The sequence below is a fragment of the Sinohyriopsis cumingii genome, chromosome 14, assembly GCF_028554795.1.
Source record: "Sinohyriopsis cumingii isolate HCF-2022 chromosome 14, ASM2855479v2, whole genome shotgun sequence".
NCBI classification, from domain to species: domain Eukaryota; kingdom Metazoa; phylum Mollusca; class Bivalvia; order Unionida; family Unionidae; genus Sinohyriopsis; species Sinohyriopsis cumingii.
The window spans coordinates 122,391,115-122,463,203 of record NC_142974.1 but is presented as its reverse complement, the minus strand read 5'-3'; the positions used below and the strand labels follow the sequence as shown (position 1 = coordinate 122,463,203).

The following is a 72,089-nucleotide window of genomic DNA, read 5'->3' as shown; positions in this document are numbered from 1 at the left end:
GTTATTCACTCAATACTAGCCGGTTTTACTATATGTTCCGCTCGAACGTATTGGCTAGCAAAATGTATAATAAATTGAAGTAGAAGCTCTCTTACTGGAAAATGTCAGCTGATCACCAATTATTTTCTGCTGTGTTTTTCATGATATTTGTATAGAAAATAGTAGTAGTAACAGAGCCTGCTTTCTTTTCGGCCAATTGGACCGATGAAGTCCAATTAGGCCCCGCATTCAAGGTGCCCCGCGCATTAGTAAATGTTAAAAATATATATACAGAGAGAAAGTAACGTTAGATCGATGGAAGAAATGTTAAGTTCGATATTGTATAAACTTGTTTAAAAGATTATTTCCAAATGCAGTGCTTACAGGAGGCCCCTCGCGAAAATCCAGAGGTTCCGCCAAATAATCCAAATCCAGCCACGCGTTTGCTAAGGCCACTGCTTAGTAATAACATAGTTCTCTTTCATAACTCAACTTTGAATACACATAATCAAAAATAAAAATGAAAAGTAGGTTGCTGGATTCCAACCTGGTACACCTGCGTGATATGTGGATATGCTTACCATTAAACTAAGAATATTACGAAAATACTCTTCGATGTTTTTATTCATAACGCTATCAAAGTCTATCGATTACATTAGGACAAAAACCAGTTTAATTTGATTGGTTGGTTGGTTGGTTGGTTGGTATGTGTACGTGTACGTGTATAACACCAATTTATGTGGCTCTACATGGCAGCCAGTATTTGTGGTGGAAAAAGAACCAGAGAGGAACCACTGACCCACACGAACCTACTGGCAAGCTTTCTCGCATGCCCACGTAGGATGAGTCAAGACTCGAACCCATGCGGACGGAGGGCAGTGCCAGTGGTATAATAAAGGTGAGCGCATTAGACCAATCGGCCACCCGTGATCCCAATCATAAATGACTCCAGTGAATTATGAAAAAAAAATTTTAAATGGAAAATCGGCTGATTCGCAGATTAGCATATAACAAAAATACGTATAATCATCTGAAATTCATGTACATAATGATTGCTATATACAGTATAAAAAAAAAAATTAAGATTAAACAACAATCTCTCCCACAAAATATTTGCAAAATCGATCTATATCTAAATAACCACACCTATCTTTAAGATTAAAACTTTACACAGTCCGAATTACGGCCAGTTATTCCAGTCCCGTTTAATAAGCATACTAAAACAGTCGCCTGATTACGAGAAGTGATCACATAAGCCAATATTTTATGGATGCCGACAGCAGAACCCCGATATTCAGACCGATTAAGCCTTGCAATCACTTTATTACCGTCTCGCTGGTAATAGTAATAGGTAAATACACTGTATATAACACTGTTACGTGACACATATAAATTTTACATCAGCGAGATATTATACTAAACCTTTGGGCGACACATTAACCATTCGGCGACCGGTCGCCCAAAGGTTTTTTTTTTTACATGAGCGTACATAGTTTTACCTTTCGGCGACAGTAAATGGGCGACAAAAAATGTATGTTTGTCATTTATTTTATTTTACCACTTTTTCGTGTATTTTCATATTCCATTCAGTATTCTGTACAGTATTCACTATATAGGGACAATCATAACCCACACATATTCAGTATACAACGATGTCGCCGAAAGGTTGCAATTTAGACGCTGTCGTCTAAAGGTCGGATTTGTGCATATATATATATATATATATATATATATATATATATATATATATATATATATATATATGTGTGTGAGTGTGTGTGTGTGTGTGTGTAAATGTGCATCTAAACTAAACCTAAGAACAAGGCCTAGGCTTAGATTAGGATATAGTGGGGCACAATATCTTTTATGTGACTAGCTGAGGATTTATATGCTGTCAATTTCTTCAAAGAAATCTTAGGACCAGCTGTGTCTAATCCTTTTGAAATTGATCAAGTCCATCCCATTGTCTTTACCTGTGTTAATATTAGAGAGCTGTTTTACTATGAATAAATTTGTGTGTTTGGGATGTTTTCCCTAATAACTTTTATAATGACCGCAGAATAGAAATAGAGATACATTTTTATCCTCACTGTTTCGTCCTGGGCTGTTTTTTGTTGTTGTTGTTGTTGTTGTGTATAAATAGTGGAAGAAGAAACCGCGAAATCCCCCGGGAAGTTACGTTCAAGATTGTCACATAACCATATATTACGAGAACCCGAGACGAAATCCCAGAGAATATATGACAGTGATCTGTATAAACTCTTGGCAGCCAGCGGCCTCCTGGGCGGGCTTTATTAATGGGAAAAGCTCGGGCTTGCATTATCGATCAAACAATGCATCAGTTTATAACATTAACGACGATGTGGTTGATGCAGATGTCTCTGATTGGAATCATTGGAACATCTTTGAGCGTATGAGAGAGAGTGGGAGGGAGAAATGGAGGGAGGTTGGAAGGGAAGGAGGGAGGGAGGGAGAGCTATACTGTGTTCAGAAAGTTGAAATAACTTTCTCATGCAGGCGGTTATTGAAATTAACGAATAATTCGCTTATTCTATTCGTGTTCATTATGTAAGATTGTATTGTATGCTGAAAGTTTAATATGCGTAAGGTAAAACTTCAATGCGTTAAAGTCATTGAAATGCTTTCAGTTGATATTTATATAATTTTTGGAGGAAGTTAAAGTACAAAGAAGCCAATTCTCTTTCTTTTACGTTGAGGGACGTTGTCTTATTTCGCGAAGTTGCACAATTTTCCAGACTTTTGCTTGGGTGGTACAACGTATGCAATGTACTTGTTACTTCATACATCGACTAACCACACCGGTCGAATGCATGTTTGTGTCTCTGTATTATATTTTATTTATGGCAAAATACAAATATGCTAATTCTGACAATGCACACGTACTGTTTTTGTCAAACTGCAGTTCGATATGAAAGATTTTGGCCAATTGAAAATTGTGTTAGTACAATGCGAATATCATTGGACATTGCAGACAGTTCACATATTGTACCCAATGCTTTCAACTAGAATCTGCGTCATATTTACTTGCTCTTTTCAGTTTATTAATCCTCTTTTGCAAGGTTCTCAATTCACCAACACCATCCTACACTGTACCCCAAGGTTTTGTTAGAGTACAATGTACGTATGCACATGGAGTACTATTATATATTTAAAATTGTGAATTCTACATCGTATACATCCTATACAGCTTGAAAGGATTTCCGCTCAGTTATATACACAGGTTTGTGCAAACACAGTCATATATTGACAGACAAACGGTATCACAGAGTCTTAGCTGGTTTAAAGTATTGCAACAGATGAACGTTTAGGCATGATTTTTCCACTAAACAATCAGTACATTTTGTCCCAGCGATTCTCCAAGCGATCATAGAACAATTCTAGATCATGGCAGCCACTGGTTGCATATAGATTTCACTTTGAAACACACACACACACACACACACACACATCAAATTATTTTGACAGGAAGGAACCGAGATGTAAATGTAGAATGGTAAACTGTTGCAATATTGTTCACATCGCTGAAAACAACGCATTATACGCAATTAGAGTTCACGGATTGCGGAGAAACAACTAACTGAACTTTCCACATCTTACTGATCACCAAATGGCACATGAACACCTGCTAAATCAGCTAACACAATGCAAAAACTGGCTTTAAATCCCATGGTATATCTAAGTCTAGTAGAACTGTATATATTATACTGCCAGAGGCACATGCGAGGTTGTGTTTTGAAAATATTCATAAGGGCACGAATACACAAACAGGACAAGCATATTTTAAATTTTAGAAACATGATGGTTAAGAACTTTTAAAAGGAGAAAATTGTAAGCCCTAAATTATCATTTTAGCATACAAAAAATTTATGACAGATAAAGCTATGCGAAAAAGTGGTTAATGAGGTTACTCATCTGCTTTACATACTTCCCCGGGAAACAAAGCTTTATAATAGGCACTGTAGTGAAAAAGTAAACATGGAGCTAGATTTTATGACTTCACACACTTTACAGCAATTAAACTATGTATACTTTTTTAGCATAGATGTATTACCTCAAAAGTACCAATGAGTTTATTGTGCTTTCTGACTTAGACTTTTCATACACGGTCAAAGATTAAACCTTGAAGATTTCATCACCATTTGCAAGGTTGTTGTTTTCTGCCTTTTCTTTTATCAGAGACAGGAACGAAGTCTTTTGTTTGATAATTTACTTTGTGCTACAGAACGAAAATAAATATATACATCTTCCCCACATTTGTTTGCATCCAACAAAAGACCCTTGACCAACATCGAATGGGTACATCAATAAAATATTTAAATTATTGTGCTTCAAATATAATTATTGACACAGAATATTAATTTAGTTTTCAGATACCCAATTTGTAATGCATGGAAAATTAAAATTCTCTATCGGTAAGGCCAGCTAGCATATGAACAGCATGCAATATCTAATCTTTAATAACGATGGCTGTGATATGCTGCTAGACTTGTGATCAAAATACCTTGTGGATACCAACTAGAAATTGCAACGGTTTTTTGGTCAAAAAATTACATATATTTTACCATTAAGTATGGTAATTGTAACATGATTCTCATAACGGTACCTAATATATAATGATTAGTTCCCTGTCACCAAAGGTTAAATTTAGCTTTAGTAATAATTATGCATAGAACAAGATTTATTCTCATTTTAATTATAATACAGCAATACAATGTTTCAAATATTCCACACAAACTACAAACGTATATCCTCTAAATCTTACTGACATAAACAGAATGAAGCAATTTTAATTTATATGCGCTTAAGCATTGTGTATAATACGATAAGTTTCTTTTGATGAAAACTGCAAAAGGTAGGTTAAAACGGAATGGTGTATAGGTTCCAAGTCAGTATAAACTATTCCAAATGTTTGCGCTTATTCCAACCATTCCTTAACTTCATTAAAACTGCTTACATCAAATCGGTCGCATTTAACTTTCTTTATTGAGGGCGATGTGTTAAGCAAACATTTATGCGAAGGGGTGCGTGTAAAGTGATTCTGTCGGCAATGAAAATAAATCTTGAAACATATTGACCCATATTCACTGATTTTAGCTTTCGTACCCTTTTGGAAAAATCAGGCACAATGTACTTAAATATTAATAGTCAAGTAACAGAAACAAAACATTAAATTTAAAATATGTGATACGTTACCACTTCGTTTATAAGTTTGGTTTTCTCAGGTTAGACATACTCACAAAAATTAGAACAAACATAATAATTTAGGGAATACATTTGTCTTTCCGAAGTTTTATTGGTTGTATTCTTCTACGGCATTTCCAAAATTAACACCGTGATTGACCCTGAACAGGTTTTTGTATTTCTATATACAACGTATCCAGTCTCCTCCCTGGCTTCGTAATAAGAACCATGAATCTTGCAGCAAACTAATCATAGCAATTACTGTCATTCACCCGCATGTGATCATAGCAGATAAAATAATGTCATCGGTAACTAGAAACACATTTCCATGAATAGCAAAATATACAAACGTCACGTATCTCATAGCAACGAAATTTAATTTAACAATGTTTATATATTACTATTTACAAAATATTAAAAGCGACTTTAAAGTTCATTATAATAATTTGTATGAGAAACTCTTGTCTGGGTAAGACAATGCAATTTGAATTGTAATATTGTAGCCTTCACTGTTGCTTGTATTCTTTGTTTTATTTGGGTGTATCATTTGTGCATCATAATTTCTATTGTTTTGTCTATTAAGGAATTTCCATTATATAAAGATTTCCTTTAGCTTTTCATGACACACGTATTAGATAGATACGGTCAGGTTGTATGCAACATAGTATAAATTTCAATTCGGGACATACAGTCGAGATGACAGTTAAAACAACTAACAATAAAATATACTTTTCACAAAAATATTCAAGCCATATCGAACAAAAGACAGACTAAAAAGATGATAAACAAATAGAAATCAATAGAGAGATTGGATATCTTGTTTGACTCCTCTTCAAGAACCTCAATATGACTTTAGCCTCATCATTTTCTAGTTGAATACGAACAACTGTTGAGACTTACATCTTCCAAGATGGCTGTTGTCACACGAGCTGAAGCAGAAATTGAAAACTATATTCTCATTGTAAGCATTGTCGTTCTAGTGCAGTTTATCGTATAGTTTTGTATGAAAACTAGCTGGTGAAAAGTAACGTATCCTCTCTTATACCCATATGGCTCCTTCGCCTGCGACTTCTACACTTCATATCATAACCAATCACTTCTCCGTTAACCTCTGAATCCACATATCGTAATTTAGGTTATTATCGGGCATAATTCAATCAATCAGATTCAATGTACTGACCTCACAGTCACTAAGAGATAAATAACTACCTCCCTAAATACGAATTACGACACGCGGATACATTAACGACCAGTGAATTCTCACAAGCATCCCATTAAAATGTCATGACAGATTGAAGGCGACTGTAGTATTGTCCAGTACATTGAATTCGTTATGCATTTAGTGTATTTCATCCAATTTTCTTGAAAATTCATGGCCTTTGTTAAACTGAAAATTACCACTTTGTAAAACGATATTGGTATACAAAAATATTAATGATTTTAGAATCATTAACAAGAAGAATTTTTTATTTATATTTAAAGATTTGTTGCCATCTAAGTTAATACCTGTTTAGCATTGGGATTACTCGTCAAATGAGTACAAACTTATTTAGTTGTGATCTCTTTAAACTATTCACTATATAGACTTTGTTGTAAATCTTCGGCAACTAAGAAACCGTATTTGCGGAGAGAGAAAGAGAGAGATCAGAAAAAGTGATTACAGTGAGAGAGAGATTTCAGGGTTAATACGCGATGATTCCATATGCTGAGGTCATCGCGTTTCTTTTTCAAAGCGAGTAGACTGTCCACAACAAATGAAGATGACTAGTCCTTTCTCTCACGGTAAATTGCAATGTCAAGAAAAACAAATATCCCATTGTATTGTTACCAACACGTGTATTTGACGGGATGTCGATTGAATTTTCTGAACTTGCAAATGGGTTAGTATTACTAGGATAAAACAGCCGGGCTTGAGACGCATATGGAGAACTTCAATCATACAACATGCATGTAGAACTTCAAAAGTCAGCCATGATACTCTTACTTAGAACTTCACGCATGATACACATTTGTAAAACTTCCAGTAAGATAAACGTATGTATAACTTAGAGACATATTTAGAACTCCAAGCATTAGACAGATATGTAGAACTTCAAGCATGAGACACATATGTAGAACCTCTAGCATGAAGCAAACATGTAAAACTTCTAGCATTCTAGCATTAGACACACATGTAGAACGTAAAGCACTAGACATACACATAACATCGATAATAAGACAAATTTGTAGAACTTCTAGCATGAGACAGATATGTAGAACTTCAAGCATGAGACACATATGTAGAACTTCTAGCATGAGACATATATGTAAAATATAAAGCTATACCCATTAGAGACCATACAACATATGAGTAGATGTTTGGCTTATTGTGCGTACAGCTATACATATTTCCTTGAATTTTGTAAAGAATAAACCCTCTCGGATAAATACACATCACCGGTATATTTTCTTTAGATTTGAAATATCCTTCTTAAGATATATTGTCATTTTACACATATTCGTCTGCCTATCTGTTTGAATGTATGAATTTATGTAAAATGGTGATAATGGTAATGATGATAATGATGATAATAATGGCAATAATAATAATAATAATAATAATAATAATAATTAGTAGTAGTAGTAGTAGTATCATTATTATTATTATTATAAAGATGTGTTTACTTTAAGAGTTTTATATGTCTTGATTTATCTTTATGTAAATGAACTTGTACTATATTCGCAGAGACGCTATTTAAAACTTGTAATCCTACTTAAATTTCAAATAAAAATTGGTCAAGGTTTACCATTTTTTAAGAAATATTAAAGGAGAGCGAATTATATGTAAACAAATAAAATCGTACTATAAGTCTTTTTATTTCATTGGGATTCAGTCAAAATGTAATCTTGATGAAATAGGTTGAATTTCAAACTTCAATATAAATATTAATCCATACGTTCAAATCTGACAGAGTCAACACGTTAACAAAATAGAAAGAGTTAGATGTCGGAATAAAATCCACCTGTTTTGAAAATACATGATGGTCAATCGAATGTATTGCCGAGTTCATGTCTTTTATTATATATTCAGAAACATTCTTCGCACTTATTAAATGCAAATCCTACACAAAATTGTAACCAATTTCATCAGGAAAATATTTCAGGAGATCGTAGGATTGTAAACATAAAAATACCTAACAACTTTTGAAAGCAAACATAGGCTAGTTAAATAGAACCAGCATAAGAATGGACACAAGCTTAGTCGGCAGTTTTTTATTGGAGTCATTTGTCACCAAAGTATTAGCTTTTTAATTTAAAGTTTGCATACATTTTGCAGACCCATTGACTATAGGTCTCACGATTGCAATTGATAACAGAGGGTAGATTGTTCAGAAGTGTGGATAATTGTTGTGTCGGCACATATATCGGAATTAGAGCATCTACAACGTAGCAGTAGATCAATGAGAAATATGTGACAAAGAACGGGACCTGATATGAAGCCTTGTTGATTTTTTACTGGTCCCATTGATGCCTACCGATTTGTATTACTTCCATCTTGACATGGATGGGATGTTCGGTAAGACATGAAGAAATAATTTACAAGAGAGGAGTATTTATAAGCTGTTAATTTTATTTTCCATAAGATCAACAACATCGTAATCATTTTAGAAATCTTTAAGAACTACACTAGTAATACCCATTGGTTTTAAAGTCAATGATCTATTTCTATATATAAGGCAGCTTCGGACAAACGATTTTGACTGAATCCAGATTCATAATGACGCAGAAAATTAGATATATAATGAAATTGTGAACACGTTTCCTTCTGAAATAACGTTTAAATGACGGGTAGAATAAGACTGTAATGGTTCATTATCGAGTCCTCCCTAAAGGACATGAAACACTCTGGCTTACTTCAAGGCATCATGAATTTGTATAGTATGTCAACAATTATTGACGAAATCAGTGAGATAGACAGGCTGATAGACAGAGCAACTACCCTAATACAGTGCAGGCAAGTGTAGAAACCTCGACACCTCGATCACAAGTCCAACACTCTACCATCTAACTTACTTGCGAGAGAGATAGAGCGACAGAGATAGATACACGGAGATAGATAAATTGAGAAAGATAGCTATAGTCAATCAATTAATAGTTTGGCGCTATCCCTGACTGCCTCTGAGGATTTGTATGAAGAGCAGCAATGCATAATGTATTACATATATTTTCGCCGTAATCAAGGGCATCTGTTTCATATATTTTGTTACCAGCAACTGTCTTTCTGAACAAAACCTGTGAACAAGCATGTATATATATATTAGTTTCAGTTGTTCATTTGGTTGCATCAGAAAACAATTTTAGCTAAGGAAATTATAAATTAAATTTCCTTTGACTAAATATTTTTCTCTCTATAAATCTCTAAAACAAACAATATAAATAGCATTTGATTTTACGTCATAGGAACAATCATATTGGGTTGGATAATGCACTACATGTTTTCTCGTTTTTTGATACAACTTTAATTGACTGGACTGACCAAGTTGAATTATCTAGCATTTACAACTTGTTTAGATAAAATCTTTGCTTATTGGTTACGGTCGTTACATTGTCATAGATACGATAATGGTATGGCATGCAAAAGAGTCTAAGTGGAAACTTGTGAGCGATTTCATTTATTAAATCTGGGCATGTCAAAAGTTCACGTATGAACAGGTAGTGATTTGCCAGATACTAACGAACAATGCTATTCCTGCCCTTGAGGACCTTTAATGTCGAAGCACAAAGAAAGTGTTGTTGTTATCTTGTGCTGGAAAACGTGCAAGCGTTTTCTACCACTGAATATCGCGATAAGACACATACAATGCATTTTTCGCAGATCAAAATTCAACCAACAGCTGCCTGAAGATATTCCCAAAGTTTGAATCAAACTTTTGATGGCGTCGCACCTAACGTCAAAACCGGTTCTCTCGTACCTCATGAATGTTATAAAACGTTAACCATGCTTTAATTGTGAGCGATCAAAATAAAAACGTTTCCTAATCATTCGTATCAGCATTGTATTATCGAGGTAAACATGTTATCATCCGTTGGGTATGCATGCTAATTTATATTACTATTTATTTTACCTCTTTCTATTGTAGCCTCTTTTTAGGCAAAAGAAAAACAAGGAGACTGGAAACCAAAAAGGGTTCAATAAATCATGCATCGATGTAATCTATTTCAGATTTTTTTGTTAGATTTTTAAATACATAAGAAACGGTGATAATATATGAGTTTGCTGCAAAGATTGTCCATAACTGTTTTCGACTGCTGCTATTTCAACTATCAATGTTGGAAAAAATGAGAATAAGAAAGCACATCGGTTTGGACTATATCTCCCACCAGATGCTTTATTAGTTACTATATACTTTAGAAAAGACTCTAGTGCGCGCCAACTGAGTAGGTCGACATAAATTATTTCATAACTCTGACCCTGGTTTCACGCCATCCATTAAAGCACATTCTATTAAAGGGACAATGCAGTCTGTCTGTTTTGTTTTAACTTACCTCTAATATCAGTGCTAATAAAACGCGATGGTCATGCAAAGATGGAAAAGTTCTTCGTAGAAACTTCTAAGAGGAATTGCTTATGCTACACGTTAAAGAATTAAAAGCAAAATGGAAACAATGTGAAAAACAGGGTGCACAATCTTCCGGAGTTAGGAACATTTATTTTGCACTGTCTTTTCAGTCTATCAAACTTTTGCATATGATGTTATTGCATGTTTGTATAAATTGTTTTTTTTTTATTGCATACTAACGTTCATACTCTTGTCTCTACGAATTTAAATTTCCTATTTGATTGTCTGCCAACGACAATTTATCTCACAAGCAACTAAGCCGTAGGGCATTATATATTGATTTAGAACACAGAAGTAACGTTTAATGTTTAATTAAAAATGTCCTTATGTACTGGAATATGCTTACTAAGCACACACAAGCAAGTAAATAAAATTAATATGAGGCAAATATACGAAAAAAGCGACACCTGAACAAAATGAAGTAAAGAATATATACCACTAAAATACTCAGCTGTGTAGGAAAATAAATTGATGTTGTATTAGAAACGTTTTATAAATCATGGAAACGTACAGCCTTACCTAATGTAGTTTCATTGTAGTTTCATTTGTTCAGAAACAGAATATAGTGTAATAGTTGCATCTCGCTGTTAATCGTTCGCAGAGAAATTCCCATGTATCATTATATGCATTGGTGCATTTAAAATAAGTCTTGTAATAATTGTTTAGTCTTTATCTTGTATATATTCCATTAGTTTGTTAGTATTTATAGTATGTATATTACGTATGATTTTGTGGTATAAATTATACCTGTATTTAATATGCTTTGGTTGATTTTATAATGCGTATATTCCATATGTTTTTGTATCATTTATAATATGTGTATTCAATATGATTTTTGCAATATTTAGAGGGTGTATATTCTATATTCTCGGACAAAGATTCATAAATCTTGTCAGGCGGTGTCTATTTTGTAAAACGTTGACTACATTTACAGGGCTGGCAAGATGATAGCGTAGGTGGCAAGAGGACAACCTGCTTGTAAGCTGAACATAACTGGTAAAACAGCAACATAGCTGACACCATAGCAATATCTAGCTCCAACGATGCTGTGTATGTCTTGTTGTCAAAATATTTATATACCGCGATCATTTTAATTAAATCTGTGAAAGAACAATACGTACAACAAAGAACGTTGTAGAATAAAACTAATTCAGTTATATATTAACCATACTACAAATGTGGTTTTTTTTAAATATAAATGTGTGTGTGGTGCATACGACCATATCCATGGATCAAAATTCCAAATTCACATTTCATTTCAAAACTTGAATACTTTGTTGCTGTAGTGCCAGTTATGTTGCCTTCTTAAAAGTTTAAGTTACTCATTTGACAAGTAGATTGTCCACCTGCCAGCTATATTGCTCAATATAAAAATATGCTACTATCTTACAGGCTCTGTAAATGTAGTAAACGTTCTGTTGGTAGCATCTAAGGAAAGTTCTTATATCTCGAGTTGGAAGATGTTTGTGTGAGAGAGACGGTTGATGCAGTGTTCACCAGTGTGTTGTTTTATTCCAACCTGGTGAATTATCTAAAATAGTCAAGTCTAGAAGTCGTTCCGATTTTATGATGGTAAATTGTAATTTCGAAAAAATCTAATATTGGTTTTTGTTTTCATGACGTAGATATTATTGTCACCAATTTTAAACAGGAAGGTATTAGGTCTCGCATGGGTTATTGAATATTCAATAATGTGCATTAGCCAGTAAAAAATACTTTATCTATGCACTTTTTATTTGTTAGAAGTGAGCTAATGTCCGGAAAATCAAACAGTATTCAACATATACATGCAGGTGTCAGCTAATCTCTTCTCCCTTGAATGGATTCCCATTCGTCTCTAAACGTGCCACCATGAAGTCGCTGCAGATTCTAAGACGTAAGTGGTGTTATGCAAAACACCTCGTTCTGAAACCGAAATATGTTTACAAATTCTGCTCATTTGGAACTATTGCAAAGCATATTTCGTCTCTGTTGTTTTCAAAGGACTGAGAAATACGTTCACACCACCGGATTTTCCTTCAAATATAGCCGATCCGGTCTTATCGATTGCAGGTACTGGAGCAGTAAAAGAAGCTACAACAATTGAAGCACTTAGACCAGACCGAAATACGCACCCATTTGCAAAACATTACGATTGTTTATTCTGAAAATCATCCTCAAAGCATGAACTTTGAAAATAATCTTTAGTCACAAAAAAAAATATTCTGAAGAATACAAAATTAATTTTGCCTTCAAGTCAGCAAAAAAGATTGATGGCAGACATAAAACAGAGATGATGAGCATACTGTCTGACTTAGAAAATTACTTCAGGAAAAGGGGAAGTTCAATTCCTGTAGCACGTTTTGACTTGTCGCACAATTATTCGGTAATCTTTTTTCAAGTTAAAAGTTTAGCACCTCCTTAAATACGATCTTGTGCACATTTTCTAGAGGGTGGTTTTCGATAGAGGTAAGCGCGTGGCTTATATTTGTACTTAGGGAAGAACTAAACTCTTGACCGTCCTGCAAATAGTTACTGTACCATCGCCGGTCAACTCCCACTCAAAGAGTGACCCGATATAACATTTTTCTCGAACTGGACACCTTGAGCTTGAAGAAAGATTAAATGGTTTATGTCTCAAAAATTAAAAACTTTATTTACCAAAAGGAACTTTACATCACAACGATTAATACGTTTTATCAAACCAAAATAATATGCAGTTAAATATACAGATCGTAATACAAAACCCTCATTTCCATAATACTCCAACACAATAGAAAGGTTGCATGTTCCCTACATTTTAAGATAATTAATCCACATTCACTAAATTTACTCTTCGCACTTTATCGCTGTAGATTCATTACCTCAAGGTTATAACAAGTTTACATGTTAACCGTCTGATTTAGAAATGTGTGTTGATGCACTAAAACGTTCAATATTTATTCAATTTGGATTTCCATTATTGAGCGCAAATCCTTTCTTGTTTGGTGTGACATGCAGGTTATTCTGTTAGAAATCGCTAAGTGCGATAGCTGGCTACAAATAGGACCGGAAGCATGCATAATTTAAACATATTTGTTTTCATACACCAAATGACGAGAAAAGGGACAATTATCATTCGGCAAGTCAGTGTTGTTTTGCCAAAATCTTCTAATGGATTATAATTTAATTTCCAAATTCAAGGATTGATATTCTCTAATCATGAGTCCGATAAATCTTATAAAATGATAAAAATGTATGTCACTTGCGTACTTATGAAACAAATATCCCTTTGGAAGTGTTCACTAGTACAAAGAGACGACAGTGATAACAAACACATACTTTTATATTCAAACCTACGTTTGTGCACAATTTACTAAAATGAAGGCTTATTATTTTGTTTATATATATATATATATATATATATATATATATATATATATATATATATAAAATACTTTCGTTTTAAAGACCTTTAGCCTAAATGAAATAGTGTGTAACTTTCTCTTTGACAGGACAATACATATCAACGAAAACAATGTAATTGTCGTAACATATTCAAGGTATTAATTGCTGAATACCTAGTTATTACGGTGCTCTTTATGGTAAATGATATTATGTTAATAACGAAATGTAATCTTATTTCTTGCTAAGCTGACAATATCAGCGGTCACATTTCCTTCCTGGTATGAAATTTGTTTCACCTAAAATTCCTACAATGCACAGATACTGCTTTATCTCAAAGCAAATTAATAATCGTAACCCGCCCATTGAATATAGTCAAAGTACAATGCCAAAACAACATATCAAGTAAACTAGGTTTTTCGCCAAAGCAGATATTGCACGTAATATACCAAATAATTGCAAATAAAATCATCTGCAAAGGGAAGAATATACACTCGTCCTTTTTGAGTTATCAATTATAGGTTGCCACGCCCTCCCCTATACCCATCCATAGAAGGTGGTTTAAGGTGTAAGCATGTAAACCGTGTACTTCCTTTATTTAAAATTATTAAATCTGCATCGTACACGACCTTAAAGGAGTTCCTCTCAATTGTATTCACAAGTGCGTGCAGACACATGCGTCCACTAACGGAAGTAGACCATCACATATCATTCCTTGCATGTTTTTCACTATCGGTAATGATGGGAATATGTTGGCGGTAACGAATAAAATAACAATATAATCGTCACACAGACACATAATGCAGAATGTGTGCGCATATATATGCATGACAGTGTGGGCTGACACCATGTGATTTAATTCTGTACTTTGTAGGGAAAATCTTCAACAATATTCCCTGTGTTTGCTAAACGATTAAACAAGTAAATTTACGAAGAGACATTTTATGGGTTTTCGTCAAGGTAGCAAATAATTGGAGTTGCTGATTTGTTTGGATAAGAGCACTATTTTTCGAAAAGGAAATCAAAAATAAATATTTCATTTTCATCTACAAAAGTGGAGCATTAAGCAAAATAATTATCACATGGGGTTGTCTAAAGGGAGGATTTGATATAAACTCAAATCTATGCAATACTATGCTGGTTAATACTAACCAAAAGAGCCCAAAGAAGATCATAACCGCAGTTGGGTTTTATGTTTTGAAAGTGTGATGACATATACAAATATTACAAATCTTAATTTAGTACTCTAAGATTTAGCAAAGCAAAATATGGTGTCAGAAACTGCCATACACATATGATAGAAATGCATAGTTTCAAGTGAGCTCAATGTAGAACCTGTTAGAGAATTAACCTCACAATGTGTGGAAACATTCAAACAATTCGAGTGTTACAAGAGAAAGGATTCAAAGCACCATAAAAGGCATGCAGTATTATAGTGGTAAAACAATAGCGGAAATATACCACGTGAAAGATTTTACTTCCTGTTCAGCTTGATCTATGTCACAATCTTTGAAAAACGTGCATGTGACATTCAAGTTATCATGCCGTAGAATCCAAATGTTCTCTCACTTGCTTTAATTTATGCATTAACATTACAAAATCTTGAACTACAGGTTGTTGACAAAGTATGACGTAGAGTTAAGTATGACGTAGAGTTAAGTATGACGTAGAGTTAAGCATGACGGCAATGTACTGTCATTCCTTTCGTATCTCTAAGAATATTAGAGTTTTGTAAATCATTTGTTTTATAAAAGACGGAAGTCGTCTTTACGCAGACATCCCATTACTGGTAAAATCTGCATTAGTTGGTGACGTGGCATCTATTGGAATAGACGACATTTCAGTTAAGAATTATGAAACGATACTTGATAATGGGAGCCTTCATGTCTCATACCAAAATGGCGTCTCTGTCTTTCGACGTTAGCGTACGTTCCACAAAAAATGCTTATGAGGTCAGGAGGTCATTATATGGGATGCATATGATCAGTACAAGCAACCGCCTTATTTAAGCCGTCGTAGCAGTTATAAGATCCGGATAGTGAAATCGTATGTATGTATGGAATTCCCAGTTAAAGATGGAACATATCTCAGTACGTGGCGATTGTACCGACAATCAAACTGTCAAGATATTTAGATCTTCTGTTTAGTACAGAACACAACTTGGTGTTACGTATAGAATAATGAGCCGGATAACCAAGTGAAGTGGTTTGTTACTGTGACACACACACATACATACACATGAAACCGTCATAATTCTGACAGGAATGAAGCCTAGCTGCATATTTCATTTTAAATTATAACCGATAATGGCACTGCTTACTTTGCTGCACACAAGCATGCTAGTGGTTAATTCATTTTGCTGTTAAGCAAGTGGACTTCAAGGATAGCGGGGATAGAATATATTTTCCACACATGACTGGTCACCAAATCGTACATAAACAATTGTGATGTCAGATCGCCATTAATTGGTTACCTTTTCCATATTAAACGTGTATTACCTGCAAAGTGCTCTTATATTCGTCCTCTATCAGTTCTGCCAGGTTGTTGTTGTTGTTTAGCAGTTTTGTGTGATAGTTACAGCAGCTATGGGTTTTGAAAGTCCTGCAAAACGTAATATCGATCACACGTGACAACGCAATAGAGTTAGTCCTCCAACCAGACCCAAATATACAATTCTGGATCATTGATTTGAAATTGAAAACGATGCTGCCCATAAAATCTTCAAAACAAAGGTAGAGTTAGTTTTCAAATACAATTTTAGTGTATCGTATTTTAAGACAGATAAAGCCAAACAAAAAGTAGCTAATTGGGTCGTTAATGTTAACGACAAAGCATCCATTTTAGTTACTTCTTCAACACAAGAACAAAGAACTTAGTATTAAACATTAATCTGATCACTACATTAATAGTGATTCAAACATTTATACTTTTTCAGCGGAGCTTCAATACATCACAAGTACATACAGACTGTATCTTTACGTTTTGATATACAAACGTGCTTGGGACATGGACAATTTAAACTTCAATCTCAAGTTTCAACATAATGTTCTCTTTTTACTAGAGTCACATATTTGCTATTGTTGCGGAAATTTACGCAACGGGACACCAGAAAGTTGCTAAAGAGCACACACACGCATATATATATATATATATATATATATATATATATATATATATATATATATATATAATTTTCCATGTACTTAAACATGCGTTAATACGTTATCCACGCTAACTAGGAAAAATCAATATAATTTTGAAATTTGAGTCTATTATATTATTATTGACACAGAAACTTAATTTAATTTCTGTGGATGGTATTCTTAACGCACGGCCACATTATACTTCTTTCTTGGTAATGCCGGCAAAAGACACACGAACTAACACGCCTTTAATACGACGAAAATGGTATGCTGCTTGGCTGTGATTGAGACTAAATAATTATAGATCCCCACTACAAAATTACAATCATTTTGGCTCAAACCTGCTATTGCGTATTATTAACCTTATGCATGCTTGTTCTAAAATTGCGATCGTTTTAAAAATAGTAACGTTAAGTAAATCAACAACCTTCGATCACTTAAATAAGGTATATCCTAGACAATTTCCTATGCCTATAAAATGAATAGTTGCCTTTCATCAAATATTAAGTTTAAGGTCATAATAACTATGCATAGAACATCATGTTTCCTCGAAACATCATGTGAAGTCAAATCTGTCTTGCTATTTTTGTTTTGAAGATATATGAAAATTCGTTTGAAGTCATGAAACTGCTATTGAAAAGTTGATAAAAGTTAGGATCAGCACAACATACAAAAGTACACTATCTGAATCATGTTGACATACAATATGAAGTTATCTTTATATATATGGACATGTTTACGTATCTTAGGCTGAATGAATTACAACACACATTTGAAAAGTCGGGTAAGTTTGGTCATTTTGGATCGATAAGCAGGCTCCAAGCCATTATTAAATATCAATAAATTTACTAATTCCTAATTATTACATAATGTCACTGAATTCGTTTACATTGAAAAGGTAGCATTTTACTTTCTTCATTTAAAATGACGTATCTAGCAAACAGTTTACACGATTTTTGTTAATGTAGAGTGATTGCCGTTGACAAATTAAAATTAAATTTCACGTTCATAATAATCATGCTTATAGGCTTAATTCAACATAAACTATTTAAAACGGTTAGTTTTTGCAATACATTCCTTAACGTCACTAATTCTACTTACATGCAATAGGCTGCATTTTACTTTCTTCATATAGAAGTATATATCAGGCAAAGATGTACATGAATGTTATGTGTATGAACATTTAACCGTTGAATACGGAATTAAATCTTGGATCCTAATGCACCTTGTTCACCGGCTTCAGCTCTCACAACCTCTGAGGCTCTAAATGGACGTATAAATATCCCATCTTTTAACATCAATTGTAAACCAATTAAAAATTCACCACAATTAGCTCAACATATTTTGTGAACTTTACTTTAAAATGCGTGTATTTGCTGCTATTAGACACATGCAGCTAATTAAAGTGTCATGGACTGTGGTATTGTTATATGACCAAATTACAATAATGTACTGGTAAGACTGACAATACACGTTTATATCCTATATAAGTTGTATTTAATAGGAAACTTGAGAACTACGAAATTGTTACACTCCGCGACTACATTTTGAGAAACGTTCACGTGTAGGCGCACTATAAAGCTGTGGCTAAGTGAGACCAATTCGCTCACATGAAAGAGAAATGAGAGGTGACAGCAGTAAAATGAGTAACAGTTTAGGTTCAACCATATTATTTACAATTTACCCATATACATACCTCTTCTGGAAAACATTATTATTTTCATCCAATCAACGACTTTCATTCTTTATATACGGAATTGAATTTAGTTTCTATAATTGTACAATAATTAGTTGCATGTCAATCAAACTAAAATTTTACTTAAGCATAGATGGTCCTCGAGGAAAGCAAATAAAATAGTTGCCATTATATCATTGTGTTAAACACGGTAAGATGGACGAAACCTCAATTATGTAATTACTGTTCATGTTGACAAATGAAAAACAATACAAAAGAGTATGACATGTGGTAAACAAGAATTATATTCTTATTCCAAAAGACAGTGAACTACAATGGTATCTCGTCTTTTTGTTACAACGTGTCGGCTTATAGTGCAAACATGATAGTGAACGTCAATCTATGTCTTTAGTAATTTTATTAAAACAGTACAAATATGATGTAAAGGAAGAGTAGTATTAAAATTATATATTTGAAGCCAATCAGTTGATTAATGGGAAATGAATTCCGAATATATATATATATATATATATATATATATATATATATATATATATATATATATATATATATATATATATATTTGATCTAACCATACTGATCTAGTAGAAAACCAGTGAATATTGACCAATGGACACCGTACAAAGTTTGTGTATGAATAGGATGTGCCTTGATGTAGACAACTTGACCCTGGTTCATCAAAACTACCACAGTGGCAGACCCTGAACTGACTCCTCTATTTCCCGTGTACGCATTTCCGATCACCTCGTTGTCTTTCATAATATTTAAAGTAGCCGCTTGGTCAGTATCCGCCAGTATTGTTAGAGAGAAGGCATATAACCCAAGTGCAGGAGCCTTGAATCTTCCAGTAGAGGCATCATAGCAATTTCCCTCGTTGACCTTGATGTGGTCAAAAACCACAGTCTGGTTGGGAACTAACGTTGTATGCGAAGTTAGCGTCGCAGTGAAGGCAATGCCATGGGCGACCAGTGATACATTCCTATGAACAGCTGAAATATACAAAAATCGCTTTTCACATACTAAGGAAATTTAGTTGAAAATTGTTTACATGTTTCAATTCAAAAACAATCAAGAAACGGGTACAAATTTCCAAAAATAATAATTGGCATGAAAAATAGTTGACTGGGTAGAACAATATATTTGATATAAAATATTGGAAGCTTTATTTTTTTTATAAATATTTTTGTTTCATTTGCTCATTATATTTGACGCAAGTAAAATTAGTTTTTGTTCTTTCCTTTCTTTGTGTGCATTTAGAAAATAACATTATAGAAAGGTACATTCCGTAACAAAATAAGATTTCCCTTTCTCGTCGCAGCGTTGAGTAGATAAATTCTGGTTGGCGCGCGGCATGAGATAAATTGTAATTAGGGAAATAAAGTCGGCATAAAAGTTACAACAAGAAACAATAAAAAGCACTTGATACACAAATATCCACGCCACATAGAAAGATAGACTGACTTAAAAGTAAACACAAAATGATGAATAGAAAGGAATGTATACCCTGTTTGTCTCTTTCATTAGATTTTCTTTTCAGTTCTTCAACCTGCAACATAAGCACCTCAACATCGTTCTGTAAAAGCAGGCGCTTGGCCTTCTCTTCTGCTAGTCGAATACGAACAATTTCGAGATCTGAATGGTCTACGTTTTCCAGGATGCATGTTTTAACATGTACTAAAGCGGCAAGAAAAAACAAAACTCGGATTTGGAGCATTGTCAATCCAGCTCACTTGTTAGTACGGTAATATAGCGCGAAGAATGGTGAGAGAAATAACTTGTCCTCTTTTATACCGCCCTGGTTTATATATTTCCGAAACCTCCAGTTTATCTCATAACCAATTACGTTTCATCAAATGCATTTTGTTAACGTTGCAGAAAATATAAGACAGTTATTGTAATTTAGACTATTGACATCCAATATTCAACCAATCAAAATATTGTTTAAGAGCTCACATTTCAAATGAGACAAAGACGTACCTCCCTAAATATGAAATATAACATTCATAATAACCAATTAATTTCCATACAGCCCTCCCACTCACAATTTACGAACGATTGAATGCAACGGTCGTACTGTCAAACCCTTTAACCTACCTCCAACGGTCTGCCCATAATATGCTTACCTAGCACTAAGATCTAGATCTACAAGGCACTAAGATTTAGACATGTGTGACATATTACCATATCATGCACATATTCCCTCACAACTAAGCACACATCACGAAAAATGATGTTACTCAATCGGTGTTATATGCACTCGTATGTAGCAGACACACTGGCATAGAGACCTAGTGATGTGTGTTTAGTCGTGAATATGGACTCGTGTTTGCAGGCAAGTCGGTGGGTGCCGTTTTCCCTCAGACCTGGGTTCAAATCTCCGTAGGGTACGAATTAAAAGGTATCTAACCTGTATGATAGTATTATTTGTATCAAAATATTAATTCTGCCTACTGTTATCAAGAATTCTTCTATAGGAATCCAGGGATAGCACTTTCCGTTTTGTTTGATGTGTGTATATATATATATATATATATATATATATATATATATATATATATATATATATATATATATATATAATAGTCCGAATGATACCATACGGGGACAAAAGTGCGATCATTGGATCATTGGGAGAATATGTCCCTGAACCTTTAAATGTTTGTAACCCTTAGAGTAAAAACACATTTACGGGCAGGTAAATGGACAACTTAGTTTATGTGCTAATTAACAAAACAGGCTTAATTAGCATAAGTTTAAAAATACTTCGAGTTTAGTTAGTCACATTTGAAAAGTAAACATAATCTTTGAAAAGCCGTGTATATGTGCTTCTTCTGGAAATAGCGACCTTTGGGGTACCTTTAATGTTTCAACATTTTTCGTTATGCAATCTACTTATAATATGGCTAGCAGTTTTTATCATAGTATAGAAAGACGGCCGATATTTGAATCCAAAGTGACAATAGAAAAATCTCCATCATAGAATAACTGCTCTAAAATATTTAGAAAGTGAACAAAACATGGTCTGAGTCAAAAGGTATAACGGTATCAATTGTACATCCCCAGGTGCGCGGAGATTAAGGTATAGGGAACATTGTATACAGAAATAAACGACAAAAATGCTGTGATTGGTGCATTATGGAAGAGTTGTACTTTATGTTAGACTTATAAAAGCTGAGACTCTTGGTAACGTGTGAGATGTTATTTTATAGCTGGATGATAGTTTGTATTCTTTACGATTTTTTTAATGTGCTAGACATGACTGAAAATGTGTCTGGTGTGTCTAGATAACTCTTCCCCTATCTAGTTCTAGCAGAGTTATCTCTCTTAATGCACTGGAGTACCTGGTTCTGTCCTTGTCAAATTGACAACGTAACATTGGTCTCTGTGACTGTGTGTAGCATGCACGCCGATGCAGGATAAAAGGTATATGTTTTTCACATAATATTATCATTGAGTTCTACGGAAAAACAATTGCTACCGTGATACCGAAAACGTTTCGTCTGCCAATGTCAAATATTGCATGCATGCGAACTAGGTTTGCACAGCTATAAAGGAAAATGGTGGCACACAGTAATGCATATGTTGTACTCCTGTGGGCGCAGATTGAAGCTTTGGTGAAATAATGGTTTTTACACCGAAAATAGCATGCATCTTCTAACTCTATTGTTTAAAGTTTGGAATAAGTTTTGATTGTTAACAGAAATAGATTCAATACCATCTTGATGTCATCGACATATGTGCGGCAGACGCTTCGAAGTCTTAGTCTAAGAGTTTAAACATGCTTTAAACTAAAATATTTTTTTTAAATCATCATTCTCTTTCATGTAAGTATTAAACTGGACTGCGAAATCCACTACAAAAGCGTCCTAATTGAGGCGCCGGTAGCCTGGTAATTTACAAGCCTACATTTTATACTAAAGCAACCGGCTACTGTTGGGGAAACATTCACCTGTTACTTTCGAATCTGTATCAGGTACTTCCAATTTCATGGAATAAACCGCTAATTAAAAAAATTAATATCTCTTTTATTGTCAGATAAGTGTATACTGTATTCGAGTATAATAGTCGTACGACGCAAAATGTCACCTCTGGTAGTATCAGCTTGTATGATTTAAAAGTTAATGTGGCATTGACAGGAAGGAACCAGAACTCTCAAGAATTGGTTGAGCCGCACATTACATAAAAGGTTGATAAAAATTCCTGTAATCTACGGTAGACCAATTTGTCTTTGAAAACATGTCCGTAAAAAGTACCTCAGTCTGATGACATGAGAAACATTGTATTGTTTATAAAAACATAGTTTCAAGTTTGTAATCCAATGAACAGTTCGAAGACAGAGTTATGTGCCTGTCAAAAGAACACTCTTAAGGCGTTCAGGGATGCGTGTTTCGGCATCAAATACAGGTGACATTCTCCGAGGACTCACATTTTCTCCGTGTAATACATAACCACGATGTGCCTCCGTTTCCACCGTAATACTCCACTTTTTATATTTTTTGTCAGTCATGGCCGATCTGCATAATGATTAGACGTAGGTAAACGGGCATGAAACCAATTTAACTAATAAACAGCTAATCCTTCTCTGATGTGATGACTTCAAAATGCTGATGTTCTATTGAATGTGTTTTTACATGTAAGCATCTGCGATTGTTTGGCACATACGAGATGACCTGTGTTTTTAAATCGTGTTAAAATTGGTATTGACGCATATATAAATCATGAAATTGATCAAAGGTTTTTCTGACTTTGAGGTAGACAAAACTGTCCAATCATAATTTGTTTCAAAACTTTTTCATATTTCGCAAAATGAACTTACAGTTAAAACGACACAAATGTTATTAACAATTATACAAACGTTAGAGCACAAGGGAGGACAAAAAAGAGAAATCGAACTCGGAATGTCTCAACTGTCTCGACTTTAGTAAAAGATGCTGATGATAGACTCTACTTGTGAAAATGTGTCAAAAGGGGCTTTGTAATTCAAAAAGTTGACATCCACATCGTCGAAATGGCGAGTAAGATGTATTTGTTTCCACAACGAAGTTGAAACTTAGAAGGATGATAGCTCGTAGTCGCCCACGTGATCAGCTGAACGTGAACGCACTTAATAGCAATTACCACAAGTTTGTTTGCCCTAAAGTCGGTAGAAAAGCATATCCCATATTTGAAAGAAGACAAAAAGAATAAAACAGAGATAGATTTAAGAAAAATAACATGTTTTTAATATGTTTGGAGAACCCCATAAACTCGGGCCTTGATGTGTGTGTTTTCTGCATGAAGAACTAGACCTGATAATGCATCATTTCAAAGGCCAAAAATTTACATTTAATGTTAGGTTGTTCCACTCACCTTAAAAATACATCATTCTCTCAATTGTTCAGAGACTTTCGTGATTTAGCTGAAGGAGGGGTGTGGGATGAAAATTGTAATTAATCATATAGAAATACACAACCTATGGTTTCATGTATTCATTTTCCAATACATTGTATATTCAGGACTGACCAATGTTTTTCTTCATCCAATTGTCCAGGACATATTGTTTCTGAAAATTAACTTATCCCACTTATCTTTTCATTTGTCTCAAATTTAAATCACTTATCAATATTTGACGAAATATTTGCGATATAATCCCTAGAAAGAACAAATTAACATTTCATTAAGTCTAATAATGTAATACTGTTCTTGAATTGATTTAATTTGTTCTTTAATTTATTCATGAACTATTTAAAAACTTTAGTTCATGAAGAGCTAAAAATAATTTCATGTTCAGTTCAAGAATAGTTCATAAACTTCATGAACTGTTCATAATTTCATGACCTTAGTCTTTTAACAGAGGTTTGCAAATTAAATTTCATGACTGTGATTTAAAAAGCCTATTCGTTTTATAAAAATTAGTATAAATTAGCAAAGAAGCTTTAATATAGTTGACAATCATTATAATAATTATAAGCATTTTAAAAATATAATTGGCCTCCTAGTAGGTCTAAACTTAACCGTGTTGTTCTTTCTTCACATCCTGAGTAATCCGTATTAATGGAGACCATACATTAAACATACTCCAGTAAGTAATAAATATGAAACAGATTTTAAAAGGTTGCAGAATCAAAAGAATAAAAACAATTACAAAATTTTAAATTTCACATTTTTATGTTCTATGTCTCTAGAATTTTATGATGTTACGTTGATGAAATGTACCAGAAAAATAATAGAATCACAGAAAAAGCAGAATCATGGCCGCTGCTGATAAATGGAAAGAGAAAGTAAGAAAGACTGCTTTCTCTGTCATGCATGAATGAACCAATTATGTCCATGGGTTTCAAAGTATATTGCAGTCTGTTTATGGGATGTAAAATTATTTTTTCTTATTACTAACACCATATCCAGCATCATGATCTTTGCCATTTGACAAAGAAAACACTGCACTATGTGCACATTGCAGGTGTTTTTAGAAAGAAAGTTGATTATATTTCCTTGTCTTTCGGTATAAACATATCAGCACTTATTGATTTTAGATTATTTTAGAAATACTATAGAATTAAAGGATTATTGGTAGATATTCATCAAAGTGTCAACTTTACCTAATCACTCACAAAACGAACATAAAGTCCAGACTTAACTCTGTAACTACCTACCGATGATCATTTAATCTCTAAGACTTCAATTTTCTACTTTCTGTCATTAAATCACTGAATTCCATCAAAATAAAACATCTGATTTTAGGTATCACACATCTGATATGGAGCCATATTAACAAGCCTATCTTTGCAAACCAACGGTCATTGATCCAGTAATTCATTGTCAATGTGGAACTAATGTATCAATAACCCCATGGTTAGTGAAGATGACCCGGCCGGTAGGGTTTTTACAAATCCACTTTCCTTACACCCAAGACGAGCTAAAATTTTGCTCGTGCAAGCTGAAGATTCCAAGGTAAAAAAAGAATGAGGTCGTATTCAATTAGTGATGCTTTGTTTTTCAATCTGCAATCTCTCCACAATTTCATCATATATATATATATATATATATATATATATATATATATATATATATATATATATATATATATATCTTTTTTGACAATGATGTACTGCATTATTCAATAACATAAGATAACATCCCGCAGTTTATTTCAACTATCGATCCTTTATTCCATCCGATTAACAATCAAAATACGTCATTTCCATATTGAAGTTAATGTTAAAGTCAGCCTCACGTTTTCTAGCGCATACATGATAATGTGATATTTACTATTTAAGGCAATCACATTGATATTTCGTCTTGTCAGTTATACTTCAGTTTTAATATTTTAAGTAGAACTTTAAAGTCCTGATCTAGCAATTTATGAGTTCCAAGAGCCCAGATTACTAAATCTAAACATTCGGCTTGACAAAACATGTTTTGATGCCTGTCACCAATTTCACATTTATGCGGTAAGTATTGTTAATGATATACCTGTTGAGATTTCTTTCACAGCTTGTTTGCAAATTAGAGGCACTGTACTAATTATCCCTTGGAAGTCTTGAGTCAACAAGCAGTATTTATAATATATTGTTTACTGATTATTACATGACGCTGATGCATGATTGTTGTTAGGCAAATAATGAAATGGATAAAGAATAAATCTTTCGAAAGTTGGCATGTCAAAGGTTGTTTATATGCACGTCGCCGGTTCAAAGTGAAAAATTGGATGACCTTAAAGTGGAAGCAGACATGTGAGTGGAAACAACACTCACCAGAAATAAAGATGTTTGGCTTGGTTTTGTATGCTTAGAGTTTTCATTATTTCATAGATTGTTGTCGTGATTAAAACCACATGATACTACAACATCACTGATATTTCTCTATACTAGAATCATTTTTCCGTATATATGTTGTCAATTTCCACATGAATTTCTTTGTCTATCTGTTTGTATGTATAAATGTGCTTATAATGACAACAATGATGACGATAACGACGACGATGATAACAATATTAATAATGATAACAATCATACATATATGTTTACTGTGTTTACTGTTTAGAGGATAAGATTTGGATAGTCCTCGTTCAAATGAATATGTATTATTAAAAAAGAAACTTAGATTTCGGTTCTATATAAAAACTTAATACGTGGCACAAAAACTAATTTTTTAATATTAGAATTGCTTTTTCGTTTTCATTCACCTCTGTAGTTTTCTATGGAGCTTCATAATTTATGATGAAAAATGTTTTGGAAAGAGTTTTGGAAAGTGCTTCTTTTCAAAACGTTGAAAGGAATTTGATAGTGAGGTTCATACAAAAGCTTTGGGAGATGGCTGATTCTTTTACCAATATTTATTTTACGCTTGAAAATCCCTGTATCCAACGTTGCTATGAACACCATTCACACCGAGTCTAGTGCACTCACACATATAGTTTATGTATGTGTCAGTTTCTTGAGTAAAACAGATTATTTCTGTCTATAATTTAGTTTATTTGTCCTGTCTAAAAATGCCTATTGTGAACGAAACGGTTGGAGGATTTGAAATTACTCGAATTTGATACAGAGTAAATTCTTTTTTATTCACATTAAAAAATAAAATAAAGCGCAACTGTCAATTATTAAATGTTTTTTCTGTTCTAATTTTTGCTGTTCGTTAAGACATGTGTGTTTGTTTTCGCTATCAACTAATTCCGACTATACGTTTATTTTATTTTTTCTCTTGGCAGAGACTTTCTTCTTCAACCAGAGGTAGTTGGGTAGATGTCCTGGCTCGTCAAAATGCTATAATGACCCTTGTCAAGTATATAAAAAAGCGAATAAACCTTCCTTCCTGACTTTAATTTTCCTGATTGCCTCCCGGTATTCCGGTTCCTGAGCTGAGTTTCTGTCGCCAATGACTTAGATGAGGGGTGACCAAACTTGATGAGATATGAACAATATAAAAATTTTGAACTGGCTTTGCTGCTGAAGCAACTGAGAAAAAGAAATTAATATATGAAAAATCGTTATAAAAAAACAACACTTCTGTATTCTTGTTGCATTCAATTCTGAATCAGTTGTAACTGTGTAATCAATGCAGGGTTTTTTTTAAAGCATACGAAATATTTTTCTATACATTAAAACTCATTTCACATTATTGTTTGTTGTCGGAACGTGGGTGGTGACAATCATATTCTTATGTTGAACGGCAAATATAACTTTAAAATTTTTAGGCACGCTCTTTATAAGCTATCGTTTATTCTGAAGTTGGCTTAATTCTTCCAATCATTTAAAATCAACTGTTGAAAGTACAGTTTATAACCTTGAATGCCGGAATGATGCAATTATTTCTGAAACGAAATTGTATGCCTTTCTATTGATATCAAAATCAAAGTGTACAGGAAAAATATATTTAAGAAAATAATGTAATTTAAGTTTACAACAGATCGTATCAAAATACAAATTAATTGGCTTTGTGAGGACTGTATAGCCCAGCCAGGGAATATGATAGAATATACCTATATATTATAGCTAAACTATGCTTTTTCTGACAACAAATTCCAATAGACCCGAATAAGAGTTAATGGTCAGTGGATGTATTTTGTTTAAAACTGATGTTGTTACGTTGTTTTCCTTCTATGTGCATCAAAAATCCAAAATAGGGTGCAAGTCATGGAATTACCAAAGAGTTTGATAGATAAATGGAACAATCATCCTCGATCACCAAAATATTATCATTGTAATGTTGGATATTCGATGTGATTTTATAATCTATGATTGATAACAGAATGAAAAGAAAATCGAACTTACGTCTGGAAGTTCATTGGCAAAAAGAGATCGTAAATATTTTTCTTTTACTGTTCTAGATTTCCGATGTGGTTTCATATTGCGTAGGGACAAACGTTGATATCACATCGTCAAAACCAATACAAATTTAAATTGTTGCTAATCTTTCGGCTTGAAACATACCATGTATTTTATGAATTTGGAAATTGATTACTTGCCTTACAAATATACGTACGCATATTCGGTTAAAATATATTTTGAGCATAATAGAAAATGATATGACTCAACAAAAAAAGATTCTGATTTTATAAATTAAATATCTAGAACTACAACATAAAATGTGCACCTGTATATTATTTTGCGAGTTTTCTATTCAAAAGTAATAACCTCAAATCAAGTTAAATCTTACCGATCGAAATTTGCATCAACGAAAACGGGTTCATTCTCGTCAAAACATCATATCATTTTCATCCATTCAGAGCAAAGCATTGCACAAACCATTAATCGGAAATATTTGGATGATTCATATCTAGATTGTTGCTAACGATTAAGATGATGATGGGATGGAGAGGAGAGGAACAATGCCGAAAAAATTTACCATGGTAGACTCTAAAAATTAGGCTAATTTAGGAGTAGCAAATTATGACCAATTACACAAATGTTGATCTTTCTAAACTATACTTAAAAGGTGAAAAGCAACCGAAGGAGGAGCGCGTCTGTGAAAGAACATATTATAGGTGCCTACCTGGAGTTGTTTAAAGAATCCCCTTAATAACTGACATCTCATCAGCCGACTATATGGCAGCTAGATCGATGCCAAATACAAGGCAATACATATGCAAATTAATTTAGATATGGCAATTAATTTTAAATTAAGTTTTGATTTATAATCAGTCAATTTGAAAAGATATATTAATTTACCTATATCTCTTTAATCTGATCGGAGCAATACAAAATTACATACAATAAAGCTGCCCATTCATGTCATACATCTAATGCAATATTTCTTAAACATATTTAATTATTCTACGTTTGCGCCGTTAGAAGTAAGAAAAGTTGCCTAAATTAGTGAAATCTATAGTATTGTTCCCTTACAACGCTTCGACTTCACCTAATGTCTATAGTTATTTTTCTTCTCTAAACAAACTTGTCATTAAACCGTTCTTAACGTCCTGTAACGTCTGAAAAGAAATACTATTGGGCGTTTGTTAAGTTACAAATGTGTCTTAATCTACTGACTGTCTAAGGATATCATCAAAGACATCTAACAGAGACGTGGGCGAATTATCTTCACCGCGTTTAATCTTAGACTGCATATATAAGAATAGACCACATAAGTTTGAATAAAAGAGTATCATGCGTAGAAGGCATACGACGTGAAGTTTGTCTCATTTAAACATTTCCTGTTCTTTTAAAAAAGTTCAAACTTTAAAAGCATCCATTTTGTTATTTAGTTCAACGTTGAGCCTCCGTATATTAGCATTCTTGTTTCTTTTTATTTTCATAAGGGTTAAATGTTAACATGAGTAAAGTATGGCTGAAAATGGGTAACCGAAGATTCAATTATATATATATATATATAAACTGCTTAATAAGTTATATAATCATTTTATGCATGTCACGTGACGTAATATAATATAAACTTGCCGTCCCATGGCTAATGTGATTGCTAAGCATTTTGTATTCGATGTATCAATCGTTTCGACCATGTACTTCATGAGTTATTTCTTTTGCTCCATATTTTATTGTTTTGCTTTCTTCACTTTTTTAACTTTCTGTTTTACAGAGTAAACATTCCTCTGAAAACGATGTATACATAGAGAGATATTTAACAGGTCGAGTCGATATAATCATTTGCAGTTTTCTTTCATATGGGATGAATTTAGGTTTTAGCGACACGGTTACCAATTGCAGATACAAAAAAATGTAAACAACTGGTTACGAAGCGGGAAAAATTCAATAAATAGGTTATTATGCGAAAGATTATAGCTGATATCACATACCTGGGTTATGCACAACAACAAAGAAAATCAAGACGGGAGATATACACTAGTGTCACAGTCTATCGACCATTACAAGTTTAAATATATACGTGACCGATCTCTCTCCTTATTATCACTAGGAGTGGAAATCTGGTTGTGGAGATGTACTTCATGTACGAAATGTAAACGGAATTTTTAAGAAGTGTGGGTGCTTGCTGATCTAAATTATATTTCACTCACAAGATTGATGGAATGTAAAGCACTTTATAACACTAACCCTGTCATTTCAATCCCATCTGGACACGTAGCCTTGACGACTGGTTAAACAAAGACAAAGTATGTGTTCAAGAATTTATTAGAGTAGAATGTTTTATAGAGTGCATAGTGTTTAAAGGCCTATACATATGTATATCATAGTCCTATTCACACGAATGGGTTGTATAGGTCCATGTATAAGCAATGCGTTTTAAAGACCAATTCACAACCGTTGGGTTTTATAGGACTATTCACAACCAATGGTTTTCATATGCCTACTCACAACCATTGGGTTTAGTAGGACTATTCACAACCAATGGTTTTCATATGCCTATTCACAACCATATGGTTTTATAGGCCTATTGACAACCAATGGTTTTCCATGGCCTATTCACAACCATGTGATTTTATAGACCTGTTCACAACCATTGGGTTTAATAAACCTATTCACAACAAATGGTTTTCATTTGCCTATTCACAACCATTGGGTTTAATAGGCTTATTCACAAACGATGAGTTGCATGGTCCTATTCACAATATATTAGTTTTATAGGCCTATCCACTATCGATGGGTGTTATAGATTTATTCATAAATAATGGGTTGTATATGCCTAATCACGACAAATGAGTTGCCTAGACCAATTCACAATCATATGTCTTAACAGGCCTAATCACAACCATTGGGTTTAATAGTCATATTCACAACGATTGGGTCTTAATGGCCTATTTACAAACGATGGGTTTTATAGACCCATTCACAAATGATTGTTTGTATAGACCTATTCATAACCGATGGGTTTGATAGTTCTATTCACAAAGTATGGGTTTTATAGACTCATTCACAACAAATGGCTTTATATACATATTCACAACATTTGGGTTCTATAGGCCTTTTCGCAAACGATTTGTCTTAAAGGTTTATTCTTAGATAATAGATTTTATATGCCTATTCACAACCAATGAATTGCCTGGGCCAATTCACTCCAGTGAGTTTATAGTTCTATACACAAACAATGGGGTGTCTACAGCTATACCAAAAAATAGATTTGTAATGCCTTAAGAGTTTTTATTGGTATTAAATGTACCAGCAAACTAAAAACATGACGGACTTAATTTTTGAAAGCTCGATACCAAATTTGCTTTTAATTTGACTGAAATCATGTGTTTGCTTCTATTCTAACAGTAATCTACCTTACCTGCAACTTAACATTCAGATTTTAATTTTTTTTTCTCAGTAAGTGTCTGTTTTACTAGCACGCATAATGCTGATGACTTCCATGCGGTGTCACGATACTACTGAATAGATTGTCACACATTCCAGGCAAGCGTGTTAATAATTAAGTCCGATGCGAATTACCCACGCTTACTTGAGTTTATGACTTTGTTTCAGGCCATTGCATGAAGTCCTTCTGATGATACTGAAGACATGGTAAAAACCCATGACCATACTGAAGACATAGTGAACTCCCCGGGATCATACTAAAGACATGGCGAAAATCCCAGGACCACAATAAAGGAAAGAGAAAAACCCAGGACCATTCTGAAGACATGGGGGAACTCAACATAACCATACTAAAACGTGTGGAAGACCCCGTCACCATAGTAACGACATTGGAGAGACCAATGACCATGCTGAAGACATTTGGAACACTCCAGGACCTAACAAAAGACATGAAGAAGTTTCCAGGACCATACTAAAAACATGGGGAAGATCTCTGGACCCAGTTGAAGACATACTCTATGAATATTGATGTCACTATTAAATATAAACAGTTTTTACGGCTGTTTCGACAGAATAAAGCGATAAAAATGTGTTGATTTTGAAGCAGTTGAATCCTGGTGAGAACAAATAACAGTAATATTTATAGCTTAAGTACAGTTTCATGTTAATTTTCGGATATTTTTCTGCATTCACAGATGGTTAAGTTATTTATATGTATTGTAGAATTGTTCGACCATGTACTTGATACGATGAAGTCATAATGAGAGACAGAGATCATACTATCTCTTTTAGTGAATTATCTTCCTTAATTCTATCTTAAATGCCTATCGATTATTAACGCTTCCCCATCAAATTTGTTACCGCAAACATTCACTCTATTCAATAATTTATCAGAATGCTTAAAGGAAAGTTAATATATTTATTATTATACAGAATACAACTATTAGAAGTATAATACTTAAATCTAATGTATGTAAATTGTTTTAATTTTTCGATTAACGTACTTTGTCATATTTGATTGAATAATGTCTATTCAACCCTGGAAGATTATCTCTGGTTTTGAAAAAGTATCGCCTTATTTCCATCTTGCAAATAAATAATGTACTGCACACATTAATACATTTCATACAGAATTTATTTTTCTCAATTTTATCCCAATTCTCTAGTAGCCACGTTTACACAATATTTCTGCACACTTTATTGTGTTCTGCATTTTACCTTGAACACACTAGTGACTATACCAGACCTACGTGCCTGTCCCAAGGACATGCAGAGCGAGGTCATCATTGTATTAGGAGTCCGAAGCTCTACCAGTCGAGATACCGTGTCTACCTTATTTAACATTCTGCTTAACACATGCAAGTTTACAATTCCTCTTGTACAACGTTCAAGGTTTCTTTATTGGCAAGTATAAAAACCGGTCTCCCTGCGATCAGAGGCGCGACAGATATTATCATAAAGCACTTTACTAACTAGAAATGCAGGATGCCATATCATCACATCTCTCCAACACGTGACTCGTATGATGTCATCATTTGTTATACATGACGGTTGATGCTAGCATGCCCGTATTTTAGCAATATACACCTTCATATGGACTTGAAGTTAAGTTTAGAATCCAACAAGGATGAAATGTAAGGCAAAATCGAACGATTTAGTGTCGAGGTCCAGAAATTGTCTTTTTGCTTAATCAAATTCTAAGCACTAATATATCAAGTTAATATTTATTTACAGACTAGAGCTGAGGGAGAAATTTTATCTACCAGAATACTACAGTATAACCACTCATTTTTTTTACATTTTCTTTACAAATTTACAGCAACTTCTAATCATTTCTTTGATGACTTTGTCATAGGATCACAGTTTTCATGAGTTTCTGACAATGGCCTCAAACACCTTAACGAAATGTTAACTTGAAGTCTACTTTTTCAACACTGACATTTTTTATATTGTTGTATTCATTTAGCCTTGTACATTTATTTTTGAGACGGCGACTTCAAACACTGAGGAGATGGTGCGATCATATTTACAATGGTTACAGTGCCTGTGAAGTTTTTCCAAAAAGATTTTGTGTACTGCTTTCTTAACTTAATGTTTGAATTTAAGTTGGAACGATTTCTTTTTCAAGTTGTACCATTCATTTTGCTACTGTCTGTTGCCATTTCATTCCATCCCTTTGTTTGGAAGCCGTTTCGTGCCGTTCACTACACCCAGTGTAATCCAAGCGTACCGATCGTTTTTGTATTGTTTCCGACTGTTTGCATTCTTTAAATTATGTTGCCTGGTGTTAAAACATTCACATAGAAGAACTATCTTTTATCCTATAGCTGGACTGTCCGTTCTGTGCAATTCATTCTCTGGATATTTAAGAAACCAAGATCTATATACTATAGTATAACTTTCATAATCGTATCATGGACTTTTGTGTACAAAATGTGAGTTTAAGGAGAGAGAGATTTCAATAAAAGAAAAGATATTCTAAGGATAAATAATGGGCAATATATATATATATATATATATATATATATATATATATATATATATATATATATATATATATATATATATATTCTACTACACATAAAATCCCAATGACTTAAATCACCATAACTGGTTTCCCACTTGGAGAAAAGAACACAAGTGTATAATGTGTGACTGCTCAAGATATGCTATTGATTCCATCTGGATCAGCACAACTGTAAGTTAGTCCAGATGCCAGAACTCAGAAAAAGAATTGTCGGACTTTTTGCTTGCCTTTAATTCGTCCTTATTGTGTCTGAAATTGATGTAGTGATATTCTCCTATCTGAAAATGTCTGGTGATCTGTTTCAATCTTCCCTCTTCTTTTGGGAGAGTTTTCAATTAGAGCCCAGATGGAGTTTGCGTAAGATGGTGCAATGTCAACTTTGTTATCACACTATTACTATCTATATGATAACTCTCTGCCTGCAGTCATCACCATTAAGAATTTAATTTCAATGAGCGATGAACATAGCAGAAATTCTGTCAAATATGTTTTGCTACAAAGGCACAAGCGAAATAGCAACTAATTTAAAATTCAGAAAAGACAATGACTTTCTTTATGATGCTGTTTCACCAAAGCCCAGACCATGTCAACCTGCGGATTCATTTATTTGTGCATACAACACGCCAGGAAAACTTTCCAATCAGCACATACAACAGTTCGCCTATTCAACCGACAGCATGTAGTGCCAAAAATGCGATCAATTAGGCTTGGTAAGCTACCAACAATAATGACAACAATAATAAAATAGAACGAATAGACCAAGCTTTTGTCAGAGGCTCTACTGAAGTTCTAAATAAGCTTTCGGTATGAATAGAAAAATCCAGGAAACCAGCGTTCCAGAGGTCAGCAAACCAAACTAGGAATGGCCTCAGCAAATGTGAAATCCTTTGGATTTAATCGCGGGACCCCCTGTTAGCATGGCATGGGAAATAAACTTGTAAACAAATTTTATATAATATTGAATTTAAAAGTTTCTTCCATCGCTTTAAAATTGCTTTTTCACGATGAGAGGCAATTTGTTATTTCTGGTTTCCTTCACAATGCAGATAATATACTGAGTAAATTCTATGATGCAAGCAACAACAAAATTTGAAGAAAATAAAAGAAAAAAGCATCAAGCATAGAAAGTACAGCACTAAGATTTACTATGCTTTTGCTGAAGCTGATGGACGATTCAGAGAAGCACGCTAAAGGTGTCCAGAAAAAGGATGTAACAAATACTTTTGCACATAATGAAGATGTGGAGGAGTTTATTTCTGGCAAAACAATTTCAGCATGAACACTTTTGGTCCATATCATAATGTGCTCAGTATGATCATGCAAAATGCCTATGATGACAAACAATTTATCTTAAATGACAGCATACCTAAGCAAGTGAGAATATCTAAAATAAACTGCATTATGTATGAAAAGGAACATATCAACTTAAGTACACTTGCACTTACATGACCTTCAGTTATTTGATCTCAATTATTATCAGAAGTTTTTTCTAGTCCCCCAGCCTTTGGATAAACAAGAGTAGGCTGTATTTAATCAACACCAAGTCACAAACGTTCCATTTTAAAATCCTACCAGCTTCTCTTGTAATTTTTCTTTACTTTAAGGAGTTATTATAAATTTAAATCTTAGAATATGTTACCATAATAACATTGTAATATTCATTTTACTGTAATAAATTACAGTAAAATGAATATTACAATGTTATTATGGTAACATATTTTTTTATTTATTTATTTTAATATATGCATTCAAGTTGTGTTTTCTTTAGGGATTTTGGGGGTATTTGTTTTTTTTATTCTCCCAAGAGTAGGCTGTATTTAATCAATACCAAGTCAATATGGTTGCCTTTACATATCACTCACAAATTTCAGCTCTGTTGACATTGGGTTGGGGAACCATCCCAGGGTCACCTTACAGCTGACGTTATGACATATTTATAAAATAGTCTTTACAATACGAGTGAATACCAGTCATGATGCATGGGATACCACTACAGTAGTTGAAGATTTGATGATATGATTGAAACTTTTGTGCCACAGAAAAGGGCTTCACCACTCAAAAATAAGGGCTTCACTCCATACAGGTAAGGGCTTTATCCCACACAAATGCCAATAGAGAATGTATTCAGTATAGTTTCTGTCAGATGTTATGAAAATAGACCATTCTGGATCATATCTCTAAACATGCATTTCCACTTGGTTGCTATGGGAATCAACCTTAACATAGATCTGGTTCAATACAACGAGTGGCCGAGTGGTCTAAAGCGCTAACTGTTCCGGATGACTGCCATCTCACCTTTGTCTGCGTGGGTTCGAGTCCAAGGCTCGGCTAGCGTGGATATGTGGGAAAGCCTGCCAGTAGCTTCTCGTGGGTCGGTGGTTCTTCCCTGGGTTTTTCATTAGGGATGCTATTTAAGTTATGCAGTTGCACCAGGAGCCACCCCCAGAGAATTTCGTTATAGCATCCCTAATGAATATTCCTGCCAGTAGTGGAGAGGTTTCTGAGATGGAAAGACTGACATAAGGAAAACAGATGTACCATGGGCACAGGGCCTTGCATAAACTTGCATAGCCTTTAGCCAGGTAAATCAAAAATTAAAAATAAAGAAACAATTCCAACTACATAAATGAACCATTCAAAATTTATTATTCAACAAATGAAAATAGTACAAGGTAGAATAGTAAGGTCTAACAGGCCTTAACTTGCAGTTTCTTTTTCTCTTCATTTATATTAAGTATCATATACGCCAAAAAAATCAAACAGAAAAATCATTCTCAAAGGTCAATGTTCTTTTCTTCATAATACAAAACTACAAACACAAGGTAAATTCCGTGAAAATTCTACATTTATACAAATCCTTCTCAGCTAAATGCAAATTCTATCAGTGCTTTATCATTTAATGGTATTCAATTTCTTTTCAAATGCAAGACATTTCACTGTTCCATTTCTTCTTCTTCATCCCCATCATCTTTTTCCTCTGGTTTCGACGTTTTGATTTCTTTATCTTCACCTTTTTCCTCATCTTTCTTTTTCTGGGCAGCCTGCATGGCTTTAACAAATGCATCTAAATCTGGAAGAATAAAAATAACCTAAATCTTCTGCTGAATGTAAACTCTCATTTGCAACCACATATTCAATAATCCCCCTTGTATCCAACATGATGAGGCTAACACTGTTGATACTGACAATGCCTATGCCATTGTCATAAAACTTGATATCCATGTTTCATAAAGCCCATGCTGGTGAGAAAAATTTAGCTGATCCCATAATATCCTGGATACAATATCTAATTTATCCCATTTATATTATATCTAATTTATCCTACAATATCCTAGATATAATATCTAATTTATTCCAGAATATAATACATGTGATATCTAATTTATCATATGGTATCCTAGAATAATATCTAACTTATTCCAGGATATCCTAAATATGATAACTTAGTTTAACTCAGGTTATCTTGCATATGATATCTAACTTATCACATGCTATCCTAGAATAATATCTAACTTATGACATGCTATCCTAGAATATCTAACTTATCACATGCTATCCTAGAATAATATCTAACTTATCTCAGGATTTCCTACATGATACCTAAATTATCACAGGATATCCCACATGATACCTAAAAAACTTAAAATTCTATTTAAATTTATTTTTACATAATATGTTTGAGCAACTTTCTCAATGTCTTCTCAACAGTACATGAACAAATGAAAGACTGGATCAAGCAGGTATTCATAATTCCTCCATCCCTAAGAGTTACAGAGTAATGGTAGCATGAATCCATTATATTAGGCACACAATGTATATTTAGGTCTCCATGTGGTTTCAACGGAAATAATAAGTGAACATGTACCTATAAGAGTAAACAAAGTCAGTGATGTGTGAAGTATAGGTCACAGCACACTTTTTTCTTTATGATGATGTAGAAATCTTGGATAATCAAATCACAAAAGTTCATGACTTATACGAACAGTAACAAAGAAATTACACAACAAAGAAAAAGTCCCAAGTGTGCCTGAGATAGCTCACCTGGGTTTTCTTTCAGATGATAGATAAATATCAAATGTGTAAACTTCCAAGATCTTTATGCAGAAATGTTATTCTGTAGAATTTTGGCAAATTATGTTACTTTTTTCATAAATCTTAGCAAGACTGACTTATTTTTAGTGATGACTCTGCATTATTTGTACACACTGAAAGGCCTTGAAGCCTGATGCTTTTTGTCCAAATTTGTTCTCATTTGAGGAGAAGTCATATGAATCCTTTCAGTAACAAAACTTCATGCATAAATGCATCCACATTTGTAAAAAGCTTGGTGCATCATCCCTTTAAACTCACCTCCCTGTGCTGCAGCATTGGCCACATCCTCCCCAAGTCCAAACTGTGTCATCAGTGGACCCAACTGTCCTGATTGTAAAGCTGCGCTGAAGGAACTCAGAGCCTGCAAATTTAAAAAGATCAAAGTACTGGGAATACTGATGGCTTGTTGCATGGAAGTGATACTAATTTACATCAGATCAAATGAAAACAACATAAATGCCAATCTATTACTTATCTTGTCCCATAAACATTCTGCTCTACATAATCTTTACATTTCCTAAATTTATATTAGAGCCTGAAACATTGTTTGTGGTGATTTAAAAATGAAAAATATTTTTTCATTCAGACTAGAGTTCAGGACAGTGCAATGATATCCAAGGAAGATAAGTATTATCAAGTCTAATAATTTAGCAACGTTTTGAATCACCTCCCTTTGAATAAATATGCACTGAAATGCCAGTGGATTGACACCTAGCTATGAATTATTGTATGACCATAAATTTTGTTAGTGTTCCTTGTGATACAAACTATATTTGGCAAATGATAATGGACACAATGCCATGAACAGTGGGGTTGAAATCCCTCCAAGTCAAAAGCTGTCACTGATCTTGTATGGTTACACTAAGTCTTCAGCAACTGAAACCTGTGTTTTAAATACAGAACAACAGTAAAACAAATGATTATATCATGGATATTTCTCCACAAGAACTGGACTTTCAGTTAGGGACTTGCTTACTATATGATAAAGTATGAACTTGCGTAAAATTTCACCAAATGTCTAAAGAGGTAAAAATATGATAACCTGGGAAAGGAAAGTTCTCAGTTTCATTAAAGATGCCCCCAAATGTTCCTCTGACTGTCACTCTGCATTATCATTCCTATGATATTTCTGATAATTTTTTCAGCCAGAGACACAATACAAAGGCTGAAAAAAAACTCCTTCAATTTTAAAACTATACACCTGAGAGTTCTTTAATTGCAGAAAAACGAGGCAAGCAATTGGTAAAATTTGAGTAAATCGTACTTTCTCCTCATTTACAAAACAAGCCTATTTTCAGGAAATAGTAGGATATTATGAATGCATTTTAATCATGAATGTTCATAATTCCAACTCAAGAAATATTTTTAAAACTCTCAATCTAGCATAAGAAAATTTCATTTCTTAAGAGAAATCAAGCATGGCACTGACTTGTATTATCATTGTAGTAATTGTGACACTGAATCAATGATTACATCTGTGAATACTGTAATGACATCTAAAAAGTTAAAGTTTCTTAAGAACTACTCCTGTGTTGTAAAAGTTATGCTCTACACCAACAGAGGTCACAACATTTTACTTTCCCCTGATGTGACCTTGACCCTGAGGCAGGCGCATGGGTATGGTTTGCCCCAAAATTTGAATGTCTAGCCATGAAATACAACTTCTTGAAATTTCATCAAAATATCTTCAATGGTTAAAACATTCTACTCCAGGCAAAGAAACAGATCATAGAATTTAAGTTTTCCTTGCCTTGATCTTGGGGCAGAAGGCATGGTTATGGTTAGTCCTACAATGTAACATGTCTCACTCATATACGTGTTTTGGGATGCAGCATCTTGCTGCCTAAATAATGGCCTTGTTTAGCATGCTCCCTGGTCAACTGATGCATACAGGAGACCAAATTTTCAGGAATATATCACACCTGGCAGCACATATTGACACTTCCCCACAAATTAAAGTCATGTTGCTTTAGGCCGACTTTACTTAATCGGATGTCTTCTTTTTAATAAATTCAAATTCTCACACAAGAAAATATGTTTTCAAGTTCCAATGTACTACATTTCAGTTGACTCCAGTGATAGAAACTGGCAATGCTGAAATCCATTAAAAGGATGATAACTATTTTGAATGAAATAAAGCCATCTAAATACTTTCTTCAGTATTAGTATATTTTCATTCATTTCATTCAAGAAACACACTTCAACTTAATCAGAGACAGAGTTATAGAAGTGATGACGATTGACTGAATGAATGACTTTGGAATGTATTCAATCAGTGATAAATGTTCTTACTGCTAATATTGTATACTGCTATGATCCTGTATTATGTTCATCCTTTTAAAAACATGAGAATTTCTATCACTTTTTAATATCTGACTGTAGATATCTTCCACACCCATAAGGAGGAAATAAAAGCAACCAATCATTCAAAGTTACCTGTTGGAACTGTGGGGAGGATATGGTGTTGCGAAGTTCCTGTTCAGTTCTAGGGAGTGATTCACCCTCAGGTAGATACTGTATCAGTCGCTGCTGTACTTCTGGATTAGCAAGAATGGGGATCATTGCCTCTGGTTTCAGTGCTTTTGCCAAGTCCAAGCCTTTAAATGTAAAAAATAAAGGCTTCTTTATAATACATTACAATTCTGAATTTTTCAACAGTAACAAAATAATTATATATTTTTTCAAGTTTAACTGGCTTCTGAGATTAACACCATTTGAACCTTATGTTCTCCAATAACTAAATAACTGAAGGCATAATGTCAAATTAAAATGCACAAGAAATTTGAAATTTCCTGTTTGGAAACCTGACTTCAAGTCAGTCTTCTGTGTTCCATTTTTAACTTTCATTCCAGTCTCATAAATTATAAGTGACAAGGTTCAATAACAATGGTTTTGTACAATGTTTTCTTTGCTGCCCTTGATGTGATGTATTCAACTGTGTCTTGTACAAGCTTAACGCAGTGATTTAAACAAGACACTTATCACTGATGTTGTCGTAATTGCTGCCCAAAAAGGATATATATGTACATGTCTACACAGAGAGAGAGAGAGAGAGAGATACTTACATCAGACAGAGCAGAGAGTACCATCGTTGGATCGTACTTGAGCAAGTGTGATAATATAGAAGGATATTATTTATTGGGAAAAGAAAATCATAAAGTTAGAGAATTTTGAATTCATTCCCTACCAAGATTCAAGCACTTGCCTTGTGATAATTGCCATAACCTACATGTTATAATATATATATATATATATATATATATATATATATATATATATATATATATATATATATATGCACACATACATACAGAGATAGAGTCTAAGAGAGAGAAAATGACAGACAGACAGACAGTGAAAAGAAAAGGGAGAAAGACAGCAAAATGCACTATCTATGGACCCTACACAAGGCTGTGTGATAATATAGATTAAATTATGTACTGGGAAAAAATATAATAATAGAGAGTTACAAATTTTTTGATGCATTCCCTATTGAGATTTGAAAACCTGCCTTGTGATGATTTCCATAACCCATCAACCCGGGTTTAATTCTCAGTAGGGAATGAAATAAAATACTCTAACCTGCATCACCCTTTTCATATAGATATATCTATAAGGCGAACCAAACAAGGTTTAATGCTTACCCTCATTTGATTGTCCAGTTGGAACTGAAAGAGAGAAAATAAAAATCATAATTAAGTTCCTGCAAATATAAAGGGAGATGTGTGTGTGTGTGTGTGTGTGTTGTTGTTGTTGTTGGGTTTAACACCAGTCTTCAGGACAAGATAAGCTATACATGATGGCCACTAAAACTGGTGGAGGAGGAACCTGGGAAAACCCCCAAAACAACCACTGACCCAAGAGAAACTACTGGCAAACTTTCTTACATACCCATATTGACTGAGCACAAGACTCAAACCCACAGAGGTGAGATGGCAGTGATCCGTAATAGTGAGTGCTTTAGACTACTTGGAGACCCTATAGATATATATATTTTGGAAAGACAAAGCAATTTCATGGTAAAAAGATTATAGAGAAACTGATGTCCTGAAATACTATCAAATTCAGCTCTTTACAACTGAACTATCTATATGAACCAAAACAGATGACAATGACTTGGCGGGGGGGGGGGGGGGGGGTAAATAGGTCAAGATTATACCTTAAAGTAAAATCTGGTCATGTTCTGCATTGCAAGCCCACTCCTGAGCTATATTCTAAATCTCTGGAAGGTGAAATGATGGTATTGAAATAAGAAGAAAGGTGAAGAATAATATACTACGTGGATAGATGTATACCTACATGGTATTGAAATGAAAGGACAGATGTAAATTAATATACTGTGTGGATAGGCGTATACCTACATGGGTATTGAAATAAAAGGACAGATGTAGATTAATATACCATGTGGATGGGTATATACTACATGGTATTGAAATAAAAGGACAGATGTAAATTAATATACCATGGGGATAGGTGTATACTACATGGTATTGAAATAAAAGGACAGATGTAAATTAATATACTGTGTGGATAGGTGTATACTACATGGTATTGAAATAAAAGGACAGATGTAAATTAATATACTGTGTGGATAGGTGTATACCTACATGGTACTGAAATAAAAGGACAGATGTAAATTAATAAAAAAAGGGGATTGGTGTTTACTACATGGTATTGAAATAAAAGGACAGGTGTAGATTAATATACTGTGTGGATGGGTGTATACCTACATGGGTATTGAAATAAAAGGACAGATGTAGATTAATATACTGTGTGAATAGGTGTATACTACATGGTATTGAAATAAAGGGACAGATGTAAATTAATATACCATGGGGATAGGTGTTTACTACATGGTATTGAAATAAAAGGACAGGTGAAGATTAATATACTGTGTGGATGGGTGTATACCTACATGGGTATTGAAATAAAAGGACAGATGTAGATTAATATACTGTGTGGATGGGTGTATACCTACATGGTATTGAAATAAAAGGACAGATGTAGATTAATATACTGTGTGGATAGGTGTATACTACATGCATACATGCCAACCCCTGACGAGGAAAAAGTGTAATCCAAGTGGACAAAAAGAGGAATCCAAGGAGAAAAGGAGGAATCCACATATGACATGCTAAAAATTCAATAAACAATTATTTGTTTGCCCCTCTCGTCTTTTAACATCCTTTACTGCTTCAAGTTTTCATATGTAGCACTTTTAGCTTTTGAAAGCAACAGATTTTCATGTTGCGTTTTAAAACACTTTGTACCAGCTGAAACCATGAATGTTTTGCACACCAGAAGAGCACAAAGTACTGGGTTACTGAGCCTGGATCTGAATTCACTTTTATTTTTGTTAACAGTACTGAACAATCTCTCACAGTCAGCATTAGAATGGCAAAGAACCAATATTCCTTTCATAACCTGACAAAGAAGAGGAAATTTATATCTTCCAGTGATTGTGTCGTTTAGCTGGGAAATAAGGTGCCACTGCACATCAACTGTATCTGCATTGTAATTATATTTTCAGGTAGAATCCCAACTTTATACTTCAGGAATTCTCCTTCCAGATGATCCAAGGTAGACAAGAATGGTAATAGAAAGGGATATCTCTTGACAAAGAATCTAACACTTTTGAAGCTTTTTGACTGTCTCTCATTTACATCAGCAACTGAAGCATTTAAAAGCACTTCATCTTCACAGGGGAATTTCTGGAGCATGTAATCACAGGCTGTAGCATAATAATCTCTAACATTATCATAAAACATCTTCACATGATTCGTTTTTGTTTTCTTGATTTTTTCTGATCCAGATGTGAAATTCTTTGAAAAAAATATGTGCTCTAACACAAACATTGACTAGAATACATCTGAAGACGTCTAGCACCAAATAATAAAATTATTTCCACACAGACTGCAATAGACATCACGTGATGCTGCCCTCATGTCCTCATCTTTGGAGGATTCTGTTATTTTATGTTTCGCTTGTTTTTGGCCTTTTTCTAATCCATCTGTGAAATTATTTGAAATGAGATATTTTTGCTCTCATACACGCATCGACAAAATAAATTATACTTTTTAGCGCCAAATACCGAAAGACTGGCTCTATACTAAATATAACTTAGAAAAAAGAATCTGCCAGTAGAGATTAAAAATTAGAAAACCAGTCGGTTCTCTCCTCACTAAGCCATACAGCTGCTATAAATAGAATACGAGGTCGAAAGTTTGAAAGTAGAACCAGCATGTTTCTGGGTAATAGGATAGATGCTATAAACAGAACATAATACTGTTGGGAAAGTGCACGGACAAGCGCACTTTTATATTGTAGTTATGTAGAAGCCGTCTTTTCTAAAATACGGTCTGTCGGGTTAATGGGATGTTAATAAAAACGAGAAAACAAACAATTGATTTTTTTTGGAAGGTGGATATACCGAAAAATTGTAATTCCTATACGTTTACGCATAAGGCATAATTTAGTGAAAAAAAGCATAATGATTACGCCAAAAGCGTAATAGTTGGCATGTATATACATGGTGTGTGTGTGTGCTTTGGATTTTTAATGTAGCTTTAACAAATTTTCAGTCACATTGCTATGATGTGTGCAGTGTGACAGTTTATAGTGATGTCTAGCACTGGGGTATCATGCCGCAGACATGTAGCATGATGTCCCACCCAGTCACATTATCCTGACACCAGGCCAACCAGTCCTAATAGTAACCTCTTAATGCTGAGCGCCAAGCAAGGCAGCTGTTAGTACCATTTTGAAAGTCTTTGGTATGACTCGACCGGAGATCAAACCCATGACCTCCTGCATCCGAGGCGGATGCTCTAACCACTAGGCCGCCGGAGCGGTCTATACTACATGGTATTGAAACAAAAGGACAGATGTAGATTAATATACCATGTGGATGGATGCTACAATGAAATTCATGATCCTTGGAGATAAAACTGATGGCTTTACTGACAAGCATAATGAGTTAAGAGATCAGGATCCATCAATGTAAAACTGACACTGAATGTCCATAGGAGTTAGAGATCAGGATCCACTAATGTAAGACTGACAGGCTGACCACGCACAATGGGTTCACACTCTTTTCAAGACAAAACTTTACAAGTCTTTTCCAGTTTATTCATGGAAGAAAGTGATTTTCCAAAGTTAATTTATGACCCTTACTGAAAAGAATCAAAATCATTTTTTGATAACAAATGCTCTTTCTATTTTGAGACTCTCCAATAACATCTGAATCATGTGACCATGTACTAAACCACACGACTGTCAAAAGAAACAACAATAATTATTGATATTCATAAAAATTGGCATGGAACTCATTTTAATGAACAGAACAAAAATGTTAACTTTGACTCTTCTTAACTGCATTTGTTCACATGAAATGTTTTAGAAAAAATTTGTTTTCAATATCGACAAAAATCACTTAATGGCTGTATACCTTCATATCACTTGTGTCTATGAGGTACCAAAACATCTACTGTTACTGTATTATGGACAGAACTTTAAATTCAGTCACTGTCAACGACACACAAAGTATGGGATTCTGCACTGAAAATTGCAAACATTCACTAGATTTCTACGTACATAGCAAAGTCTGATAGTAAAATTCAGTGCAAATATTACTCCAGTTGATAATGCTCAATGCCATGTTTCCAATACGCACTATCAAATAATAAGCAAAGATTTATCATCAACTTCACCTATCAAAAGGAAATCTAGTGACGATAAGCAAATTTTTTTGGTTAACATTACCCATCCAAAGGGGATCTAGCAAATTATACTTCTCTTACATTTACCAATATCACAGAAAAATGCTAGCACAATGTGATGCCAGACTGGTTTTCGAACCTTCTACACAAGAAAAACAACTGATATGGGCAACCAATCTATCTGACCAATCCAACCACCTGAGCTTTGACTGACTATACAAATACATTTATGACAAGAACCCAAATGATCCATACAGCAATCATATCTCGACTGACTGAAGAGCTCCACAATCTCTGAAAATTATGATTAGAACTCGATAAATTTAACTCATGATAAGTTCAGTTATGACTAAGTTACATATTTTTGTCATCAAATGGTAGCTGAGAATTCCAAGTTTTTCACTGACTTTTGTAAATTTATGCAACAATAAAGGGTTAGGGTTGGGTTGTTTCCTGCACCCTGGCCTCAACTCAGGCTGTGTGAAGGATGAAGAGTTTAGAAAGGGCCGGGGGGGGGGGGGGGGCTTATCTTGCTTTACTATCAAGAACATAAATAATTTTGTGAAATACTGTAAGGGAATTTTAGCAAATTCTACTCTCCTGAATTTCATAAATGTTATTAGCATAACCACTGGAGAATTTATGAGCTATCATATAAAGCAGGGGTGGGCAAATTGACTCTGTTTATCAAATAAATGTGCTTCTTTTGAAGTTTAAGTTTTCAAATATTAACAACATATTAACAACTGAAAATTAATTAAATGTTATTTAGAAAAACCTTTTGTTTTTGCTATTTCAAATATTAATTACTTTAATTAATGAACTATACGACCCGTGACAAGATGTAAATTTGTGTATGCGGCACTTGCACTGGAAAGTTTGCCCACCTCTGATATAAAGTCATTCATAAAGTTGGTTACAAACTATGTGTCCTTGCTACATCTGTTTATATACAAATTGAGGTACAAGTGATGTCACCCTCCTTGACCTAAGGTTTTGGAACAACACTGGAAAATCAGCAAAAAGAAGATTCCATATTCCAAAAATCTCAAAAAAATTCTCACTAACTGGGACACACAGAAGGCATTTTAATGTAGGCTACTCACCCATAGATGCAATTTAGAATTTTCTTCTCATTTTAATATGAACTCTATGAAATTAAAGTACCCAGGCATATATTTTCAAAAAACTGCCTTCCCTCTATGCTTAAATGGAACAGCCTTTAGCAATCTTTTCACTTAAACAAATAAAAACATACAGAATGTTAAACTTTGCAGATCTGAACCTAAGTGGTTAAAAATGTATTCAAAATATTAGATCATGTCTTTCTACTATAAAAGCTCAATGCATTTTTGGTCTGGATACAGTGATTACTTATAACCATACCTTTCATGCTGGAGAGAATATTCTGCAGGTCACTCAATTGGATCTGCTGGCGCTGACTGTTACTGGCACCTGATGATGTCGTTCCTCCACCACTTGTCGTCGATGTGTTGTTCTGAGAGGGCAGCGCTGCCGCAGTGACAGGACGCTGAAATGGAGTTGTCTCTTGCACACTAGTCCTGGTCACAGGTGATGACTGCACTCTCAAAGGTCTATATGGAAACAATGTCAACATCAAATTTATAGCAGGCCCATATGGAACAATGTCAACATTAAATTAATAAATGGCTTATATGGAAACAATGCCAACATCAAAGTTAACAGCAGGCCAATATGGAAACAATGTCAACATCAAATTTTAATTGCAGGCTTATATGGCAACAATGTCAACATCAAATAAATAGGAGGCTTATATGGAAACAATGTGAGCATCAAATTAATGTAAAGCCTATATGGAAACAATGTCAGCATCAAATTAATGTAAGGCCTATATGGAAACAATGTCAACATCAACATTAAAAGAAGACCAATATGCAAACAATGACAATATCAAAAATCAAGTTATATACAGAAACAGTCAACATCAAAACTTGATAGAAGGCCTATATGGAAACGATATCCACATCAAATTAACAGAAGGCCCATATGGAGACTGTGTCAACATCAAATTAAAATAAGGTCTACATGGAAACAATGTTGACCTCAAATGAAGAGAATGCCTATAAGGAAACAATGTCAATATCAAATTAACAGAAGGCCTCAAAACTGGAATATTTGCCACAACAAATATGGAATATTTGCCATTGCTACATCTGAAATGGCGGGGTTACCTGGAATTGTCCAAAAAGGTTGCACATCATGCTCGTATTTAACAACATTTTCAGGTTCATAATCGCCAACTGGTATCATCATTAACACTTTTGCAGCTCCAATAATCTAAACACTTCATAGCTTTAAAAATAAATTGCCTTTATCACCATCATCAGCCAGTATTTGCCAATGAAATTGGCATCTAAAGATGGACCACACTGGGAATCAGCCATCTGGTTTTTTCTGGATAGCCCATTTTATAAACGTTTATTTGTAAAACTTCCTTGATCCAAGGTTCAAACTTTGATAGAATGCTTGTTCCTGGGCCCAATGTGCCAATCAAAATTTAGGTTAACAACCATTCATGTCAAGCCAAAGAACCCAGATTTGCAAACAGTTATGAAAAGGACATGTCATGACAAGCATAATGGTACTTTATGCAGTGAGAAACACTTTAAGAGTGAACCACTGAAGAAAAATTGTATACTGTGCAAAGAACATTTTCATAAGTGTGACTTTAAGATAGTTTGAGTGAGTTCTTATGCAACTCTGGTCTCCAAGTTCGTGAATTAATACAAAGTTTGTGCTATTCACGCAATTGCACACATGGGCATCGTAAGAAGTCAGCTACTTATTTTTCATTGAGTAACAATAAAAAGAATTTCAAGATGGTCACTTTGGTGGCCATATTGGCTGTCTGAGCAGCATTATTTTCATTTAGGTCCAACCAGACCATGGGATGAATGTGTCTGCAAAGTTTCATGTCAATCCTCCACAGAGTTCAGGAGTAGCGACAACAAACTTGTGCTAATGGATGGATGGATGACAGAGGGACAATCGACCATCCCATACGCTCTTCTGATATATGACTAGCAGACCTAAATTTATTAGAGCAAATACATATATATTTGTGTCATGTCCTACTATTGGTCCTGAATTCAAGTCTGTCCTAAAATTAGGGTCATGAATCTCATAGAATTTTCATACCCCTTCCTAAAACCTGAAAGGATTATAATAGTGTCAAACTTGTTCATTCATCCATCCATCAATCAATAAAAGTTTTGCTTTCAGTTCATGGGTCAGGTGCAGTGGCATTCGTGTTGAAGGACACACACACCTAATGTTTTTTTTAAAAGAGCTATACCAGTACTCACGGCTCTGAGACAGTTGACTGTGCACTACTTGGTCTCCCCATCAGTGCAGACAGACCTCCTCCTGGTCCACCAAGTCCCATACCACCTGAAAACAAGACAATGAAAATAATACACAGTAGTTCCATTATTTATTGACATTTTATTAGAGAATGAATACATGAGAAAAAAAAAGATACTTCTACATATAGAAAGCACATGTCTAACAAAGAATAACACTGAATGTCCAGTATATACAGGTTTCACTGTAAGGGCTGTTCCATTAACATATACCTGGGAGGGACCCAGGGAAGGCCCTTTCAATGTGGGATACTCACCCATATATGCAATTTAGTATATTCTTATAATTTTAATGTGAACACTGAAATGAAAGTAACCTGGCATATATTTTTTAAAAGCTGCTTTCCCTGTGTGCCATGTATATTTAAATGGGACAGCCCTAATACTATATTTCCTAAATTCCTCTTGGTCATTTGCTGTCTTAAAATATATTATAAAAAATGTAATTCTGTTGGAAAACATACAAATGAAAAAGCCAACCCACACAAATTTATATCATCAGGCTACCCTTAAGTCACAATGCAGAGTAACTGCATTAATGGTGTATTAATGAATGATAACAGACATGACTTACCTCGTTTTGTCCTGTTTATTTCAGTCAATTGATACAAATGCAAGCATATTTGTAAACTCATCTTTAAATGTTATAAAGAAACTCTACCTTGTTTTAATCTCCTGTATGAGCCACTACCTGTGAAAATTTGCATAAATATAACCCCAATTGTTTGCAGAGTTTGTCATTAAAATACAATTAGAGAAAACACATGTACCTGAACTATTTACACTATTCAGTTAAAGAAAAAAACATGTACTAGAGCTATTGACACTATTCAGTTAGAGAATAAACATGCATTTCAGTTATCGACACTATTCAGCATAAGAAAAACATGTACTTCACCTATTGACACTATTCAGTTAGAGAATAAACATGCATTTCAGTTATTGACACTATTCAGCATAAGAAAAAACATGTACTTCACCTACTGACACTATTCAGTTATCAACACTATTCAGCATAAGAAAAAACGTACTTCATCTATTGACACTATTCAGTCGGAGAACATGCATTTCAGTTATCGACACTATTCAGCATAAGAAAAAACATGTACTTCACCTATTGACACTATTCAGTTATCGACACTATTCAGCATAAGAAAAAACATGTACTTCATCTATTGACACTATTCAGTTAGAGAATAAACATGCATTTCAGTTATCAACACTATTCAGCATAAGAAAAAACATGTACTTCACCTGTTGACACTATTCAGCATAAGAAAAAACATGTACTAGAGCTATTGACACTATTCAGTTAGAGAATAAACATGCATTTCAGTTATCGACACTATTCAGCATAAGAAAAAACATGTACTTCATCTATTGACACTATTCAGTTAGAGAACAAACATATATTGGAGCTATTTACACAATTAAATTGCTAATTTTCTAATACATATACCAATGCATGGTACTCTATACACAAAAATTAAATATTAACCAGTGTCTGAAGTATTTTTCATTTATCATGCATATGTTTTTAAGTTGGTAACTGCATCAATGAAGTCAAGAGTTTTGTATACCCACCCACAAGTGCTCAAACAATTGATAGCTCAAGACCCGGAGCCTCTCTAATTTCAGATAGGGCCCCTACTGTATTCCAAGTAAGGTACCAATCTGAATTGTTGAGAAAAAAATATAATTTGCTGAGAAAATGTTGATGCACAGATGAGATGCAAAGATTTATTATCAGGATGGATCACACTGAAAGACTAGTAAATTATTAATATTTATCCCCATGTATGCACATTATCATCTACTTATCATTCTTCTATCAAAAGCTCTGAATTTTGTTTTCAAAGCAAAGTACATAATTTATGAATGGGAAAACCAACTGCCTGGGTTGCTATAACTTATGCTCACATGGCCTGTAACATACATGTAATTCTAAAATGTCATTGTGCATACTTATGTGCCAGAAACCAGTCTAGTGGGTACTGGAACTGTATCAGCAATTGTTGCAACGATGCATGGTAATGTAATGCAACTGAGGTTTGCATGTATACACACGCTGTTAACCGATTACTTTATTGCTGTAATCTTGAGAGTTTAGGTCAAATGCCAGATATCTGTAGAGATACTATAAGTAACAAAGGGATCAAATGTGATTGTGTTAGCTTCTGAGTCGTTAAATAAAAACTCACCATTCTTTGGCAGAGTTGAGATTCTGCAAAACCACTTAAGCAAATATTTTTGGGGGACTGTTTAATAGCTATAGCATTGTTCAAGCTGTTTAAAGTTATAGTTTAGTAAAAATAATTCAGCTTTCCGATGCTCGTGCTTACACTAGCGTAATGAAACACTGGTTAAATATATCAAGTGTCAAATAAGAACAACAAAGTAGAACTGAAAGTATGAATCAAGACAGGTTTCACATGCAAATGAACATAAACACTATTGATCCACTGAGTAATAAGAACATTGCTTGAGCATTTAGACAATGACTGACCTCAGGACCTGGAGGAAAACATTGCTCAACATGATTTTTTTTATATAGATCCAATAAAGACTCAAACTCGGTTTAATATGATTTTATTTTTATCTTTTCATATCTGAATTGTAGTAATCACAATGTTTTGTAAAATATAATATTAAAAAAGAAACAATTTTGGATACAGAGTCCAGTATTTTTGGAATTCTGAGTCAGGACATGTGATTTGTTGTTTTTCAGTCACCATCATTTTTTTCTTTCACATTTCCCACACTCTTGTGTAGCCAACAGGTTACACATGCAATATTTTCAGCAGTTAATCGACTTGTGTCGATACTGTATGTAATACAACGGCACTTTGCGCTACACAGACCATTGTTTTATATACTGGTTTCTTTGTACAAGGCAGACTCAACTGCCACAGCCTGTGTTATTATTATTCTAATGTTTCATCACAAGACTACCCCACTATAATACCCTATTCTTTATTATGTCTCCCAATATGGGAGTATTTTTTACAATATCTCTTATGGACTGCTGTATTGAGAGACTACTACAGTTAGAAAACATGCCAGGTCATTGTTGTTTAACATACCAAGCAACTGCATCATCTGTTGCTGGCTCATTCCACTCAGTATGTTCTGAATATCCGTGTCTCCTGCTGTAAATGACAGAAAAGAAATAGCTATGAAAAAACTATAATAACGTTAGCATCTGCATTGCAGGCAGGGGTGAAACAATTAATCTATATTTTTATGCATTTATATTTTTCATATTGATACAAGAGGTAAAGAATCAATGCAAAACAATACTTACATTAAACAAATTACTTTAATCTACAACAGTCATGAATAATTATTAGGCATTTGCCACTTATTCTTGATGTATATATATTTTTCATATTGATACAAGAGGTAAAGAATCGATGCAAAACAATACTTACATTAAACAAATTTCTTTAATCTACAACAGTCATGAAAAATTATTTTTGTCGTTTGCCTTTTATTCTTTAAAATGTGAATTCATCTTAGACAGCCTTAGGGCTGTTCCATTTAAACATGCATTGTACCCTGGGAAGGCAGTATTTTAAAAATATTTGCCAGGGTACTTTGATATCATCAAGTTCTTATTAAAATCATAAGAAAATTCTAAATTGCATCTATGGATGAGTACCCCACTTTAAAAGTACCTTCCCTGGGTCCCATGTATGTTTAAACGAAACGGTGCCTTCCCTGGGTCCCATGTATGTTTAAATGAAACAGTGCCTTCCCTGGGTCCCATGTATGTTTAAATGGAACAGCTCTTAGCAGGCATATGCATTTATTCATGTGACTGACAACACCCATTCACTTTCTACTAAATTATCAAACACAGGGTAACTTGCATGATCTTAAGTCTGCCCACCCACCCACTCCCAAATTCCATCATGAGTATTGTCTCATCTGTATGCTTAGCCACTGATAAAATAAAATAAAGATTTGTTCCCTACATGTGATTTAAGTACTTTTTTTAATAATCATTTTATAACCACTATTATGCAATGTTTTGCTCTTGCTTCACATTTTGTCCCCTTATTTTGAATATGATGGCTACACATCCGGTGCGTCACACAGTGAAATATGATACATTAAATTCTGATTGAAGGTTATTGTTTGTTCAAGTCCAGAGTAACACACTAACCACTGATCAGGACTGTAACATATTCACTGCATGTCACACCAAACATAATGACACCAAAGCAAAATAGAAATAGATACAAAGCAACAGAGAAAATTTGCACAAAAGTGGCTATTAAATGATCTGTAAAGTACTTGAACAAGTTTGGAATGCCTCTTTTTTTATGGTGATATATGCAATCAGTGACTCAATGTACCAACAAGTTTGGAATGCCTCTTTTTTATGGTGATATATGCAATTAGTGACTGAATGTACCAACAATTTTGGAATGCCTCTTTTTACGGTGATATATCCAATCAGCGACTAACGTACCAACAAGTTTGGAATGCCTCTTTTTTTATGGTGATATATGCAATCAGCAAATGAATGTACCAACAAGTTTGGGGCCCCTAGTGACCGAGTGGTCTAAAGCGCTTTTCATTATGGATCACTGCCATCTCACCTCTGTCTGCGGTGGTTCGAGTCTCGGATTCAGTCAATGTATGTGAGAAAGCTTGCCAGTAGCTTCTCGTGGGTCGGTGGTTCTTTCCGAGGTTTACCCGGGTTCTTCCTCCACCAATAATACTGGCCGCCATGTATAGCCTATTGTGTGCTAAAAAATGGCGTCAAACCCCACAACAACAAGAAGAAGTTTGGAATGCCTCTTTTTTTATGGTGATACATGCAATCAGCGACTGAATGTACCAACAAATTTGGAATGCCTCTTTTTTTATGGTGATATATGCAATCAGCGACTGAACAAACAGAAATGAAAGCATGAATTAGTGTCTATGATTCAGACAAAGGGGTGCTTTACATTTTTATTGTCAAGAGAGAAAGATTGTTGTTAAAATCTGTCATAAACGGGTGCAACGGAACCTCTGCTTTATTGCATGTATCAGTATAATATGGCCATATTTACATACAGCATAATTATACATGCACTGAACATGTGCTAGTTATTGACTCTACAAAGAATTTTGTTCAAAACTAATTTTGAAAAAGAAACAGTATGAGATGCAAATAAATTTCTAACCCAGATTTGCGAGATCAGATGGGAGGGAGTGTCCACCCCGACTTGAACCTGGGGTTGGTGGGTTATTCAGGAAGTCATTCACTTTCTTACAGTGTTCATCATCTTTATCTGTCTTTGGCTCCTGTAAGAAGAAATAAAGAATTAACATTCACTCTCTTTTAAGTTAAGGTCAACGCAAACTACACTGAACAAGATCAGCCATCTCATTATGCACAAGCATATTTGGGTCTATGCAGCTTGTAAGGAGTCATCAGTGGAACAGACAACAGAGACAGCTGTCTACTGTCACATTAAGCAATGACAGTTTGCAGTTTTACTTGACTTGTAAGCAAGCATATATGTTGAGATATCTTTTTTGCATACTTATAGGAAAACAAGAAGTCATTTTACTGTATCTGTAGTTCAGTCCATTTAACCTTGCACTAACTGTAAACTTATTGCAATCACTTGCACTACACCAAAATTATCGAACTGCCCTGTGGATATCCATATGCACCTAAATAAAGTTGAGATCAGGTCTGTGGACGACAGTGTTACATATATTTACAATACATCTGAGATCAAAGCATTAACTTGCAAAAAACTCTGAACATTATCTCTTCACTTTTGATGATGCACAATGTTTACATGTCAGTTAGCTACATGTCAATCTATTTTTGAGAAGTACAAGATTTATTAAATTTTGGGAGATCATATTGCCATTATTGTCAACTTGGAACAATTACAGATAGTGAGTCATTTCATGAGAACATGTCAATATGACTTTCTATTCAAGAGGGGCAATGATAAAAGAACTAGATATCATACTATGTTTCTCAGTGACAACCCACTGTCTAAAGATCATTCTGTTCAGAAGAAGTAGCTACATGTAAAACAAGATTTTTAATATCACTACACTAGCAGCCAAACTACTGGTCTCATCAGCAATATTTTCTGGGAGCTCTGGCAAGCCCAGTGGTCTAAAACACATGCCTTTACCGATTACTGCCATTTCACCCCTCTCTGTGTGGCTTCAAGACTTGTGGTCTGCTAATGCATGTGAGAAAGCTTGCCAGTAGATTCCTATGTTTTGTTGTTGTTCTTGGGAATTTCCACTGTTCTTCCTTCACCTGTTATAGCCATACATGCATTGAAAAAAACCTGTGCTAAACCCAAAACATCATTTTCATTCAGAATAAAGGTCATGTCATAAGTATGTTGATAAAAACACAAAATCAATATGACTATCAAGTCAGGGGAAATTGTCTTAAAAAGATTGTACAGATGATCATGAAATTGTTATCTGATCAGCACCACATAGAAGCAACTACATTATATATAGTCTTTTAGTGAAAAGCCTATGACAGTATGGCCATCCACTTGGAACGATGTAGGGCTAGCAAGACTTATGGAGAGCCACCACAAAATGGCCATACTGGAGATGAAGTGAACATTCTTATTTTCAACCAACTTGGGGCCACAAGAAAAAAGTTTCATAATGGTTTTATTTGATACCAGAATGGCAATGTTTTTATTTAAGATCAATTAGAGGTCTTTTGGTGAAATGTCCATTTTGTACGAGTTGCAACAAAAGATTTCATGATAGTCACCTTGGCAGCCATATATGATATCAAACTGGACCATTTTCAATGGCACCAACTAGACATTATATAAGGACTGCAAGCAAAAACCATGCTGATATCACCATCCTTTCGTAAGGCTTACTGATCATATTTTCAGACTGGATGTCAGATCAACAACATTTTCATGCAAGACCAACTAGACAAATTATAGTGGTCTATGTACCAATGGATGTCCATCATTAAGCAGGCTACAGGATAAATTATAGTGGTCTATGTACCAATGGATGTCCATCATTAAGCAGGCTACAGGATAAATTATAGTGGTCTATGTACCAATGGATGTCCATCATTAAGCAGGCTACAGGATAAATTATAGTGGTCTATGTACCAATGGATGTCCATCATTAAGCAGGCTGTATGATAAATTATAGTGGTCTATGTACCAATGGATGTCCATCATTAAGCAGGCTGTATGATAAATTATAGTGGTCTATGTACCAATTGATGTCCATCATTAAGCAGGCTACAGGATAAATTATAGTGGTCTATGTACCAATGGATGTCCATCATTAAGCAGGCTATAGGATAAATTATAGTGGTCTATGTACCAATGGATGTCCATTTTTAAGCAGGCTATAGGATAAATTAAAAGTGGTCTATGTACCAAATGATGTCCATCATTAGGCAGGCTACAAAAATCCATTCTAATTTATTCAGGAACAGAGGTACAGAAAATACTGATAAAACCCTTTAAAAACCTGAAGTATCATTACATGCACTGCTTTTAGTACAAGTTCCTATATATGAATCCAAGATATTTAAAGATATCAAATAATTACAAATTGTGGTAAGCTTTTAAAAAAAAGAGTTTAAATAGAGAATAAGCTTCAATGTAACATAATTCTGGGATGATATCAGTAAAAGAAATGGAGACAAAATGAGAGTAAACACTTACATACAATGGTCTCTTTTCATATGATGGAATAATTACTATTACTATTTTTTGACGTTTTGCTTACTCATGAAAAAAAAAAGAAAAGAAATGCAGTAAATATCAAGATGGGTTTATCTTATTTACCAATAAAATAAAGTGTTTTCCATTATTGCCAATCATGTTGAAAATAAACAGGTATTTGATATACATGTACCTTTTTTACCTTTTGGACTCACCCGATGCAAAGGATTGAAAACATGCATAAATCTTTAACAAGCAAAGTCTGCACTAATACCTTTCAAAAATTTTAAAATTTAACTTTCATTAGCCATTGATAATTACCGGACTGTCAGTGTAACAATTTCATTTTCACTTCTGCAAGATCACCGTTCATTTCTGAGACTATCACAACCCATTAATCTATGCAAAGTTACAGGTTTTCCTAATACGCCATCTCCACACAAGTATCTCAGAGAGGTAGTGCTTGTCCCAAGTTTAGAAGGGGGGGGGGAGAGGGGTAAAATAGGTTGAGGCAGTAATTGCCCCAATCTGAAAAACTTTAATCAGGATGAGACAGTGCTTTTCTGATGTTTTACAAAGTAAAACATGGAGAGGTAGTATTTGTCCCAACTTTAGTGAGGGTACAAAGTTGTAATGCAATAGCTTGTTGACTGTGCAACAGAATCGTGTTAGGAAAATTAATTCTGGTTTTGGGGGTTTGGAGGAGTCAAAGCCAAGTTCAAACAAAAACATCTGTATTGAACATTTAAGTTTCCTTAAAAACAGATTTTTAAAGAACACAATCAAGTAAATGATCAATCAGTTAAGTGCAGACTCTCTTACAGATGGGTCATAATTATGACTGTATCGCACTGCTAAACAAAACTTCACCTGCATCCAGAAGAAGAACTTTCTGGTTGAGGACTTGAACTTCAGAACAAAAACTCTTCCTGTGGTGCACTGGGGAACATGCTTGAACTCCACATCATCTGGGAAAATAATCAAATCCTGCAAAACAAAATGAGCAAAAATTGACTTTTAAATATTATATACACTACCCAATAACAAAAACCAAACACTCCCCCCACTATAATTAAAATCTAGTTTCATTTGGTGAGTGTGCTGCCATGGTCCATTTATGATCAAAGTCTCAATGTGCAATAATTTTAGCTCACAATTATTTTGATCCTGACAATATGCTATCCACCAGGGTACGAATGCTTTTTTCTTTCCAATTATCTTTTAAAACTGCTGTTAAACAATGTCACCCAAATCCAAGCCCTCTGACTCAAATGACACCGTTTCTTCATTCCGATAGTGGGTTTCTCCCATGAAGAAATATAATGATCTGAAATAGTGAAATTGCCAGTAATCATTAATGGAATGGTTCAGCACTGACAGAAACTATGTAGCAATGGGTAAGGTGGGGTGGAAATAGGGCAGTTGTACAGGGTAAGCAAAAGAGGCTTTCATCCAGTGCATATCTGTGATGCCCTGGGTGGTAGATCACGCAACATTCCATATGCATTATTAAAATCTTTTATTGTTGTAGTAATATGGTACTTGCAGCAACAATAGAATTCTTACTGCTGTTGTAGATGTTGGCATTTTCATCTCATCTCATCCACGAGTTACTCTTGTATTTACATAGTATACAAAAAAAAATCTTAAGTGTGTGCTGCTTAAGAACTTTATCTGCCTATCCAAGAAAAGGAATAATTTTTATCTTCAAAATCAATCTGTTCTGAAAACATGTAAATGAAATTATATGGATCATTCCATTATTTATAGCTGAAAAGATTTTTCCAACAAAAAACAAATGCAAACTGTGACTACTGTGTGAAAAGAAAACAAGAAACTTTACAGCAATATTTTAGCTCTATGAGAAAATTAAATCAAAACATATTTATATACTGTTTTTCATGGAAATGACAGTTTCTTTATATTATTCCTTGAAAAAACATTTCCTATATTGACCCTTGAAGAATTAATCCTTGGTAGTGGGGATTCGGATAGGTTTGACAAAAAGGTGGGCAATAGGTGTCCTTCATTTTAAAAGTGATCCAAAAAGGCCAACCTCATAACAGAATGAGGTATCATTTGCATAGTCTCTTTCCCATGAAAACCCAAATAAATAACCAAAACCAGGATTCTCTTATTTGATGCCTAGAACATGGCCATAGTCTACAATATTACAACCCTCGAATATTGCAATCAGTCTCTGTTAAGTTTCAGCATTTAAGCAACTTCTAGAGAGTGCAATGTTTGTATCTTCTGCCACTAAGTAACCCATTTCATTGTGAGAAGTTTATGTTTGACTACATCTCAGTTGTCTTGATATTTTATTCACAAGTCATCATATCTGCGGTCAGTTTTATTGATTTCACGTTAGGAGAATGCAGAGAAATTGCAGCCAGCTAGCTGGCCATCTAAAATTTCACTGCAGACTGAGGCTAAAAAATAAGAAGCCAATCGCATTTTTAAATATAACGAGTCAATTTAGTCTACAAATTGTATAATGCACAATATTACAAGAAATAATAGAAAACAAGTGACCAAAAATGATGGGGAACTGACTTTGATGCCCACATGCAAATCTGTGCTTCCTGGATTTTTGGTGGGTTCATCACCAGATATACTAGCCACCATGTATAACCTATAATGTGCTGAAAAATGGCATTAAATTTATTTTAAAAAATCATCTATGTGAGATGAGAAGATAAACAACACAATGCAATCTGCATCAAATAAATGCTTGCAATTCCAGCAGAAAACTCTATTTTGTCTATGTTATTTCTGATGACACATGATACTTCCAATTCACAAACTTAACAAGCAGTGACATTTGGATGCCTGAAAGCCACCAGAATCTAAAATAAAAATAAGACAATCTCTAAGAAAACTACTCTTCAAAATGAATATTACGCTCTCAAAACTTAGAATAAATAGGCATCTAAAAAATGACTAGAATAAAGAAACAGGATGCATATCAAAGTCATAACAATGATCTATAATGTTCATTTGCAACCCGCAAAAATTAATATATACACACAGTGATCACATTCAAGAGGGCTCTCAAAACTCACTTATTCTGACTGCAAGAACAAACTTAAAGACCTAATGTTTTCTACCTTAAACATTCTCAGCCTGTTTTGTTAATGTTTTCTAATTTCATGGTGCTTGTTTTTGTAATCATAGCGTTATATGTTTTTTATCTTATAGGTGTTGGTCTAATGTTGTAAAGCGCTTAGACCTTCTAAAGTTTGGGTGCTATACAAAGTCCTCATTATTATTATTATCTGAGTTAGTTCAAGGAATCAACTGTTGAAACTCATTTTTTCACAAAAACAATTTCATGGGTAGCTGAACTCTGGATGCAAGAGCCTCTTTAGAGGCTGGAGGTAGTTCTGATATTGTCATTGACGACAAGTCAATGGATGAGGATCCTGATTCCTTTCTGACTATGATTAACTGAAAATATGGTCTCAACACATGCGGTCCTTTAAGACTTGTTTACTGTAATAAAAATATATCTGTGTGTGTGATTAGGATTTTTAACGTAGCTTTAAAAAAACCTGTCATATCGCTATGATGTCTGCAGTGAGGCAATTGATAGTAATGTCCAGCACTGGGGCATCATGCCGCAGACATGTAGCATTATGTCTCACCCCCCACCCAGTCACATTATCCTGACACCAGGCCTACCAGTCCTATCACAAACCTATTAATGCTGAGCCACAAGCGAGACAGCTTATGATTCAGCCGGGGATCGAACCCACAACATCCCACTTCCGAGACAAACGCTCCAACCACTAGACCACCGGAGTGGTATATATCTTTAATATAAATAATTATAATACTATGACAATAATACTAACATAAACACCAACATTCCATCATGTCGATTATAAAAACTGCGAGATAGGTGTTTCAAGTTCCTTTTTCTTAGAACAATTACCATGCCCTTTTCACATCCTGGTCAAATATCAGATTAGATGCTGGGATTTTTGGAAAAACACATATACAATCAACTTTCATGGCAAAATTCTAGAATAAAAGACAAATTTACCTATTTTATCAACACCAATCAAGGTTTCTGCTTTTCTGCTCCAACAGAATGCACTGATATAATACTTAATGCCATTGATAAAAAATAATGATGCTTTGATATATTTTTAACTTCTGAATGTAATTCCCTCTTGCCCTTTATTTCTGATCTTTCACTGCAATAGTGTTATGACATCATCTCTGTCAGTTCTACAATGCCACCATTTTAATTCATTTTAAAAACAGTTTGCTTTGATATATCTTCACATTGTATGTCATAGGCAAAATATGCTGGGGTTGTAAAAATTATGCACAAGTTTTCATTAATAAGTGAAATTTTCTTTTCCATCCAATCCAAATTGAAAAACAGTATTTACTGTAAATGTGAGACTACTCTATGCAAAGCACAAATTGATATATATGCTTGACCTGCATGGTTTGTACCCTTAATGAAATCCTTTAATTATTGTCCAAATCTATTTAGATCACTATAAAGTGTGTTGAGTTAATATCTAATAAGTTTCTGCGTCAGTGAAAAATGTTTATAAGCTCTCCAGATACATGTATCTGGAATGTGACAACTAGGCCAAGGCATGAAATCCAATCATTGACAGCATCTCATTATTATTTGCATCAGTAAGGCAAAATTAAAATGTGTTTCCAGTCAGCCAATACTGTTTTTCATTGCTGACAATAGCATTTTTTCCCCCGTGGGAAAAAATATTTTTTGAAACTTTTTCTTAAAAATTTCCAAATGTGATTTGTGTCTAGCTAGCTCGTTCTGCCAAGTACTTGAAATGCATAGTACATTATATATGCTAATCACTGTAATACATATAGTAACAACAACAGAAAATACCTACCTACCCTAATTTTAAACCAGCACAAGAAGAAACACATTTTCCTGGACCTAATATATAAAAGCAATTTCAAATATATTTAACAAACTGACTATAAAATATTACAACTAAAAAATAATGCATATTTATAAAGAAGTGTGCAAGCTATTTCAATAAAATCATATAAATGAAAAAATTATTTCAGACAAAAATGTATATTCTTCCTGTTTTGTAATACCATTTCCAGATGGAAAAGTTTTCAATTGGATGTTGTTGTTGTAGGGTTTAACACCATTTTTCAGCACATGACAGGCTATACATGGTGGTCAGTATTAATGGTGGAGGAAGAACCTGGGAAATCCCCGGAAAGAACCACTGACCATTGAGAAGCTACTGGCAAGCTTTCTCACATACCAACTTTGGCCAAATCCGAGACTCGAACCCACGCATACAGATTCAAATGGATGTATTCTGCTTCATATGATATAAGAAGTCAATATCAGAGTAGTCAATCTTTCCCATTTCCTCAGAGTAGTCAATATTTCCCATTTCCTCTGCTGTCACAAAAATGTCTAATGTAGATGTCCTATTAATTAACAAGTAATGAAAGCCAAGAATGTTTGTTGAACAGATAACACTCATTCCAGGGCCAACGTTGACACAAATATGGAATTAGTTACATCTGACACTGTCATAGTTTCATTTTATTTGTTTACAATGTACCTATCAATCATATACATACTATAAAAGACACTTCTCTCACGACCTATTTAATAATTAATGCTGATAATGTCAGACCATTTTCCCATGCTACCAGTCAACATGGTCATGATTCCACCCACTTAATAAACAAGTGCAACAAGTCAAATGGAATGTTGCTCTCTCAACGATCGACACAATATTATGTACTTCACCTGGCTTTCAGGTACAGAGGCAGTATTCCACTCAGTGCTTTGTACTTGCATCACCCCCTAAACAAAATATAGGGTGATGTCATGTGTCTTACGTTGCAGGATTAGCTGCCAAGTGCGAGTTATTTCTGAAAACCTGACTTCTCGTTCTGAAGTTAGTCGACATCGAAACACGATACACTGCACCGTTATTTAGGCAGTAAGACCTAAACTCAAAAACATAAATAACAGACTCTATGTTATATGTGTGTGTGTGTTGTGATTTGGATTTTTAACGTAGCTTTAACAATTTTTCAGTCATATCGCTACGATGTCTGCAATGTGGCAGTTTATAGTGATGCTAGCACTGGGGCATCATGCCGCAGACATATAGCATGATGTCCCACCCAGTCACATTATCCTGACACCGGGCCGACCAGTCCTAACACTAACCTCTTAATGCTGAGCACCAAGCGAGGCAGCTGTTAGTACCGTTTTTGTAAGTCTTTGGTATGACTCGGCCAGGGATAGAACCCACGACCTCCCGCATCCGAGGCGGACGATCTAATCACTAGGCCACCGGAGCGGTTCTCTATGTTATACGTTGTAGGACTCCCCCACCCCTCCTCCCCAATGACAATGCAGTCTCACATCTTCCACGTTTCCGTTCGTCCGGTCTTTCCAGCAGAAGTGCATCAAGGAGTCTTCAGACTGATATATGTACACCTGCCCCTTCCTCTTATCTGGATGAACCATTTTCCCTTTCATGTACATCTTCCCCGCCCGAAATTCAACCAAATTCTTGCTTTGGGAACGACCATTTGTAGTGCCAAATAATGCACCTGACGCCATTTTGAATATGCGTGTCCGTTGAAATACAGTGCGTGATTAACACACCGAGCACGAAAGAAATGTTTAACGGATGTCGGGAAGAGATGAGAAATAAAGTATCATATATGAGCAGAACCTTGGCAATAATAATAATAATAATAATAAAATGTTTATAATTGCATTTGACAAAATCTTTCAAATAAATATGGTCTAAACTAATAATAATAATAATAATAATAATGATAATAATAATAATAATAATAATAATAAATAATAATAATAATGATAATAATAGCAAAAAGAAGAAGAAGAAGTGGTAGAAATTATGTTGATCATGGTAACTGTTGCAAGGGCATGATGTAGTTGTATAAATTACGATGATGACAGTGGTGTCGGTCTTGTAAACATCAAACGCTAACATCACTACAATTTTCAAAAGCCTTAATAAACGTTCGAATTTACACTATCTTGATTATGATATTTCAGATAATATCAATTTGCATGTTAGAGATAGAGATACTGGACAGGATGCATCATCAGTTATGCATTTTACACGTCTTTTATTTATTTATTTATTTGTTAAGAAAACATTCCCCTACACAGTTAGTCGATTTATTATATAATGAAATAGATATGGCTACATGGGCGCCGCAAACCAGACTATTTTCCATACTGTGCGTAGGATTTGTTTTCGGCAAGCCCAACGCTTATCGCACATGGAATCATACAGGTGCCCGATCGGAAAATGAATGGGGCCACAGGTGACGAGCTATTGGATTTTTTGAGCACCGATAAATGTAGAGAAGAAAGAAAGACATATATTGGACAATACACTCCGTATAACAATGGTGACTTATTACTTGTTTCACGGACATGTTACTTAGGTGTATGCCAAATGTTTACGAATACCACAAAAAAAATTAAATCGGCATGTACTTTAAAACACAGAAGCCTGCTTGGATTAAATATTATTGCCAAAGGGATAAACAAATTCCATCTCGCTATCTTGTAAAAAAGGTGGGAAAAATTAAAGTATGCCTCCCACCATTTTATACATAAAAGTGTTCCCACTCACAGGTTTACTTTATTAAACCATGTATTTCTCCATACTGTATCTACATGATATATATTTTTTGTTAAAAATTCCAACGTGAATTATGTGTGCATGCCCTTCCATAATAAAAACAAAATACAAGCTCACAGCGTTACCTACCTCTCTCCTCTGTTCCTAATATTTTAGCTACATCATCTAAATGAAAATCAGCACGTGGATAACAATCTCTTGACCAACAGATATCTTTGTTAATATCTAACTTTACCTCTGTAGCATAAATGCACACGAATCTATTCTTCATCATTACGCAATGAACATAATATATATTGTCTTCCCTTAATCTTGAACAAGATGACGTGCGTGGTTTATATTCTATGATTGGTTATAAGTCAAAACATTTTTAAGTTAATAAGGGTTCGTCCAGTTAAGTACCTATTTTTCCTCGTCAAATCTTTAGAAAACTAGTGTCAATTTCTCCGTTTATGATCAACTTTTGGATGAATATTACATTCTTGCAAGAATCGACACATATTTCGACAGCGTTTTAATTACCAATAAAAATTACATTCGCGTAATTTTGATGAGTGTCCTCCCTATGTCCCAGCCAACAAAGTTTCGTCCTGCTACATATTCAATAGAACCATTTTTCTCCTTGATATGCTCATTTATTTTGGACCAATTAAAATGATTATCTGGTGTTACATAACCACCGTCTATTAATTTGTATACATTCTTATGACAACACCTTTTTCATTCACAATATCGTGATACTTTCTTGTCAAACAGTCATAACCTTTTTTAGTTTGGCATCAATATGAACACAACGTTTTTGTCTTCATGTTTGCATAATAGTTGTTTTCCTTCTTCAATCCAGACCTTATCATTACTCCCTCACATTTGTTCACAAATCCCTTTTCAAATTTTACATGTCATATACAGAGTACTCTTCTTGTTCTGATCTGTTTATTTAGTCAATCAGACATGTGTACGCCCTATTAATTTCTTTATTTGGTCAATCAGACCTGTCTGTTCCTTATTAATTTATTTCTTTTTCAAACTTGACCGATCACTGCCGTCTCACTTCCGTCAGCTTGAGTTTGAGTCTCAGGCTTGATCAAGTCTTGTAAATAAGAAAGCTGCCAGTAGCTCCCCGATGGTCAGATGTTCGTACCTTGGTTTAGTCCGGTAAATCAATCCCTCTAATCTATATTAATACAGATGCCCAGTCGTTATAGTTACGGGTGAGGGGATCATTTATCGTACTAACAGGAGTTTCCCTGGTTCTTTCCCCACCACTTATAGTGGCCACCGTTGATAGCCTATCTTGTGCTGAGAAAAGGCATTAATCCAAAATGAGGATCAACATCCTTTTTACATCCCATGCATGACTGAGCAATAATTTGAATTTCCAATACTTTACCAAAACCTCATAAAAATATATCAGCATCTATTCAAAAATGGATTTCATCCATAAATGTTGTTTATAATTTCAAATGTGTTTGCAAAGACAGCATATTGTTCAAAGTTACTTTCCTTTTCTTGTCAATCTTCCACACACAGTGTCTTTTTTAAATTTCCAATATTATACTGATCAGATTGAATGAAACAAAGTAGGATGTGACGTCAGTCAGAGTAGCCTCGACCTTTTCAATAAAGTCGAGAAAGAAGCCTCAAAAGTAGTTTCGTCGCCATTAAGAACTATATTCTGAATTAAGTTCATTACATGGAACAAATGGGGGTGGGGGCTGAAGGAGACAAAGTCACAATCAGAAAACTATCTGACTTTGCTGTCCTAAGGGAGGGGGGGAGGGGCCAGTTTTTATGCACAAATTTAGTGTCGCATGCACCTATCTAATATAAAAATTCATATAAACAAAGAAAACACGAATGAGGTCAAAAAGGTCCATACTTTTGGACAGGTATTATATGAAAAACAATGTAATCATATCACACACTTGATATATGCAGTTCAGAATAGTTGTCATGCAAGCCGTTTTTGAGATATTCTACTGGCCTTGAACCCAAGTACTGCTATGGGTGGCTAGCTCTATTTCCTAGCCGACAATTGGTATTTAAGTGGCTACATATTGTGCAGTTACTATGGGAGATAGACATGGTTCATATCAATTTCAAGAAAAACACAAACCCAAAACACCAAGTTTACCAATATATCCATATCTTAAATTATTGCACAATAATAGCTCAAAGAATCACACCATACCCTTAACTTAAGAAATTTGCCAGGGGCCAATATGCGAAACTGGCCCTGCCACCTAATATATGTGGCGCACTCCTCCAGAGGTGCATTACCAAATAAATCAGATTGATATGTATTCCTACAACTACTTCCGATGTTATTTAACGACATGACGGAAATAGCCGAGCGGTATTTAGAGCGAGTATCGCACGAGGAAGACACGTTGCTTTTGTTACTTGACACCTGACATTCTGTGCGCCAATCATCAACGCGGTTATGTTTAGGAGATATAATAACATAACTTCGTCATCCTATATTTTATATAAATATTTTTTGAATAATTGGTTTCCCTTTGAATTGCTCAATTTAAAATATTTTTTCCCGTTCATATGTTTTGTTACATTATTCAGTTTGAAGGAGAGGTCAAGGTTGCCACGATCGACTTTAGATCGGCCGTCTACAGGACCCAAGGAAGATCGGTCTTCTCTAGTGGAGAAAAATTTCATTTGAAAAGAAAGTTTTGGATTCGTATGATACATTTTCCGCCAGTGAAAAATTTTAGATGTGTCACTGTTTCAGAAGTCGACTTTATTGGCGGTTTGCTTCATATTTAAGGAGATTTGTGGAACATGTTTTTTTTATCAACGTGAATCAGTCGGCCATTCCGAGCACGTGAAGCACGAGTACATGCGTAAGTATCAGCATTATCTACTAGCATGTTATAATATAATCTTCATCATTTTTCAACCAATTTAAAATGTACACAAATAATTATCATCTTATAGACTATTAAAACTTTGAACATGACCATATCGCATGATAAATTAACGGAAGTTTTAGCTGCAGTGACTTTAATAGTATACATGTATAAGCTAATAGTCAAAGATCGTGCATCCATGGTTACCTGGGGAATGTAGTTAAAGGTTATTGGTAATACGACTAGGCTTAACAAGGTTGGTGTGTCTCGTATATATAGCAAAGTGAAAATCAATACATTAGTAACTTAAATACCTGTCATTCAAATATTCAGGGGCAAATCATTTTGCTGAAAATGTATTTTTATCAGATATATGGGCATTTGTTATTGCGTTTAATGCGAACGGCATTCAGATAGTATTGAACTATTGCATTGTAATCGTCTTGCTACATGAAGGTTAAACGTGATGCAACAAATATTACATTTTTCCTATACATTAGACTTCTCGTACAATGTACGTGGCAAACACCACGATGCTACGTAATTGGAGTTTCCATATCGATCTTCGTCCAGACAATCCAGTCTCTTGACTGACAGTCATATTACATGCATCCATAAAACCCGATGGCTATCAAGCTTCCCGTATTGAGAGTACAGTTGTGGTCGGTATTAATAATAGTGAGAGAATTCAGAAACATTCCGTAAATACATACTATAAAATGACCTATCTTATTATTTACCTTTTTTCTTCATTTCGTATCTTCTTGAACTGCGTGTAGATCTCTAAATTGTAATCCTCCAAAGTGCATGTGTAGTAACATATTAATGGCGGGGGAGTTGGGGGTTGCCACATTTACTAGAGTTCTTGGTGTGCCAAAACCTCTTTGGGCCATCATCAACATCGCCCCGCGCCCCATTTACATTATTATTCATATATATATATATATATATATATATATATATATATATATATATATATATATATATATATGTCTACATTGGATTCAAAGAGTTGTCGACTGGGCCATGTATGTAGAGTGCAACGTGCAAGCCATATTCATCCTTACAGCTTAATTATCGTTCATACTGCTTACAGTACAAACTACATCTTGTACAGTGTTTACCATAGGTTGCATATAGTTGTTCAAGGGGTTCTTGGGTTGTCAACAGTTTACCAAGGATTTCTATGCTTCTCTTTGTCATTTTCGCATATTTCGCAAATGTCATGCCGCAGAACTTCAGCATATACTTGAAACGTAAACATCGCCAAAAGACTTTGTATTTTAAGCACTATAACGATCTCAAAATTACTTAGAGGTCTCTTGTTCCAGTACATTGGAATATTCGCAATCCAATTGTGTGTACCTATGCCGCTACCAGTAATTATGCAAAGACGCCCAGGCAACAACGCACGTGCTCTACTGGAGCCAACAGTACCAGTAGTAGTATAAATAATAGCATTCGGTCTTCCGTCTTGTTTTGTGATGTGATGTCATTTTGATTTTTAACATAGCTTTAAAAAAATGTCAGTCATACCGCTATGATGTCTGCAATGTGGCAGTTTATAGTGATGTCTAGCACTGGGGCATCATGTCGCAGACATGTAGCATGATGTCCCACCCAGTCACATTATCCTGACACCAGGCCGACCAGTCCTAACACTATCCTCTTAACGCGGAACGGGAATGGAACCCACGACCTCCCGCATCTGAGGTGGAAGCTCTAACCACTAGGCCGCCGGAGCGGTTATTTTATTTTGTACGTTGCACTGCAGACAAATCGAGGACAATGCCTCTTCTATCCGCGTTTTGGTTTTGCAATTTGTTATGCTATCGTTTTGTCAGAATGATCTTTCCTCCATCAAAAGACAATTGTCGTGATGTCAGAGAGAGAGAGAGAGAGAGACAAAGAGACAAAGAGACAGAGACAGTGACATACAGACAGACAGACAGTTGTTGTTATTGTAGTACGGTTTAACGCCATTTTTCAGCACACGATAGGCTATACATGGCGGCCAGTATCAATGGTGGAGGAAGAACCCGGGAAAACCCCGGAAAGAACCACCGACCCACGAGAAGCTACTGGCAAGCTTTCTCACATACCAACATTGGCTGAATCCGAGACTCGAACCCACGCAGACAGAGGTGAGATGGCAGTGATCCGTAACGGAGAGCGCGTTAGACCACTCGGCCACTCTGGGCCCCGACAGACAGACAGACCACCGCATTAAAAGGAATACAATCAGTCATATAAATAACATCACGGATAAAATCTTAGCTACTACTTGAGAAAAGACACTAGAAAGATTAAACACAGAAAACCTTGTTGACAATGGTATGTGAAACCCAGCACGGATAAATGCGATAACATTTCTGGCATTTAAACAAATATAAATAATTTATCCCGTATTCTACACCCAGAGGCTGTAAAATGAGCTAGAAGATAGTAATACAGAAGGAGCACATTGGATAACATGATGGTGCCTTGTCAAACGTTTTTTTTTTTCTTCTTCTGGTGTATTTCTTCCACAGGGAAACAACATCTATGAAACACGGAAGATGCAACGTCATAATTTGCTCATTAGAACTAGTAAGTCTCGGGACATCATTCCCAGAGGAGTACTGAGAAAAGCAATTTCAGACAATGACTCCAAGTACATGTAAATGTGTATCGTGAATCGATCAGTAATATGGTACCAAAACTTGTCCTGGTCTGGTGTAGGAAAGCTACATTCTCCTATGAAATGGTCAACAACAGCAGTACACAAGATATGATAGCAAGTACAAACATCATCATCCGCAAATGAAAATATGTGGACACAATATTGGTAAGAACTTCCCATAATACAGGCTGGATCAAACAGCCATCAAACAATTGCATCTGAAATATGTTGTGCGATGCGTCTTCAGTTTGTCGGCTCTCTTTTCTTTTTTACTTTCTCTCATGAAAATGGTGATTATCATACCTTCTTTGTGTTTGTCCCGAACGTGCCCAAATTCCAACATAGAGCTGTAGAGATTACTCAGCGGCAATTCCACCATAATAAAGGTGTTAATGGTTTATATTATCGTACCCGATGGCTTTTGCAGACTGAATCTGAAAGCACAAGATCATTCTCACTACTTACACTGGTTTCATACCGCCCTGGTGGCCTAAGTGATTAGAACGTCCGCCCCGGATGCTAGAGGTCGCGGGTTTGAACCCCGGCCGATCCATACCAAAGACTTATACAAATGATAATAGCAGTTGCCTAGCTTGGCCCTCGGCATTAAGATTTTAGTGTTAGAACTGGTCGACCTTGTGTCAGGATAATGTGACTGGGTTGGACTATTGCTGCAGCATGATGCCCCAAGTGCTAGACATCACGAAACACTGCCACACTGCAGACATCGTAGCGATATAACTTAAAATTTGATAAAGCTCAGTTAAAAATCTAAATCACACACGCTTACACACAGTGGGTTCTTTACACAATTTAACACAGTCACTAACGCTTTCATGAAACATATTCTATATATTGTCTAAGTTTGGCGGGGAATTCAAAGTATAAAAATGTCATACCTACTGAGCAATTATATCTACAGAATCACAATAAATGTTACCATTGAATATTATATAAAGCGTTTGTTTATTTCTCCACCGGCGTAAATTGAAAGTTATCCAAAACAGATTTTCGTCAACTTCGGTGCAATTGTCAATGTTTTCGTGGGCTTTATTGTGATAGCCTGAAACACATTTTCTGTGACGTCTTCGAAAAGCTGACTTGTCAACTTTATAAGTGAAGAACAAATCACTGCTTTGACAACTATAGTTCCTTTGCTGCATCCACTCTTTCCTTCCTTAGACCATATTTTTGGGCAGAACCTTTAGTTCATGATTCCAGAAAGGCTTTATAAAGGATCTGAATTTGAAACGGGCAGGTTTTTCTTTTGGCCTCCAGTAGATAT

At 34.6% G+C, this 72,089-nt stretch overlaps 2 protein-coding genes across 2 annotated transcripts; both read right to left on the bottom strand.

The window, feature by feature from the left end:
- Positions 1–19,391: 19,391 nt before the first annotated feature.
- LOC149784739 (heavy metal-binding protein HIP-like) lies at positions 19,392–20,788 on the bottom strand. Its single transcript, XM_089933310.1, has 2 exons — positions 20,487–20,788; positions 19,392–19,972 (listed from the first exon to the last, which is right to left on the bottom strand). Exons 1-2 carry the CDS (start codon positions 20,695–20,697, stop codon positions 19,551–19,553), a joined length of 633 nt encoding a protein of 210 aa, XP_089789436.1. The 5' UTR covers positions 20,698–20,788; the 3' UTR covers positions 19,392–19,550.
- A 16,536-nt stretch (positions 20,789–37,324) lies between these two features.
- LOC149784738 (proteasomal ubiquitin receptor ADRM1-B-like) lies at positions 37,325–64,234 on the bottom strand. Its single transcript, XM_089932767.1, has 10 exons — positions 64,015–64,234; positions 58,479–58,595; positions 55,092–55,212; positions 52,995–53,060; positions 49,855–49,939; positions 47,894–48,102; positions 42,434–42,457; positions 41,226–41,386; positions 39,048–39,150; positions 37,325–37,767 (listed from the first exon to the last, which is right to left on the bottom strand). The coding sequence occupies exons 1-10, from the start codon at positions 64,213–64,215 to the stop codon at positions 37,631–37,633; spliced, it is 1,224 nt and encodes a 407-aa protein (XP_089788893.1). The 5' UTR covers positions 64,216–64,234; the 3' UTR covers positions 37,325–37,630.
- Positions 64,235–72,089: the final 7,855 nt, after the last annotated feature.

Coding starts and splice junctions, on each gene's coding strand:
- LOC149784739 (XM_089933310.1), bottom strand. CDS start 20,697: ATGCTCCAAATCCGAGTTTTGTTTTTTCTTGCCGCTTTAGTACATGTT. Junction 19,973..20,486: donor TAATGAAAGAGACAAACAGG/GTATACATTCCT, acceptor TGTATATTTCAG/CTGTTCATAGGAATGTATCA.
- LOC149784738 (XM_089932767.1), bottom strand. CDS start 64,215: ATGGCGTCAGGTGCATTATTTGGCACTACAAATGGTCGTTCCCAAAGC. Junction 58,596..64,014: donor CGAACGGAAACGTGGAAGAT/GTGAGACTGCAT, acceptor TTTGTTTTGCAG/GATTTGATTATTTTCCCAGA. Junction 49,940..52,994: donor ACAGATGATGCAGTTGCTTG/GTATGTTAAACA, acceptor TCTTGTTTTCAG/GTGGTATGGGACTTGGTGGA.